At 40.7% G+C, this 72,089-nt stretch overlaps 1 protein-coding gene, 2 long non-coding RNA genes and 1 pseudogene across 3 annotated transcripts; 1 reads left to right on the top strand and 3 right to left on the bottom strand.

Annotated features, from left to right (window-relative positions):
• Positions 1 to 23,606: 23,606 nt before the first annotated feature.
• On the bottom strand, positions 23,607 to 28,272 carry LOC146382460 (uncharacterized). The gene is made up of 4 exons (XR_014800646.1): positions 28,157 to 28,272; positions 27,019 to 27,145; positions 26,210 to 26,366; positions 23,607 to 24,108 (listed from the first exon to the last, which is right to left on the bottom strand). It is a non-coding gene; the product is annotated as an uncharacterized LOC146382460 (long non-coding RNA).
• A 2,914-nt stretch (positions 28,273 to 31,186) lies between these two features.
• Positions 31,187 to 36,419, top strand: LOC146382459 (uncharacterized). Its single transcript, XR_014800644.1, has 3 exons — positions 31,187 to 31,380; positions 32,287 to 32,395; positions 33,922 to 36,419. It is a non-coding gene; the product is annotated as an uncharacterized LOC146382459 (long non-coding RNA).
• Positions 36,420 to 38,339: 1,920 nt separating this feature from the next.
• LOC146382458 (granzyme B(G,H)-like) lies at positions 38,340 to 41,898 on the bottom strand (annotated as a pseudogene).
• A 3,056-nt stretch (positions 41,899 to 44,954) lies between these two features.
• LOC146382457 (uncharacterized) lies at positions 44,955 to 51,392 on the bottom strand. Its single transcript, XM_084936746.1, has 2 exons — positions 49,861 to 51,392; positions 44,955 to 46,241 (listed from the first exon to the last, which is right to left on the bottom strand). The coding sequence occupies exons 1-2, from the start codon at positions 51,079 to 51,081 to the stop codon at positions 45,090 to 45,092; spliced, it is 2,373 nt and encodes a 790-aa protein (XP_084792872.1). The 5' UTR covers positions 51,082 to 51,392; the 3' UTR covers positions 44,955 to 45,089.
• Between the last annotated feature and the right edge of the window lie 20,697 nt (positions 51,393 to 72,089).

Raw genomic sequence — 72,089 nt, 5'->3', positions numbered from 1 at the left:
TTTCAATCCTAACATCTTCCCTCCTTTCACCAAAGCATATGTTTTATTCAAGCTGCTGTCACACAGTTTCCCCTTAAGTTTGGTATTCAGCTTCTTATGAACACCGGCATTTTATCTTCTAAACAGGATTCAGTTCATTTTAATCCTTTGGCTTAAACATGAAAATAATAATTTCTGCCTAAGTTTTACCGTATCTAAATTATCAAACACCCAGAAAGTCATAAAATGATCATAAAGCCCCTTATTTCAAATTAATTAAAAAGGTTAGTCATATTATTTCTCTAAAAACCTCAGCAATTCTCCTCTCGGGTATACTTCCTCCGGACCTCCAAACCTGGAATAAAATCAGTTTAATCATCATGTTAAATCTTCTGAACTCCTGTCTCCATTCAGAGCTACCTAGAAACAAAACCTATGTGTTAACCTTAACTTCATTTTTAATTTATCAGGGCTAACCAAAATCTGTTTTACTTTCCTCACTTTGCTCCTGTCTCTCTCCACTATCAGCTCTTTTAATAATTTACTGTTTTAAAGGGAAAAACCTTAGTCACTTGGACAAGTGTTTGTTATTCTATAACTGCATTTTTATATGAAAAGTCTAGCAATCCCCTATGTGACTCATAAATATTACTTTGGTTGTAACTATTTTTCTCTATAAAATTTAATTGACTTCTATAGTGGCCTGCTTTTGTTAATAGTAACATGAGTAACGTCCAACATTTTCTCCCCTTTAGCATTTGGCATTTTCCCAACTATATAATGTACTACCATAATCTAAACCCAGTCAATAAAACATAATTTTTCTTAAAGCAAACATCAGCAACCCTGATGCAAGGTTAAGTCTGCAGCTCCATACTCTCATGTGAACCTTCAGTCTCCCTCTCTCTCTTGTGCTCCTGGCAAAGCAAAACAAAACAAAACAAAGCAAAGCATCCCCTTTCTCTTGCTGGCATGGTGAATTGTTTGTCAACATTTATTCATCCTAACCTTGGTCCAGTCTTTGTCTCAATGTCAAGTCAGTCAAACCTTTAGTCCACATCGTCAGTCCAGTCACACGCATTCACTCAAAAGAAAAAACAATTGTTTATCATTTTTGATCTGGATTGACACGCGGCAATCCTCTTAGACAGGAACTCCCAGGTTCCCACAGATGGCTTTTCCTCGGCCCATTGTAATCAGGAAAAGCTCACCTTATATTTGCTGTCCCGAAATTTTTTTTACAGCGCTGTTAATTCAATCTTGCAGGCCTGCTTAGAACAAAAGTGAGAAAAAGAGAGCTGATTATTAGCTCATCAAAACACAAAACATAATCACCTGACAGGATTTCTCTAAGTGCACTGTTACAATTTTAAAGGCCCTATTATAAACATGTCCATGATTAGTAAAACTCCCTCAACAGGGCTCTAGACTAACTTTTTGCCATGGGCGCACAGGCACGAAAGTTAGGCGTACTCAAATTTTTCGACCGCATCGCTTAACACCGCAGTTTTACATGTGCACTTTTGGGGGGGGGAATTGCAGTCCATACAGACAATATTCATTTCTAAATTATTAACTGACAATCTTGTGCTTAAAGTTAAACTTAATGTTAAACTTAATCATCATCTCGGCCTCCTCTGACCACCTGTTTGCTGCTGCTTGCTGCTGAAAGGCAGCGGGGAGAGGGGACACTTGGGCAGTGCATTTACTGAAGCATATAATGTGTTTTCTGGATACACTGCTGCTTTTTCAGCATTCAAAGATTGATGACACCGTGTCAGAGCACTGGCTATGAATTTCAGAAGGATCAGGCCTTAACTTAACAGAAAAGTTATCAATAGTTCTTTTCTTATTACAGCTACATCCACTTCTGTCGTGCCTAGGCTGCTCACTAGGGCTGGGTATCATCACTGATTTCTATAATCCATTCGATTCTGGTTCTCAAAGTCCTGATTCATCTGACCAGTTCATCTGATAAGGACCAGGACAAAGATGATGTTGCCACAGCAACACTGACGCATCAGAAGAGCATCAGCCCAGACAAGAGACTGCCCAGCACACCCTCTCAAGCTGTTCCTCAGCCCCAACCTCGTACGCGGAAGACGGTCCCTCAGAAACTAGAGAGTGAAGAAGAATCTGATTGGGAAACTGAAAACATAACATCTTGCAAAACAGCTGAAAATGACAATCCACTACAAAATATGGCTGAGCCTCAAGTAACGGTTAAACCAAGGTCCGCTGACCCCTCACTGATGGAGAAAGACAGTGAAATCATCACAGAATTTGAAGAGCAGCAACAAAAGATTGGAGAAGGGAGAACAGAAATCGAGGTTGAGGTACAACAATCAAGTACTTCCCAGGTTACTAGTGGAATAGCATTGGAGGAAACTGGTATGGGGAAACCTGAGACCAGCTTAGGATGCATGTCAAATCAAGCTGAAGCACTTGACCAGGAGCAGCAGCCCGAGGCCACCATGAGTTTGGCAGCCAGTGGACCAAAGAACGATAAGGACCGTGAAGAGGTGGGAATGGCAGAAGATTTTGATGAACTCACTCAGTCCTCAGACACAGCCACAGATGATGCTGATTCACCCGCTACAGGCTACAGTCACGCCTCTCTCCTCATTAAGAAACTGGACTAGCACCTCCTGTGCCTTTTCTGTGAATTAATTAGCATAACGGAAACGTGGTTATATCAAGTGAATGTTTATTTTGTTTTATGTCATGATTACAGCTCTTACGATGTGTGTATGGTAACTTGTGAATAAATGGGTTGGAATACCCCACCATGGTCCATCCGTAATGATCATTGAGTGAATCGTCTGAATAAAGTCCGGCTGGAATGCTACAAAGACAACAGAAGTGCTCCAGGATGCTAGGGGCAGTGTTGAACTTTTGTTACCTAGTGGCTACACAAGCCAGCAAGTACCAACGACCGGATTTGGTGTGTGGTAATAACAGGTAAATGAACTTTTTATTTTATTTTATTTGACTATATATATGAATGCTTATGTATAAATACACAAACAATACACATATGCTTTCATGCTTTCAATTGTGTAATTTAAGTGATCTAGGTAGCTCTGTTTTGGAAGTTCAGAGCTACCTAGATCACTTATGCTAGAAATGTGTTTTGGAGTTTGTACGTGCTTTTTGGACTTTGTACGTTTTTGTCTCTAGGGGCCACCGCATATATTTATATATAAACATATATAAATAAAACCATTTTTTTAATATTAGTAATTCCTTTTGTGCATAATTTTATATTATTGTTAATAATAAATTAATTAAAGCAACAAAACAACCTGAAGAGCCGGTTCGGAGCCGGCTCTTTTTAGTGAGCCGAGCCGAAAGAGCCTGTTCTCTAAAAAGAGCTGGAAATCCCATCACTAGTCTGTGAATGAGAATAATTGCTTGGTAAAATATACAATGGTAAAATACAGGATAATTAAATAAAGTGGTCAGGTCTGTGACTAAGTCCAGTAGTCCAGATTTGGAAAAGAAATTTAGAATTTAGTGATGATAGATTGTTATAAACTGTTTAGAAAGGGCTTAATGGGAATATTAATGTTGTGCAAACTGTGTGGCTTTTAACAAGATTTTTTTTTCTGAGCAGGTGAAATTATGTCAGTTGACCTCAGAGTGTCAGGACGCTGAAGAACCTGAGGCCACTGAAATATGATGTGGGGAAAATGAACACAGAGAGTGATTTTAAGTCTGATTTCAGACTATGTAAGTATTCATTAAACCAAGAGTAGGGCAAAACTTTTGTGTCCCTGAAGTTCTAATCGCCACAACATATTGATAGATTAATAAGCAAAACGTTTCTCTGATTAAGATTTTTGGGGTTGTTTTAGTGATGGGTTGATTCTGTCAGTTAGGTTTGGGTTGTTTTCTTATTTCAATAGAGCAGGGCTCTAGAGTGCGACCAATTGTTCGGGTAACAAAAAAACCCACAAAAAACTGCAACCTTCCATGTGGTCAACAACAGACACACATTATGCCCCTGTAGTGGACTAAACCAATTAGAGATAGTAAGGGGCGGGACCTCTCTGATTGGCCGTGGTCCAGTTGAAAGTGCAGGTGGAAGAGGGAAGCGAGTAGCTTGAATAAAGCGTTATCGATTCATTAAATCCTGAATTGACTTTTAAATAGAACTGTGTTTTGCCAGAAACGCCAGATTCTCAGATTAAAGCTCACAAAACTATTTCAACAACCAACAAACAGCAAATGAGAGCAGGTACACGGACTCCACACAAAGACGTAAACACAGAGCGGACCCGACGCATCAGAATCAGCTTTCTCTTTCTCGGCTTTCTCACCCGACGGCCCGTACACGGACACGCCTTGTCGGGTCCGCTCTGTGTTTACATCATTTTGCGCTGATTCTGAGCTGCAGGTTTTGTCTCTCTCCAACCAAAATTCACTGAGCCAGCAGCAAAAGAAGCAGCAAACTGCCTTCACATTTGCTCAATGTCTTCATGAGTTTTGCCTCTGAATTTTGCTGTTTTGCTTCCACGACTATTAAAAATCACACTTCATGCACAGCTCTCTCTCTCTGTGCTTCAAGAACAGTTTCCCGTCTCAAATCTCTGTTTTCTGCATTATTCATTCGCTTATTACCCACCAGTCTACCGTTTTTTACAGCGCTGTTGGCCGCTGTCTTTTTCTTTTCTTTTTCTTTTTTTTCACTTAAATGACCTCGGACAAGAAAGCCTATTTTTTTCTGCTGTTCAATACTGAAGAAATTTAAACTTTTTAAAATTATGCAGAACATTGCAGAATATTTTTAAGGTTATCTGCTATAAAAATCCAGGCAGAAAACTCTCCTTCATGTTTTTCTGTTTTATTCTCAGTTACTTTGACACAAAGGCATCTGCTGTGATGTTCCTAATTCTGATGAAGTCTCACATGTATCAGTACGGCAGGTCCATATGACAGAGAATATGCATGTTCTTTTTGTTTTCATATTATAATTTATATTTAATTGTGTTGTGGTTTGCAGTGTTTTGTGTTGTTTCACTTTAAATTTGTAAAAGGAAAAAGCTGAAAATTTAAATAGTTAAAAGTTGAAATGTGAATAGTTGATTTTTGTATTATATGATTTATTTATTACATTTCATGTGGAGTGAATAAACAAAAGTATATTTACGGTGGCCACTACAGACAAAGCACATACAAACTTCAAATCACGTAGGAACCCTGAAGCACGTACAAACCCCAAAGCACGTACAAACCCCAAAGCACGTACAAACCCCGAAACACGTACAAACTCCGAAACACGTAAAAACTCCAAAACACGTACAAAAGACTGTAAATGACCCAGATTATTTGTTTATTTGATATTTTTTAAACAGTTAAATCCCTGAACGAATTATACCTTATAATATAGATTAGACTCTTATTTTGAAATTCGGAACGGGCAACTTCCGGGAAGGAAGATCGTACTGCTACTGCTTGCCGCAGAAAAGGTTAATGAGAAAGTTATCGTTTTCCATCCATCTTTAAATTAGCATCTAGCTGGAAGGTGTTACGGATTCAAATATTGGGGATGGATACAAGAGGAAAAACCACAATAACAACACTGGTCCGGCCGGGTTGAGTCAAACGATGATTTTAATGATCACACGCGTGGGAGATGGACACCGTACGCAGACAGCATCAGATCTCAAAATGGTGGAGCATTGATCAAACTCTTATAGCCTCTAGTGGCCCCCACCTAATCATAAAAGCCTAAACATTCACATTCTTTCTCTCCCACAGTGCCTAAGCTACAACCTTGGCTCCCTGTTTATCTGCTCCCGCTGAGATGGGGCAGAAAACTCCAGTGTGTTCTGTTCTCTTCTAATCAGACAAATAAGGCGATGACTTTCTGCAAATAGTATTTCTCATAACTCAGCAGTATAATGCATCATAAAACAATATCATTCATTCACAATAAACCAGCAGTCTAATGTAATGCAACTCAGCTTAACAAATGCAATAGTTATCACCTTCTTCTAATTCAGGAGAATAATGCAAACTAAAACTACATAATAATTCACCATCTTTAATTAAGGGTCTAACATGGCATAAAATAATATTATAATCTGACACTCCCCCTTTTGTGCTCTTTAGAATAGAGAGCACACCTACACCCTGTAGTCCAATGCGGCCGGGTTCATTTCTTCTTACGCCTGAGGCCCTTTGTCCCCCTGTTGGGCGAACCATATGTGAGATGACCTCTGTGTTTGCGCAGTCCAGGTGCAAGAAGAACTATTATTCCAACAGTAGCAGGTACAGATGACACTCCCCAGTTCTCCCACAGCTTTATTTTGGTGCTACCTTATACCCTTCAGACCTACTCAGACTAGAACCTCTGTCCGAGGAGCTTTTAGCCTTTATTTTATTGCTGCAGCCACCAGTGTCTTCCAGTTGGGTGATCCACTGCTCTTCTTTCTTTAACCTCAGGGGTTAGACAACCCTTCAGTCGTTGCACAGATCAGGGGATTATTCTGCCCCGATGTCAAACAACAATCTGTGTATCCTCGGGTCCTGTGTATCCCGTGTATTCCCCAGAAAAAGGAACAGGAACGTGTCCCCCTTTTGCCCAAGAGCCTCTCGAACCTCGTTGGTCTGGTGTTCCTGGATCTCCGCCAACCCATTCATGGTTATTGCTGCGTTTATGGGATCCATCCTTTTGAGGTGACTTATCAGAGCCCAAAATGCCATGACACTTGGACCCAGTTGGTGTCTCGGCAGTCACTGTGTCTGCCTCTGCTGCGAAGGATCCTCGTATATCTGTGACCTCGTCTGGTGTCTGTTCCTTTCTCTGTAAGAGACAGAAAACCAAAACACCTCTCTTCCTAGCCCTAATAATCTACTGTTGTTATCTACTGACCTTCTGGTGATTCAGAATTGGTTTAGAATATTCAGAATGTCCCAGGGACTTATTCTAATCATATCCTATGTGTGTGTAAGCGTGTTTGCATTTAGCCCTCTGCACTCAAAGTCAATACCTGCAATATATCAGTCCGGACCATCACGCCGGACGAAGCTTATGACCTTCAAAAGACCAAGTGCCAACTCCTTATAAGCACATTTGCAAGGTGTGTAAGAAATTATTAAAACCACTCATGTGTTTCCTTCCGCCTACTGTCCCACGGTTTCCTCTCCAGTGTGGTACTCAGCTTCTCGTGAACACAGGCATTTTATCTTCTAAACGCTATTCAATTCATTTCAATGATTAATGCTTAAACATGGAAAAATGATTTATGCTTTTCACTGGTTCTCTAAAAAAGTCCGGAGACCTCTTGGGTCACTATTAGCTTAAGCTGTACCATACCTAAGTTATTAAAACACAAATGAAGTCCTAAAAATGTTCATATAACCCTTGTTTGATGTTAAAACCCAACTTCCCCCCCTTTTTTGACACATTCCAATGTGTCAAATCAACGGAGCTAGAAAATTAAAAGAAAAGGTTAGTGACCTCATATCTCAGAAAGTATCAGACTTTCTCCTATCCAGTGTCGTAGCTCCAGTAGGCTCCGCCCGGAGCCAAGAAAAGCATGATATTTGTGTCGTGTAAGCGCGTGCGGCCTTCTATGCTTAAAGTCACTCCAGTCCATAGATCAGCCAGACATCGCGCTGACTGTAGCTTTTAACCCTTATTAACTTGAGCACAACTCTATAATGAGCAACAAACTGCAATATGTATAAAAATGATCATGGTTACACCTGCAATGAAAGATCATACGATTATCCTGACACCTGTAAATAGAAGATTAACCTGAGGTTATGACAATCACCGGAACACAAATGTTAATATAATGTCAAAAGCTTCAATAAATCATTAATGCAATGCTTGTTATATGATTCTGATGCAATAATAATGCTGATGCTAAAATAACAGTAAAACACCCCCTTTTATCCCGTTTACAAACTTCACAAATAAACGTTTATCCATGCCTCTTTTGAATTTTATTTCCCCCTTTTTTCCCCTCACTGACCACAGCAGGGGAAACTTTGTTTTGATTCAGCCATGAAAGCAGCCCACCTGATTCATCACTGAGCCCCATCGCCACTGGCGTCTGACAGGGTGGTGCTGCATATTCTTCCTTTAATGTCTCTATTTTCAATCTGTTAATTAGAGTGCTTAAACATGAAGTAGACTACGTCCACAACAAGTCAATACAGCTGTAAATGTGGCCAATTATCAATCTATAACCAAGCAATAACGAAAAATAGCTTTTATTTTATGCATGTTTTTAGTCAACCACTCACCCAGAGGATCTTCAATCCCAGAAAATTCCTTCTCCTCATTTAATAAGTCAGTCCTCCTTCCATGCCCTGGTAACTGGTCCATCCAGAGCCATATCATCTCGAAATATACATACAAGCCAAACCACACCTTGGTCACACCAACCCTTTTCCGCCCTGAAGATGTCCAATGCCATCTTAGTCTGGATCAGGGTTCTAATAGATTTGCAATTTTCGTTAGTTTTTATTTTTATTTAGCTTCGACTTCAGATTTTCAATTTTATGTCAGTTGTAATTAGTTTTTGCCAATTGTTTGCTAGTTCAGTCTAGTTTTTATTTTTATTTTTCGAAAATCCTTAGTTTCAGTTTAGTTTTGATCAGTTTCAGTTATAGTTTTAGTTGTGTTTGCAATAATTAAGTGTAACAAAATCCCAGTTTCATCATATCAGTCATGCTCTTCTGCTTATCCTTGGGTATTGAGACTATTAACTCTTGCAGCACCGGGTGTTCGCAATTTTGGTTCAAGTGAATTGATAATCTTTTTGTAGGCAATTGACTCACACAGTTATGTAGATGTCCCAGTCCTGTTGTCTTGGGATGCATCACGCTGCCTTGCATGGGGTTAGCTTCTGTTTTCTGGGGATGAGGGTTGAGTGGGGGAGCTCTCTGAGGAGGGGGAGTGTGCTCCCCCTTACCTTTTCAAGGTAAGCTAGGTTAGCCTTCTTGTGTGAGCTTTTCAAGTGCACTTTAAGGTTTGTGGGATTTTTTCCCTTTAGAAGTGTCCCTCATAATTTGTCTCTTTCCACTACAAGACACTTGCTTTATCCAAAACACAGTCATATTTAAAGTAATTCACACACACAGGCTCATGATTGCTTAAGGCCTATGTCTGAACTTGACTACAGAGGCAGAGCATCACTCCATCCTTTCAGGGTGAAGGACTCCACTTTCTTTGTGTCAAGGCAGCTCATAATTATCCTAATAGCTTTACCTAATCAAGTTATGGCTTACAATCACTTGTGTTATAAGTATGAAGTGTCCTAAATTCATTCAAATTTTGTTTCCAATTCACTTGCAGCAGTTTAGACCGAATTATTAACGATAATAACATTGCTCTGGACTGTCAAAGGTGACTTTAACGCTGACTGTTCCGACAATTCATTTTATAACATTTCCTTGTCAGATTAGCCAATCTCTGCACACTTGAATAAACATAATCAACATGGTCAATATTTTCCTGCGTGTTATTTCACCATGTTATCGATTCCAACTCTCCATCCGCATGTAGTTTGGCACATTATATTTATCTAAAAGTCCACTCTGTCTCTAAATGTTTTGAAGAATTTTTCAAGCCGGGGGTCAAATTTTGAGAATTTGACCATAAGTGAAAGTTATGGTGTTATCACCCCCTTTTTGGGGCTTACCTTTCCCAGTTTTGATGATATTCCTCCCTATTCTTTCCAAGTACCCCCTTTTGGTGGCGAGAAACTGTTGGTGTGGTCAAGTGGGTGCTGTAAAAACAAAAGCTCAGGACAGAACAGTCACCAGTCATGTACTTCATACAAAATTAGCATATATTTGATTTCATATTGAACCTCTGAGTGTAATGGTACATTTTAATTTGAATTTATCAAAGCTAAACACAATAATTTTTCCTTGTTTATTTTTCTCTTGTTCTTGTGCAGCACCACCTCTCAGCACATGCCCCTGTCGGTTATATCTCTACTTTTCTGAATTATTGACTATTTCAATGAAAGGACCTAAAAGATGGGGACCAGTGTTTATCCTTACATATCTCCATTTTGAATGTGACAAGTCTATCATTCCCCTGTTATTCACAGACCTCAATAGAGTGTTTTTTTTTTTTGGCTTTTTTCTTTTCTTTTTTTCCCTCTATAAAAGTTAATTGACTTTTTACAGTGGCCTGCTATGGTTAATAATAACATGTTCAGTCATGAGTGAAATCCAACCTTTTCTTCAATTTAGCATTTAACCTTCCCAACCATATAATGTGATACATTAATCGAAACACAGCTACTAAAACACAATTTTCTTAATGCAAACATCAGTAACTCAAAATTAGCCACCAAAGGGTTAAGTCTGCAGTTCACGCTCATGTGAAGATACAGCCTCCCCCTTTAGTCTCTGTCATCCTTCTGTTCTTGTAAAAACAAATCAAAGCAAGACAAAAAATCCACCTTTTTTTTTTTTTTTTATAAATAGGCTGGGTGAATTGTTTGTGGACATTTACTAATCCTAAAGTCGGTACCGTTTTTGTCTCAGTATCAAATCAGTTAAAACTTTTAGTCGTCAGTCCATCACAGTCCAGCCACATGCATACATCCACACACATTCATACCAGAAGTTGCTGATAATGGAGTCTCACGCGCAAGCTATTCGAGCCTCCATCACCAGCAAGATGACGTCATCATTTTAAAGGAAAACAGTTCCTTGTTTTTTGACTGGATTGACTCGCTGCAATCCTTTTAGGCTCAGGACTTCTCATGTGATCAGTGTCCCATATAAGCGAATTTCTCCCAAGCCCATTATAATCATGGAGAAAAACACTTTGCGACTGTTTTCAGTAAGAATATTTTATAGCGCTTTAAAGTTCAATCTCTCAGGCCTGGATTAAAGAGCTGATTTGTTAAATCAGGAACTCACAAAATACTTAAATATCACCACCGGTGGATCACACCTCTCAGATGTTCTTATTTCAGTGCACTGTAACAAAAGCAAAAACAAACGTAACCAATAAAATACTCATATAATAACAAATACTGGGGCCCGTTGCAAACATGTCCAAGCATAAAACCATCTTTCTCTCTCTTAGAGAAAGACAACAATCCAAACCTCACTAATAAAATAAACCTAGTGTTAAGCAAAACCCAAAAATCAACCAAAACTTCGCCAGAAAGTTTTTCTCCCTCCTGGGACAATATTGTGTAGGAATACAGGGACCGTAACTCCTTTTTGCCCTGACAAAAAAAAAAAAAAAAAAACTCGATTCAATAGTGGACACTGGTTGCACACAAATGTTTTGCTCCGACAGAAACTCAAACAACTGAGTTAAATCAACACAACCTTTTCATATTCAGTAAACCTGTGCATTTTGTGTTCATAAAACACGATTGAAACATGTTCAGATGGAGTAAGTTGAGCTCCTGGAATATTTTAATCCTTCACAATTCTGTCAGTTTATTTCAACACTATTCAATAGCTTTTATTCAAATTCTACTTGGTCACTTAAACAGTACATGTTGTCTTCATATTGCATACGGTTCAACAAAGTCTAGATCCTGGTTACCATAAAAATTGAATGGGTCTACAACAACTACCATCCTCCTATCTTTCTCCTGGTTGCAGCAGGGCCGGGAAATAACCCTGAAGTAATAGGTTACCAGGCAGGGTACACCCCGGACAGCTGACCAGTCTATCAGATAGAAACAAACAGCCATTCACACTCACATTCATGGATAATTTAGAATCATCAATTAACCTAGCTCTAATAGCTGCATGACTTTTCACTGTGGCAGGAAACCAGAACACCCAGAGAGAAACCACTGCAAACTAGCCAGACTGTGGACCTGCACCCAAGACCTTCTTAATGTGGAGCAACAGCACCAACCAGCATGCCAACAATGTAGGAAATACAGGAAAGCTATGATTTCCGGTATTTGATGCAGAATTATTTTGTTCTTGCCCCTGACAGGTTAATTCACAATAAATAGCAATAGCATGCATGGGGTGTGTGTGTCGCTGTCTGCCTCTTATAACTCCAGTGATTTTCCTGCAGTTTGAAATCTTATGCGGTGTTGTGAATTCCGTGAGTTCAGCAGCTAACCACTCTTATTAGATTGTATTGTGTCATCTCAATGAGAACAAATTGAGTTGTTGGATTTCGTACAGATCTTTAAAGCCTGAGGCAATTGTGTTAAATACACGCGAGATGCTTACGTAAATCCAAGGGCTGGCCCCTTTTTTTCTCTATTTTTTTTTAATTATTATTTTTTTTTTTTTCCAGTGTGTTCCTCCTTCAATTAAATCTCAATCAAAAATGTGGCGCTCCGAAATAAAACTCACACCGTTAATTCATCATTTTCACTCTGTACCACTGCTCCTTATCAGGCTGTGTGAAGCACAGTAAACAATTCAGTCGAGGCCTTGAGCCATAAACAGACATCACGCACAGACATTGTTTTCATAACCAAACTGCTTTAGACCCTGTCCCCTAAATCTACACAAATGCCCTCTGGGTGACATGAAATGCATTTAACCAATAAACAATCAATGGCTTCTTGTTGTTGTAACAGATTCTGTATTTGGACGTTTGTGTGCAGCATTTTGCGTGTCAGCATAAGCATTTGTTAGTAAAGCATTCTTCATTGCAGCAGCGTGTGTGTGTGTGTATCACTCTTCATTGCACAAGCGTGTGCATATGTGTGTGTGTGTGGATCACTTCTCAGTGAACTGAATCAGCATTTCGATTTGTGTGCATCATTTCTCACTCAATTGACTCAGCGCGTGTGTGTGTGTGTGTGTGTGTGTGTGTGTGTGTGTGTGTGTGTGTCAGTGAATCAACGAGTGCATATGTGTTCATATGTGTGTTTCTCTTCATTCTGAGTCAGTGTATGTAGATGTGTGTGTTTGTATGTGTTTGTGTTCATCACTTTCCTGTTCTGGTGTTCTGGGTAAACTACGGCCTGAGGCGTGCCCTGGGGTCCTGCCCTCCTCCATTTCAGTCTGTTTGCATCCATTGGTGCTGCTGCTCAAAGTTCTGTCCATACTGGTTCTGGCCTCAATTGAGGCAGTCCTTTTCTCCAGTGTCCTGCATCTTCTCCTTGTCCAGCTCCTCCTTAACTTGACCCTTTTGGTTCTGTAGCTCCTTCAGGGCTTGCTCCTGCTGTAGGAGCTTCTTGTCAGGTTTGGCGACCTTCTGCTCCAGCAAGCTCCAGCCTGATTTCAAGTCCTGTGTCTGGGACTCTAAGCCTGACTGATGGGTTCGATTAGCAGCCAGCTCCTCCTGAGCCATGCTCAGTTTCTGTTCTGATGCCTTGAGCTCTTACTGAGGGCAGAAACCTCAGAGTCTTTTCCGTACACGTCAGATTAAAGTTTATTGATGTTTTCCTTGCTTTGCTCCACGGCCTTCTGCAGCTCTGCTGTTCGGCTCTTCTCAGAGGTCAGCTCCTGGCCGAGCCCCGACACCTGTGCCTTCAGCTTATTTCTTCTTGTGCTTTTGTCCATTCTGAGGTGCCTCCTGACCTCAGTTACTCCTCCTGTCTCTGGCACGCCCTTTTTGCTGCCCGATCATCCGTGTTGGTCTGTCACTGTCCTGCACAGTTTTAATGCAGAGTTGTTAAGGTCAGCATTCTTTTGCTCACCCTCACTTTTCATCTGGGCTTAATGGGCGTCTCGTCACAGCTCTGTCAGCTGAAGCTGTCTGGAAATCTCCCCCGTGTAGTGAAACGGGCCTTGGATTTAACGCTCTCCGTCTCCGCTGCATGAGATCGTTTTCCTGCAGCAGTGTTGACATTTTCAAGTTGTTGTTGTGGGTCCAGCTGCTGTAGCATTTGGTCAGGGTCACATCAAAGATGGTAGAGGAGTGAGCAAAGATGGTAGAGGGGAGAGCAGGAGTCCAGGTCAGCCTCAGCAAAGCAGCCTGTAATCAAGCATAAAGAGAAAAAACAAAAACAAAACAAAAACAGACGAACAGGAAAATGATGTTGTGTTGGCTGTGTTATTCAGAGAGGGGAGAAACAACGGGGCCAGGCCCTGTGTCAGCCTTCTCTCCCCCTTTTTTGTTTTTTTTCTCACTATATAATCAACTCATAACCCACCAAGCTGACAGGACAACACAGGTACATGTTAAAATTCTTAAAATCATGTTTAAAAGCCCAAAAAGGAATTTTCCTTCATTCAGTAATCACTTGTATTAATCAATCAGCAGAAAACATGTCACAATTTGAATCTTTTAACCACTAAATTTGTCGTGTCGTCACTGGTTGGTCAGACCAGTGTCTCTTTTTTTTTTTGAAGTTAAGTTGTTGTCCTGCAACCCAGAGAGTTTATTTGTTAGTAGTGGATAAACTTTATCATTCAGCAACAGGTGTATGTTAAATTTTGCTGCTTTAACCTTGCTGGAAAATCTTCACGTGTTCATGAATGTAAGCTGTTTTTCATTGCGTGTGTGTGCGTTTGTAGGTGGGTTATTTTAACTTTTTTCTCAAACAAGGCATTTCTCTAACACGTGCCTTTCTCATACATTTCTCTGGTTGTGTGTGTGTTTTTATTTTGTTTCCCAAATTTTGATTTCCCACCTTAAATAACAGCATTCCATGTCTACAGCCAGGAGTTAGAGCTTGCTTGTGAGATTCAGGGACACATGGTGCCAACAACAATTCAGTCAAAAACTTGCCTGCAAATTTCCAGTGATGGTAACCGATAACTGGAGGAGAAGATGTCCTTTAAGCTTATTTTCCGGGTGGGGACAAAGTGAGGTCAAGCTGTAAACTTTTGAGCCAAAGCTTGGCCTGTCTGTCGTCCCAATTCTGTTTATGCTTTTGCCGCTGTACTCAGGTTTCCAGGTTGAGAGAAATCCACCTGTATTAACACACTAAAACATTCACTTAGTATTTCTTTTCTGAAAACATTCACTTACTATTTCTTTTCTGAAAACATCCACTCACTTCATCTGACTAGATTTTACTCTCTCTCTCTCGGTGCATACTTCTCACAGTCTGGCCGTTGCCTTTTATGGGCATGCAGAGTTCCTATCACACACACAGCTGAAATCCGTGCTTGATCACACCCTATATTATGATAAAACCAACAGTAAATCAAATGTAACCGCTTATATTATTGGGCTGAACCAAGAGTCACTTTAAAAATCTTATAAATCCTGCTTCACACCATAAAACTGAAACAAATCACAGCTGTATTTCTCACACAATCTTACTCTGCCGACTGAAGTGCCGGTCTAAATCATGCACGATTTGTCTCTTCTATTTCAAACCTCAGCCAGACATCAAACATTCACCCTAGTCATTCAAAACCTTATTTGTAATATTATAATCAGCAAAATCAGCGTCTTATTTACAAGTCTTTAACAGTATTTGCAAATTATCATTATAAAACTCAAAAAACACGCTAAACCGGAAGCAAAAGTCCTCTGTGCGCTTCACAGCAGCCACCTCATTTGCATGTTCACACACCGTCTAAAAATAGCTCGCAGCGCTGCAGCGCGCTGTCGTCACACACAGTCTCACTTCACACACAGCTCTATTATTTTATATTACAAAGACGTCTTATATTTACAATCACTCTCAGGCCTGACAGCTTTAGCGCCTACACAATTTTGACAAATTTAAGTTAACGGGTCCAACCGAAGAAAGTCCAACTTTTTTGTAATCAATTAACCAGTATCAGACTCTAACTGTATCTGGCCTCATCTCTAAAGTCCCTAACTCAATTTAACAGTGTCCAAAAAAGCGCAGACACCGTTCCAAACGGTGAGTGGTGCAACCACTAGTTATTCTGGAGTGCCCCAAGCTCCACAGTGACCAACTGACTATCCCTCAAAGAGGACAAGGCCTAGGCGTCCCCGACCTTGGCAAGCATTACCTCTGAGCACTGCGCTTCCTAGCAGACTCCAACTGCCGTCCTATAACAATTTATAACACTTTGAAACAACAGTCAACCCCCCAAAACAAGAGTATGACTGAGGCAGGTGCAACCTAGTGGTCAATGGGGACTCCAACCCACAAAATGACCACTCAGGTCCACTCCCATGACCAATTGGGACTCCAACCCACAAAACGACCAATTCCCTACCAAACTACTTGGGACTCCAACCCAATTTCTTAGCAGACTCTAACTGCATTTATTTCTCAGCAGACTCTAACTGCATTTATTTCTTAGCAGACTCTAACTGCATTTATTTCTTAGCAGACTCTAACTGCATTTATTTCTTAGCAGACTCTAACTGCATTTATTTCTCAGCAGACTCTAACTGCATTTATTTCTTAGCAGACTCTAACTGCTTCAACTCATGAGATTTTTTCATCAACATCAAAACAGACATTTACCAGTAATTTCAGTGAGTAGACTTCAATTTTGTCATGTCCAATTTGGCACACTTTGGAAATAATTCAACAGGTAATGCCTTACCTTTGTATAAGCCGGCTTATGCCCGCTCACGTCAGACCACTGGCTTGTGCCTGTCCGTTCGACAACCTCGGACCGTCCAAACCTCCAAAATTCCACCCCAATACCACAGGACGAGCCCCCAAACTGTTACGGATTCAAATATTGGGGATGGATACAAGAGGAAAAACCACAATAACAACACTGGTCCGGCCGGGTTGAGTCAAACGATGATTTTAATGATCACACGCGTGGGAGATGGACACCGTACGCAGACAGCATCAGATCTCAAAATGGTGGAGCATTGATCAAACTCTTATAGCCTCTAGTGGCCCCCACCTAATCATAAAAGCCTAAACATTCACATTCTTTCTCTCCCACAGTGCCTAAGCTACAACCTTGGCTCCCTGTTTATCTGCTCCCGCTGAGATGGGGCAGAAAACTCCAGTATGTTCTGTTCTCTTCTAATCAGACAAATAAGGCGATGACTTTCTGCAAACAGTATTTCTCATAACTCAGCAGTATAATGCATCATAAAACAATATCATTCATTCACAATAAACCAGCAGGCTAATGTAATGCAACTCAGCTTAACAAATGCAATAGTTATCACCTTCTTCTAATTCAGGAGAATAATGCAAACTAAAACTACATAATAATTCACCATCTTTAATTAAGGGTCTAACATGGCATAAAATAATATTATAATCTGACAAAGGCGAACAGGTATGTTTGTGTGTTGTACTTGTTGTTTGCACTTCGGACAATTTGTAAATGTATTACTTGATTGTTAATAAGTTTATGAGTGATCTAGCAGGCTGATGCTAGCACCTCCTGTGCCTTTTCTGTGAATTAATTAGCATAACGGAAACGTGGTTATATCAAGTGAATGTTTATTTTGTTTTATGTCATGATTACAGCTCTTACGATGTGTCTATGGTAACTTGTGAATAAATGGGTTGGAATACCCCACCATGGTCCATCCGTAATGATCATTGAGTGCATCGTCTGAATAAAGTCCGGCTGGAATGCTACAGAAAGAAGGAAGATTCCACTGAGGATGAAGATGAGGATGAGGGTGATAATGACAAAGAGGGGGAACAAGAGGAGGAGGAAGAAGGAGACGAATCAGCTGAGAATGATCAGCTTGAAGAAAGTGGAGAGTCTTGTGACGCCAATTCGCCTGCTCCTGAGGCCGAAGTTTCTAAAGAGAAGAAGAGGGATTTCCTGTCTGAGCTGGGTCTAAAGGGGGGTGAGGATGACCAGAGTTCATGGAGCTCTGAGTCCCACTCAGAAAACCTGAATATTGACGAGCAGAAACGAGGATTAAATAGTCAGAATGAAGGAGAGAAAGAAGAGATTAAAAAGATTGCCAGCAGCAGTAATGACAATCTTGAAGGTGAACCTGCCGATCAGTACAATAAAGTACAGAAAGAGACCGAGAGGGCAAAATGGGTACCACCTAATGTTTTGAGGAAGCCTGAAGGCGATGTCAGCCGAAAGACAGATGTAATGGAAGAGCTTGGTCTGGGTGATGTTGATGATCTGGAAGATGCATCGGACTGGGATTCAGCCAGTACTGCCAGTATGGGAGCCCTGTCTGGTCACAGGGTTGCGTGCCCTGTAGTTGAGAAAATTCCAGAGTGCTCCAGTTCATCTGATAAGGACCAGGACAAAGATGATGTTGCCACAGCAACACTGACGCATCAGAAGAGCATCAGCCCAGACAAGAGACTGCCCAGCACACCCTCTCAAGCTGTTCCTCAGCCCCAACCTCGTACGCGGAAGACGGTCCCTCAGAAACTAGAGAGTGAAGAAGAATCTGATTGGGAAACTGAAAACATAACATCTTGCAAAACAGCTGAAAATGACAATCCACTACAAAATATGGCTGAGCCTCAAGTAACGGTTAAACCAAGGTCCGCTGACCCCTCACTGATGGAGAAAGACAGTGAAATCATCACAGAATTTGAAGAGCAGCAACAAAAGATTGGAGAAGGGAGAACAGAAATCGAGGTTGAGGTACAACAATCAAGTACTTCCCAGGTTACTAGTGGAATAGCATTGGAGGAAACTGGTATGGGGAAACCTGAGACCAGCTTAGGATGCATGTCAAATCAAGCTGAAGCACTTGACCAGGAGCAGCAGCCCGAGGCCACCATGAGTTTGGCAGCCAGTGGACCAAAGAACGATAAGGACCGTGAAGAGGTGGGAATGGCAGAAGATTTTGATGAACTCACTCAGTCCTCAGACACAGCCACAGATGATGCTGATTCACCCGCTACAGGCTACAGTCACGCCTCTCTCCTCATTAAGAAACTGGACTAGCACCTCCTGTGCCTTTTCTGTGAATTAATTAGCATAACGGAAACGTGGTTATATCAAGTGAATGTTTATTTTGTTTTATGTCATGATTACAGCTCTTACGATGTGTGTATGGTAACTTGTGAATAAATGGGTTGGAATACCCCACCATGGTCCATCCGTAATGATCATTGAGTGCATCGTCTGAATAAAGTCCGGCTGGAATGCTACAAAGACAACAGAAGTGCTCCAGGATGCTAGGGGCAGTGTTGAACTTTTGTTACCTAGTGGCTACACAAGCCAGCAAGTACCAACGACCGGATTTGGTGTGTGGTAATAACAGGTAAATGAACTTTTTATTTTATTTTATTTGACTATATATATGAATGCTTATGTATAAATACACAAACAATACACATATGCTTTCATGCTTTCAATTGTGTAATTTAAGTGATCTAGGTAGCTCTGTTTTGGAAGTTCAGAGCTACCTAGATCACTTATGCTAGAAATGTGTTTTGGAGTTTGTACGTGTTTTGTTTCTAGGGGCCACCGCATATATTTATATACAAACATATATAAATAAAACCATTTTTTTTACATTAGTAATTCCTTTTGTGCATAATTTTATATTATTGTTAATAATAAATTAATTAAAGCAACAAAACAACCTGAAGAGCCGGTTTGGAGCCGAAAGAGCCGGAAATCCCATCACTAAAATATATAAAATATAACTATTTATAGAGAGATAGGAATAAAAAGGACACCGTTTAAAGTGGAAGCGCCTCAGGGAGAAGGAGGAGAAAAATAAGAACATTGTTTCTGCCCTGGAGAGCCTGCTGCCTCATCAGAAAACTACTGATTGCTAGTGTGCAATGTTTCCAAATTTAACACAGCTGTGCTGTTTTCAAAAAATAATTTGGACGCGCGACTGAAGCGTTTTTGCGACGCAAATCTGCTTCTGGATTTTCGTGGGACCTCCAGTCACGCGTCATTGAAAATGTGACGTCATTCCGGGGTAAAACCGCAAAGGATTCTGGGTACGAGTGGCAAACGCTACTAGCGCACGTAGATGAAAACAGTCACACAGCGATAAAAAGAAACACAAAGAATGGCAAGAAGCTGTTGTATTATTAACTGCAATAGCCGGTCGCATGACAGCCACGGGAAGCCGACGGGTAAAGAGATCGGTTTTTATCGAATTACGTCGTAGAAGAGAAATTTTTCAAGCCATGTTTTCGAAGTAACAAAGAGCTGACGGATGGCCTGGACTGCAGACCAAATATAACGTTTCAGAACACTCCGGCTCACATGTTAATCTTACATCAGTGCTGCAACTTGCAGTATTTTATTTTATTAACTGATTCCCACTACAAACTGGGTTTGCCTCTTATTTGTATCTAATTTCATTTTATTTAATAACAGTACAGTACTATTTTTGGTAACCATTGTCCTTGATGTAAATATGTAAAAACTGTGTATGTTTCAGTTCTGTCTTGTGTACCGTTTGTTCGTACATGTCTCTTTCTTGCTGCCGTTACATCCAAATTTCCCCTTGTGGGACAATTCAAGGATTATTCTATTCTATGTCATTTGTTCAAAGGCTCTCCCAGTCAGAGGTTTTCTCCATGCCTGTCTTACTGCACATGATGTTATTAGCACAACCACTTTAAAGGTGATAATTTAGGACTTCATCAATAATACAGACAGCAATGTAGTTAAACATCTTACACTTCATTTTATTGGAAATTAACTTAACCTACATACACATTGTATTTATCACTGCTACTCATTACTATATTGATTTTTTAAAATATAAATAATTAAGTTTGTTCAAATGTAATTAATACTTTCATTTTTCTAAAAAATATCTAAAAACACAATTGTATGGAAGTAATAAAACATTAAAATGTTCAGAAAAATATGTATTTTACAAAATTGTGCTAGATAACATTCTGCAGTATTGCACAAACTTTTACCAATGACAAATATAAACTATTTTGACCACTTTTTCCCATTTGACTGCATAAAAATGAACATTTACAACACATCTGCTATATCCTGAACATTTAACACATCTACACAGGCATTTGAAGAAGGAGCTTGAACTTGCATGGAAGTCACATGAACTGTTAATTTAGACTTCATCATTATGCAATGCATACCCTGCATCTAAGCCCAAACCAGTAACCAGGCAGAATTACAGAACAGTGTCCCTGGTAAATGAAGAGGAATCAAATGGGGCTTGTGTTTGTGTGTGTGTATTTGTGTTTTAATACATGGTGGTGAAGCATCTTTTTTAAGACCCAAAGGGTTACTTTGGATATTTAGAAGTCTGCTTTAACTCCAAATGATCAAAATTTAGATATCTATAAATTTCTAAGAGATCATTGTCATGTTTTTGCGTGACACATGGCCCAAAAAAAAGAAAGTGGACACAAATGGCCAACATTAGAGCCCAGAGGGTTAAAGAACATGTTGTCTTGTTCTCTTCCAAGATCTTCCAGACATTTTTGAAAAGGTGTCATTTGTATGCTGTGATGGATTTGACAAAACGCTAAAAAACAGACATTCCTTAACCGTTGATTTATATTTCAGTAGAACAGTAATGTCTCTTCAATTCTTTACCTACTGTCACTGCAGCGAAATTAGACAATTTGGTTTGAAAGGGTACAAGTGGTTATTGGCATCCATCTTGGAAGAGAACAGTGCAATCTTCAGAGGCAAAACAAAATTTAACATAAAGGAGAGCACAGTATAGTTATCACATATATGCATGGTTGTTGGACCATGGTTGGAAAACAATTTCTTAAAAGATAACTGGTTCATGTCCAAAACTATAGTAGGCCTCAAGTAGATCATTTGCACAGTTCCACAGAAAACAGCTGGAAAATTCACTCCAGGAGGCCCAGTAAGCTGCAGAAATAACAAGGCCTGCTGTGGCAAGACCTATGTACTTTAAGTAGGTATTTGGCACCACGTGGCTACGAACCACTAGTCAGAACCACCTCGGGAGGTGGTTCCGAGACAGGAGAATCAAGCTCTTCGGGTTGAGGACCAAGATTCTCCTGTGTTGGGACCACATCAGGAGATGGTTCTGAGACAGGAGAAACAAGCTCCTCAGGTTCAGGAGCAAGATTCTCCAGCTGCAGAGGTTCACCAGTGATATTGTGAACAGCAGCTAATATTTCTTCTTCCTCCTCCCTTCTCAGCTCATCCTTAAGATTATTAATGATCTCTCTTTTCATTTTTAGATGTTCATAAAGTTCATCTATGAGATCTTCGTTATGAACAATTTTGAAATTGTTTTTTGACTTTTTCTTCCAGCCTAAATATTTTCAGTGTCAGACTTTCTGCCGTCTTTTCTTGATACTCAAGATTTTGTAAACTTTTCTTGAGATTTGTGTTCGCTGTTTTTAATTTGTTTATCTCAGCAGCAATGCTGCTGTTCTCCTTAAGGAGATATTCTTCTTTTTCTTGAAAGTCACGGTGCATCCTCTGAATTGTGCTAACCTGCGCCTGCATTTTAGCCTCCAGAGATTCGATCTGTGACTGCTTTTCATCCAGTGCATATCTCACCCAACGCTGAAGAGTACAAATTTCTGTCACAGTCTGGCGAGGGCAGACTGTAAGTATTATGAAGAGGACCCAAAATGCAGACACCATGAAACAAAATTTAAATGTTAACAGAAAGCGAGCTGTTTATTAAGGCTGGCGAAAGCATTACAAACAAAAGGCAGAGGAGAAGCTAAACAATAACCTAAACTGGGAGAGCTAAGATAACATACAAACCCAAAACATGAACCCTAACATGGAAACAAAAATAACTAGCGCACAGAACCTGGAAACATGACACAAAGAACAACAGACAACCTGACAATGACACACTGAAAACAGAGGACTTAAATACACAGGAGGTGATTAGGGGAAGTGGGAACACATGGAGGAACAGCTGACTGACATGAGCCTAATAACAGGACCAGGGAAGTGAAACTAAATACAATGAACAAAGAACACACGACTCCTTCAAAATAAAACAGGAAACATGAGACAGACATGATAATACAAACTTGATAACATAAGACACGCAGCATGAAACACAAAGGGTGAGGGAAACTTAAATACAGGGGAAGAAAACACAAGGAGTCTAATAACCAAATGAACTTCACTAATCTAATGAACTTAAACATAAACAACATCCAAATAAGCTAAAACTTAAAACGCTGGGTCAACAGACCCAGGAACATGACAATTTCTCTTTTCAGCTCAAATGAGTTCTGTCTTGCGAAATATTTCCCTATATTGTTTTGCTATAATCTCTTTTTTCAGTTTTCAATTTTCTTTCTTTCTTTCTTTTAAGGGCATAATTCTCAGTCAACAGATGTTCTATTTTGTTTTTCTAATATCTCATCCTTTTTTGATGTTTTATAATTAGCTCCTGCGTCGGAACCATATCAGGGGTTGGTTCTGACATAGGAGAATCCAGTTCCTCAGTTTGAGGAACTGGATTCTCCAGCTGTAGAAGTTCACCAGAGATCTGAAAATTGTCTACATCTATTTTTTTTTTTTTAATATCGCATCCTCTTTTTGTTTTATGATTAGCTCCTGCTTCGGAACCACATTAGTGGGTGGTTCCGACACAGGAGAATCAAGTTCCTGAGGTTGAGGAGCAAGATTCTCCAGCTGCAGAGGTTCACCAGTGATCTTGTGAACAGCAGCTAATATTTTTCTTCCTCCTCCCTTCTCATCTGATCCTTGAGATTTTCAATGATCTCTCTTTTCATTTTTAGATGTTCCGTAAGTTCATCTATGAGATCTTGTTTATGAACAATTTTGAAATTTCGTTTTTTGACTTTTTCTTCCAGCCTAAATATTTTTTTTGATAATTTCATTTCAAATTTTCAAAATATAACACAGAAACACCCCCCCCCCCCCCCCCCAAAAAAAAAAAGCAAACAGGCTCAGATGCGTTACAGAAAAAACAGTTAATTCAAACAAACTTGCACTTTATAAGAAAAGTGAAATTGTGCACAAGTGCCTCTCATGCTGCTGCGACAGCAGGAAGCACGTCCACATTGCCCCAGAAGCAGTCAAGGACGTCCATGTTGTCCACGTCACCACCACAGCAGCCGGGCATGTCCACGTCGTCCACATCTCTGTCAGGGCGGGCGAGCACCTCTACATCGCCTCGTTCTTACCACTCTTTGACTGCCTCCTTCCTACCTGGATTATGGTCAGAGAATGACGAGGCCACCGCTTCATGATTTCAGGCTGGCCAGAGCTTCATATGAACATTTTGACTATGATGATGTGAATAATGTGTCTTCTGAAGGTTTTCATAGTTCTGTTTTCAGTCTAGGGAAAAGTCTAAATAAGTCTGGGGTGGCTGAGACAGCCAGCCCAGTTTGTTTCCTGCTGTTCCTGTTCTTATGGAGTTCACTGTGTGCTCTAGGGACAAAAAAGACAAAAAAAAGAAAAAAGAAAAAAAAAAGAATGTTACATTTAGTTAATTCAACAGTGGACAGTGGTTGCACACAGATGTTTTGATTTGGCAGCAACTTGAAGTTAAATTAGGTTAAATTAACACAAGGTATTCACATTTAATAAACCACTGCATTTTGTGAATTAAACTATTTTCTCACTTACCTCTAACACTATTCAATAACTTTTACCCCAAATAATACTTTGTTACTTAAATAATACATATCATCTTCACATTACATGATGACATTGAATTCTAGTATCATATACACAATTTTACAACAGAGGCCTTATAACAGATATCGTACTGTTCTCTTCCAAGATGGATGCCAATAACCACTTGTAACCTTTCAAAACAAACTGTCTAATTTCACTGCAGTGACAGTAGGTAAAAAATTGGATGGACATTACTGTTCTACTGAAATAAAAAGAAACAGTAATGTCAGTTTTTCTGTGTTTTGTCAAATCCATCATGGCATACAAATTAGACCTTTTGAAAAATGTTACAAGTAAGCATCCTGGAAGGGAACAATACAAAGCATTTTGTTTAACCCTCTGGGCTCTAATGCTGGCCATTAGGGGTGGGGGAAAAAATCGATACTGTGTAGTATCGTGATATTTTGTTTGCTAATAATGTATCGATACAGGGATAGCAGAAATCGATATTTTGTTACAAAAAAAGTTTTTGTGGACTGGAACTGACTTCAGAGCATGTTGATCAGCTCCTTTTTCTGAGCAAGAATCCTGACATTCCTTCACTGTCCAAATGTGTTTAACTTGTTTTTTGGCAGCAATAAACATTACAGTTTACTTATTTTAATTTAAGACATGTTTTATTTTAATTAAGTTTAAAACTTTTTTATTTAATGTAAAATTATATTTTGTTTTAATTTACTTTCAAGTTCTTCAGTTGCTGAATGGGCTGCATAGTTTTCATAAATTGCATAGTTCAGAATAGCTATAATTGTACCAGATGGTTGCATTCAGTTAAGTTGGACTAGACTGTAATACAAACCGTTCAAGTTTGTCAACAATAAAACTGACTGAAATGAGAGAAAGACTGAGAGTGAGACTTTGATATTAGATAAAATGAATATTGATAAAGTTTACCTTTATGTACAGAATCTGAATATCGCAAAATATTTTAAAAAATTGCAATAATATCGTATCGTGCGTTAAGTATTGTGATAATATCGTATCGTGGGATGTATGGTGATTCCCACCTCTACTGGCCATTTGTGTCCACTTTCTTGTTTTGGGCCATTTTCAATGCGTTAATGCGTATGGAATGAAACGTCCCAAGGGTCTAGATTTTTTTTCTGATTTTTTTAAATTTATTTTCAGCTTCAAATTAAATACATGAATAATATATACTTTACTGACAGGTGGAGGCCAAGCAGCTGATGGCAAAGAACGTAAAAGAATATTTAGAGAAGGGAAAAGTATGTGGATCCCAGTACTGAGGAGAGACTGCTCTATAATCTCGTGTGCCCACTGGTATCAAACCAGGGCTCGACCTGTATGCACTTCCCTGCACTAGCAGCCAGAGATTAACAAAACAACCTAGAACTACCTCCCCAGCTCCCCAGTTGCAGCAGACAAAGATTTTGTTGTCTGTCTTTGGCTTCACCAAAACTACCATTGCGATATCCTACATGCCAAAGCAAAGGAGGAATGTGCTTCTTTTAAGCACAACACACAGGGTTACAAAGTTAACATTTTTTTTTTTATTCCTTTGATTAAAGGATTGTCCACCTCATTGAGGAACCAAACAAAAAATGGTGCAGCACATCCTTGAACAAGCCCCAGCAATTAAGAGTTTTTGCTTCAGACAGGAGCTGCCGTTTGCTTCCCAACTTGACCTGGCAGGACATCAGTGTTTTGGAGGCCGTGAACGCAGCCCTGAGGCCCATTGCTGATTTCCCCCTTCTTCATGTTTCAGGTGAAAAATGAAGGAGGAGAAGAAACTGTAAAACCGTCACCAAAGAAGAAACCTCATTCTTTGGGCAGCCTTTTGGGGAGAGTGAGGCCTCCAACCTGCCGCACACTGACAGAAATGGAATGTTACCTCAGTGAGGAGATCGTAGATCCACTGGCTTGGTGGGAAAATGAACGAAAAACGTTTCCCGTTGATGTCCCACATGGCACAGAAATATCTGTGTATCCCAGTCACAAGCACACCATCAGAATGGATCTTCAGCACCACTGGTAATATTTTCAATCATCTGGGCACACAGATAAAACTGGCAAGGTAAACAATATATAGGAATATAGGAAATATTTATTTTCCTTTGTTCATTTGAATATTACAATAAAAAGTCCATAGGAGAGATGGTATCTGATTAAACAAGGGTTACAAGATAATAATAAAATGCAAAGATTGGTGACAATGCTTGGAACCATAAGGCAACAGATTTAAAAAAAAAAAAACTGTGGGAAATAAACTAGGTTCTGCCTACGGAAGAGGATTAGGGCCACTGGAAAAAAAATCTGAGAAAAAAGTCAGAATTCTGAGATTAAAGTCAGAATTCTGACTTTTTTCTCAGAATTCTGACTTTTTCATCAAAATAATTTTTTTTCAGAATTGTGAAAAAAGTCAGAATTCTGATTTTAATCTGACGTGCCCACTTTTTTTTCCCAGTGGCCCTAATCCTTTTCCGTATCTGCCTGTGACTCAATCTCCTCATCTCATCTATCACTCTCCTGTTCCTGTCCATCTGAGAAAAAGGCACAATTTGCTATTACATTAATCTATTATTTAATTATCCACACTTAACAGCTCTTGCACCTAATCCATAAAAAAGTAATAATAAAAAAATGTTACAGAACCAAAACATTGCAATTGTGTTTACCATTATTATTTTTACACTTGAATACCTCTGCAGTTCAACAACTGGTACATGTGTTATTGTTGCCTGGGGCCTGGTGAGGGATCCACTGCCTTTAGCAGCCTCACATAGCTCCTTTTGCCACCGTTTCCTCCTCATGTCCCTACAGGATATATCTGGACATTGTTGTATCATGAGTAATAATTTTAAAACATATATACACATGAAACATGCACACACACACTGACATTTTATATCTTCTCCAGAGTACTGTACATGCTATTGCCACAAGTTTTCATCATGGTGGTGATACATAATACTTCTCTTATTATTTATTCATAGTTCAATAATAAAGTGATGACAATAAAAAATAAAGTAAAAATATAAAATTATATATTTATGATTATTCAATTTGTTTGACTAGCCACTCTGTGCAAGGCAGAAAGCTTATTATAAGTTTAAATGATAGAGATAGAATAATTTTGCTGCTGTAAAATCAGCAGTCATATGTTAAATATAACTCTTATATAATCTGGTTGTTAATGTAATTTCTTGAAATGTGTTTTTAATATCATAATTATAATAATCCATACTTATCCATACTAATATATCCTAACATAATCCATACTAATATGCATATCAGGTCGTTTTTAGTGTTCTCCAGAAATGCAAGGAATAGCCCTGTAACTTACTTTAAAGCCAAATATGTTCCCTAAAACGGTGGACAAAGCTACAGACCCATGACACCCTTACCCATTTAGCAAGCAGCTAATGAGCACCACTCCTTATGCAGCTAATACAAGTACAGGTAATGTTTGTGGCGCGGCGGTTAAGCTAACCTAATGCAGCCGCCGACATTAGCTGAAGCTGTTCATGGCCAAAATCTCACTAACACCACGGTGCAGTTAACACATAATGCAACTGAACAGTCAGTTGACAAACCACTCACACAGAAGACCAAAATATGTTAGGAGCGCCTCAGAATTAAGTAAAATGCGACATTACTGCTCCCACTAGAAAAAAAAATTCAAATGAAAAAGCGCCAATTCTTTCACAGCAGATAAAACAGCACGAGCAATAAACCAACGGCACTTATTTAACATTAACGTTAGATGGTGACACTCTAGACATTAAACTACATTTGGCTGAGATTTGGACAATATTCATACAGAAAAATCAAGGCTTACCAAAAAAAGTCCCCCGCCCAAATAAAAAGTAGTGGCAGATGACTCAACTTGACTTATGGCTGCCTTCCTCAAGCTCAGATCCAAAGCGCGCGAGACAAAATCACGTGTGGTGGCGCGAGATTTAAAATTTCTAGTCGCGATGTCCCGTTTAATGACTGTAGAAAACAGTTTGGATTTGTCACTACCCGATACCGTACCTGTAAGGATTCTAAGGCTGCTGCATTTTAAATGAATAAGGGAAATCCAACTGATGATTTGGGGAGTCCTGAAACTAGAACGTTGCAATAAACTAACCTCCTGGATGTGAATGCATAGTCCAATTTCTCACAGTCAGTTTGAGATAGGGATTTTCTAACCTTATATTTTCTAAGTTACAGAAATCAGTTTTGGTAAACTTATTGATGTGGTTATCTGGTCATTTTTCTTCTGATTCCTTAGCAAGTTATTTTTGCCCAAAGAAATACGGCTCACTATATATTTTCTCTTTTTTTCCAGACCTTTCTCTGTAAATTGATACAGATACATTGTTGTTAGGAAAATCTTAATATATCAGCAGTTTGTGACATACTCAGACTAGCCTGTCTGGCACCAACAACCATGCAGCGCTCAAAGTCACCCTTCTTCCTCATGTCTATATGTCTAAATGCACTCAGTTGCTGCCATGCTGCAATATAATTAACTGGATATTTGCATTAATCAGGAGTCGATCCATTGATGTTTTATAGCGGGACGACATTTTCGTAGAAGTTGCCCAATAAATCAAGAAACTCCACTAAAAGCACACCAGTTTAGTAAAAAGTGAAACATTTGAGTCCAGTATGGCCATGAAATAATGAAATATTGCCATAATGACCAAATATACCCTGTACAATGTGTCTTGTTCTTTTACCCTGTTAAAGCTTTACGTCATGGACCTACTTTTTTTTGGTCATCAAATATCAAAGTATCCTCCTGTGTGATGATGACAGAACAGTTGGTGGGTCTACATCTGTGTGAGTAATATTATTTGGGAGAGTAAACATGTATATCATGTTGTGTGTTTTGCAGGTGAAAGGTTTGGTAAAGCAGCACATTGACTCATTCAACTATTTCATTAATGTAGAGGTAAAACACGAGCATGTCTTTGTCTGTTGCTGCTTTTTCGTGTACACTTGGATTTTGAGCATCGATGTTTCATTTGTTCTGCTTCTAGATCAAAAAAGTTATAATGGTAAATGAGAAAATCACAAGTGATGCTGATCCAGTGTGGTAGCTCAAGTCACTGTGTGCATCCACCATCACTGACTTTAACACTGCAGACATGCACAACAAGTCGTTTTGTTTGTCTTAAAAGAGGAAATTTAAAAAACAAAATTGGAAATACATCAATATCTATGTTGGCATGCCGGACGTGGAAGAAAGCTTCAATGTGACCAGAACGGTCTCTCCCCACGAGGTGAGAGTAGTCTGTGTTTCTGCTGTTAAATATGAACCATTGTTTACTGTGGTTTAATTAAAGTTGAATAAAGCTTTTGAGTAATCAAATACACAGCTTTAAATTAGTTTTTTATGTATACGTATCATTGCACATTAATTCTCTGCACTTCGGACAGACAGTCGCACATTAAATACAGAGGGAAGATGTCTCACTCAGGCATCTATAGACTCTCTTAGCACTTAATTGTCAATTATTATTTGTTAATTATATTTGAGTGCCTACACCTCCAATACCTTACTTTAAAGATGATGAGATATAGCTCATAATCATCTGTCTCTTCCCAAAGTGTTGTATCAGAGATATGAGCTACTCTGCGCCCATCACAGTGGACATGGAGTACACCTGCGGCAGTCAGAGGATGATTCGCAATGCTCTGGCCATCGGAAGGTATCTTTTTTTCCCCCTCCCCTGCTCCTGTTTTGTGATGCAGACATATTTATCCATCCATCCATTCGCTTCCGCTTATCCTTTTCAGCGTTCTGGGGGCGCTGGAGCCTATCCCATCTGTCATAGGGCGAGAGGCGGGGTACACCCTGGACAGGTCGCCAGTCTGTCGCAGGGCCAACACACAGGGACAGACAACCATTCGCACTCACATTCACTCGCACATTCACACCTAGTGGCAATTTGGATTATCCAATTAACCTATCCCCACAAGTTGCATGTCTTTGGACGGTGGGAGGAAGCCGGAGTACCCAGAGGGAACCCACGCAAACATGGGGAGAACATGCAAACTCCACACAGAAAGACCCCGGCCTGAACTCAGGACCTTCTTGCTGTGCGGCAACAGTGCCACCGTGCTGCCGCAGACATATTTATATTAAATTTATATCACATATATAGCAAATCCACAAATTTAAAACCTCTCCAGCAAAGCGGGCGATCGTGGCTCAAGAGTTGGGCGTTCGCCTTGTAATCGGAAGGTTGCCGGTTCGAGCCCCGGCTTGGACAGTCTCGGTCGTTGTGTCCTTGGGCAAGACACTTCACCCGTTGCCTACTGGTGGTGGTCAGAGGGCCTGGTGGCGCCAGTGTCCGGCAGCCTCGCCTCTGTCAGTGCGCCCCAGGGTGGCTGTGGCTACAATGTAGCTTGCCATCACCAGTGTGTGAATGTGTGTGTGAATGGGTGGATGACTGGACATGTAAAGCGCTTTGGGGTCCTTAGGGACTAGTAAAGCGCTATATAAATACAGGCCATTTACCATTTACCAAAGCTCAGTAAGCCAATAAGTGCCAAAAAATAATTCAGCTTTTGTGATTTTTAAGCTTCATTTGCTGATAAACTGACCTTCTTCATTCATTTGCGCTGATGCATTCTTCGCCCATCGAGTTTTCAAATCTCAACGAATGTCCCCTGCATCCAGGCACGTAACCATAGCACTCTCATTTGAACGCTTTCAAACTCCGTACAGGCAGTGATCACCCTCACTAATTTTTGGTGCACACTCAGAAAATTTGTACTATAAGCAGGTCTGAAATATAACAGAAACGGCTCATTACTGAAAAGAGTTTCAAGGGGTAAAGAGTTAAACCTGCCTTTACACATTCTAAAAGTAATTAAGTAAAAGAAAATGACTTGCCATCAGGTCATCCAGGTGAATTGATCCGTGCCCCTTGTCTTTTTCTCCACAGTGGTTTATTTCATTGTAAAAGGTCAGGATAAAGTCATTCTGGTCCAAGAACAGCTGTCCAAGTACTGAATCATTGTGGAGCAGGACAGGAAGGGTGCAGTTGGAGTCTCTGTTACCAGGTACTGTAACAACATTTCCATTAGCAGCTGTTCATCCATCACTTCATGCACTAATTACTAGGAATTGTGCAAAATTTCAGGGCCCTGTTTTCATTCGTTTTCTCCATTTTCAAGTGTTTTCTATCATTGTATTAATATTCGGTTATCTTGAAAACTACTTGAGCTAGGTTCTCAGAATGATTTAGAGGACTGACACTTTGTTTACAGATTCTCGTACACAATGTCCATGATATTGTTTAATTATGATTTCAAATTAACAGTTTAAATCATGTGAATTGTTTTATAGACATTCAAGCTTTAATATGAAAGGAACAACTCTTTTTATCTAGCTGTAGTGTCACTTTTCAAGAAAATCTCACATGGTCAGGTGGGAGACATTTGATGAGCTGACACTGAATGACCTTTGTACCCTTCCTCAGTTCTGCACTCAGTTCTCCAACTTTTGTTATGATTCAGTCTGGTTTGCACTTTTCTGTGAAGGGAGTAGCAAACTCTACTCTTCTAATATAGCAAATACTTTAGTCTTATACTTTAGAGTATTATTGTTTGGTTTTCTTTTAAGAATACACAAGAAGTAGACTGTATTGTTATATTTACATTTACCTTTGGGACGGGAAGCTTAAGCTTTTAGTCTTATATTAGTGGATCCATCTAATTTCTGACTCATTGTCCAGTTTGGGGTTGTGTTGGAGCCAGCTGTCATAGGGTGAGCTCTGCTCAGATTCCCAGATCAGCAGAGAAAACCATTCACACCTTTGACCAGTTTATTATCACTAAGTAAGTTTTTGGACTGTGGGAGGAAGTCTGAGTATGCAGAGAGACCTCACACAGTTTTAGGGTGAACATGCAAAAGAACAAGAACATGACACTAATCACGCTCGTGTTCGCTCTGCTCTTTGTGTCCAGCTCCACTCATGAAAAGAAAAGCAGAACTAATATTACTGTTATATAGGGCCAAGTCTACCTGAGGCACAACACGCTGTCAGAGGATGCCCCCATCACCATCATATTGAAGGTAGGGATGATTGTTTTTATTTATTTTTTACAGAGGACTGATCCTCACTGCAGGCATCACTGTCTGGTATGGGAACATCACACAGGCAGAGAGGAAGGCTCTGAAAAGAGTCATAAAGACTGCAGAGAGATCATAGGGACAAAACTTCCTTCCATGTAATCTGTATGTACAATGCTGCCGAAAAAGAGCAGGGGGAATTATCTGGGACTCACCATCCAGCTCACTCTCTGCTGAGACACAAGAACTGTACAAAGTGAGACACAACAGAGCGGACCGGATCATTACACACAGAACAAGGTTTTTCAACAGCTTCTTCCCCGCCACAGTCAGACTGATGGCAAAACAAAACACTGGACGCGTGAAATAATACAACACTACCTCACCTCACTTCGAATGAACAATGTGATAAATCACTGTCTGAAACTGATTTGAGAAACAGGTGCAATATTAGGTAAAATATTCTAAATGTCAAAATGTTCAATACTATGTGTGAAATACCCAGAATGCTATTTGGATACTCGCCAGCGAATACGTGCATTACCACCCTCTCTGTACAGAGTTTTCATGTAGGAAATACTATTAGTAGATTGCTCTATTTTTCACTTTATGTCTACTTTTTACTTGCTTTATTTCCACCTCTCAAAAATGTAACTTGTAACTTACCCACAGAACTTGTGAACTGTTCAGAACTGGGACAAAAGGGACCAGTAAGTGCAAAATGCAAACTTATTTCAGGCGTTTCAGGTTTGTTCCTGCAGCACTTTCTAGAAGCACATATGTAGCCTAGGGTTGCTTACTGTGCCCATTCTTAGATGGGTCTTTAAACCACCGTAAAACTACACTCATACATGAAGAATACAAAACTCAAACGTCATTAAAAACCTAGAAAGGATACGATGCAAGGGACAAAAAGTTAAAAGGAGGGACATAAAGCAATAAACAGCAATAAACTCCAAAATAGTTTTTTGAGTTTTGACCTTCACCTTCTTGCTGAGTGTTATAAGAGCACTGCTGCCTCTCATGTTTGTGCAGGACATCTGAAGCTACAGCCAGTGTTTGGCTGGCTTGTCGTAGCACAGAGGAGGCCTCTACGTGCTAGTAGTAATCCCCTCAAACCCTCTGCCTGTTGTTTGATACAAGCTGGTTTTTGTAAATAAGCTCCCTGCCTTCATATTTACAGATGTGACACATTTAAATCACCCCCCAAAAATAAACTGGTGTTCAAAATGACACCTTTTCATGCACATGTAGACTGGATGTTAACTTTCTGACTGTTTATTAAACAGAAATGTTCATCATGCTCAAGTAAATAAAAGTGTGATTCACAAAACTCTTAAAAAATAATACTTTTTGGGAAAGAGGACTTTTTAGTCTGTTGTCAGCCTGTTTCAGTCTAAGCGTTGTTTTCCATGAATTGCAAGCTCAAAAAAATGCTTTGTCTCACTCCTACTTCTTCTTGTTGCATGTTGAAGCTCTACTCTGTGCTGGGGCCCTTATTGTTTTTAATATATCTACTTCCTCTCCAGCATATTTTGAGCCCCTTTGAGGACATTCGCTACCACTGCTACGCAGACGACATCCAGCTATATATGTCTTTTAAACCTGAAGATGTTTCTAAGCTGCAGATTCTAAATGTGTGCTTAGAAACCATCAAAGGTTGGATGGCTGACAACTTCCTCCAACTTAATGAAGAAAAGACTGAAGTCCTTGTATGTGCTCCAGACAGACATGTACCTAACATAATGAATGCTCTTGGTCCTCTTTCAACATTTGTGAAATCGTCTATCAGGAACCTAGGGGTAACCTTTGATTCTGCTCTTACCCTGGATGTCCACGTCAAATCTCTGGTTCGGTCATGCTTTTAAGAAACATTTCTAAACTGAACTGGAGATTGTTATTCATGCATTCATTTCATCACGATTGGACTACTGTAATTCACTGTTTACATGTCTAAACAAAAACTCTCTGGAGCGTCTGCAGATTGCCCAAAATGCTGCAGTAAGGCTTCTGACAAAAACATCTAAATACTCTCATGTAACACCATTGCTTATACAGCTGCACTGGCTCCCCACTGAATTCAGAGTCCATTTTAAGATACTGGTTCTGACATTTAAAGCTCTTCAAGAACAAGCACCAGCGTACATCATTGAACTTTTACAGCCCTATGCCCCTAGTAGGTCCCTGAGGTCTTGTGATCAGGGCCTACTTGTTATTCAGCATACAAGACTGAAAACCAAGGGTGATAGAGCTTTTGCCACTGTGGCCACCAGACAGAACTTAAGATCTGCAGACTCAGTGATTACTTTAAAAAAAACAGCTAAAAACACATCTTTTAAAAATTACATTTTGTTAACTTTTGACTGCTTTTGTTTTATACCTTGTGAAGCACTTTGTGATCTTTTATCTAGAAATGTGCTATATAAATAAAATTTTAATGAGTGTTCTGTCATTTAGTGCCACAGCAGTTCACACGTCTAAACTCAGCAGCATTCAGATTTTGTGCCGCCTCACGCTGGACAGACTGATCACCTGTCCAGCGTGTACTCTTCCTCTCATCTTATGAAAGCATGAATAACCTTTGTGTGTGTGTGTGTGTGTGTGTGTGTGTGTGTGTGTGTGTGTGTGAAGGGCACACATAACTCTGTCTTGCACTATGCTGTGCTGAATTTATTGAAGGCTGTTATTTTGTGATTTTTTTCCCTTTCAACACTACACACTTATTTATAGGAACAAATACCTTTATGCCATACTATTTTGTTCATTTTATTTGTTCACATTATTAAATAACAACAAGGAACAAAAACCAAGATGGAGGCAATGTTTCTCACCAAACATGCAAACTTCATGGTTTACGGCACCCAAAGGAAGTCAGTGGTTTCATGACAGATTAATGGGATGCTTCCTAATCAGGGCTGCACATTTTTTTTGATCAATATTGAGATGGCAAACTGTTAACTAACAGATTTTGTAAAGCACTGACAACAAGGAGCTGGAGGTTGCAAGTACAAGTAAATAGACAGCTCAGGTTGAGCGGTTTGGAGACAAAGTGTCATGGTCCTGGGTCATTTTGACCCAGCGTTTTGTGTTTCCTTGAAGTCCATTTTTGTGCCTTGTGTTTATTCTGATTTTGTATTAGTTTAGGGTTGAACCTGAAGTTTGGTGTATATTCAGCCCTACCTGTGTCTGTCCTCGGTGCTCTTTTCATGTCCCCGTGTTGTGTTGTAAATCAGTCTGTGTGGTCCTGCTTTACTTTGAAGGCTCGTGTTCTGGATTTCCTGTTCTATTCTGAAGGTCTGGGTCTGTTGTCATTGTGTTCAGCTTGTGCCCTCCAGTCATCATGTGTATTCAGATCAGCTGTTCTTCCCTCCTGTGTGCGATTACCTGATTACCTTGTGTGTGTGTGTGTGTGTGTGTATATATAGTGGGTGTCGGTCTGTGTTCCATGGTGTTTCGTTCCTGTCTCTGCGTCTCTCTGCCCCGCACCCCTTTTGTATGCTCTCAGGTTTGTCATTTAGTTCTTCCAGTTTAGGTTTCTTCAGTTGTTTTCTCATGCTTCGCTGTCTGTTTCTGCCACTGTCACCTGTAAATAAACCCTCACTCATATCATCAGTCGGCTGCCTGCATTTTGGGTCCTCCTTTTCCTCCAACACCACACGGCTCACCCCGCCAGCCGTGACACAAAGTTAGAGAGGCAAAGTTGAGCTTGTTTGTACATGTGCAGAGGAAGGATTGTCAAAGGATGTTGAAGATGGAGCTGCCAGGCAGGAGTAAAAGAAGACAACCTCAGAGGAGGTTTGCGAATGAAGGAGGACAGAGGGTTGGTGTGATGTGGGAGGATGCTAGAGATAGGGTGAGATGGAGGCAGATGAAAAATAGTAATTTGTTGGACAAAAGTCAGATTTATTGAAAGTTTCCTCTGACAAGGGAATTTTTGTACCATAATCATAATTCAACTGACACTATTAGTTTCTATAGCAAACCTTCTACAGCCCGGCAGGAAGTGCAGCTAGGAAACGGTGCACTGAAAGACAAACCACTAACAGCATAATAAAACGAAATGTTGCATTATGATCATTTTATCTCAAGTTTTTTTGCCTTGTTAATCACTGGATATCAACTGAAAGTTAAATTTGATTGACCACACAGCCTGTTTTGTCTGCCCAAAGTTAACATGAGAGGGAGAAACAGCAACAAAATGTGTGTGTGTGTGTGTGTGTCTTTTCTGTTAGCTGCTACTTTAGCCAAGCAGCAGTGTGAGTACAAATTACAACCTAAAAAAGCCAAAAAAAAAAAAAAAGTGACTTTTATGCAGCCAGGGAGCCGGACTGTCGCTGTGGAGCTGCTTACAAATTGTTGTAAAACACTCCAAGTTACAGCTGCAAAATTAAAGCAGGTTCTCTTCCATTCCTGAAAAGGCGACTTGTGTTTCATCCAGCAGTGGCTCCAAGCCACAGAATGAGACGCTTCAGAAAACATAGCAGGACCGAGGATATCTGTGACTCGTCCTCCCCTTTCCTCTATTAATGCGTTTTCTCTTTTGTGATAAATGAGTTCAAATAAAAGCAGCTCCAGCTTTTCAGATATTTTAAGATAAAATAAAAATTTTAACTGGATCTATGAGGGCCGGCTGGCTTTTGTATACAGCACACCAGAAGGTGACCAGAAACTTGTCGCTCCTGACATGGGCGTCACTTATGGCTGCTGTAATGGCATTTGAGCTTCTGATGAGATCACGCATGAGGCGTTTTCATAGTGAGACACGAAACGAATGCTGAATGAAATCATTTGAAATGTTTCTGCTGAGCTATTTAACAAGTCAGCAGCGCCGCTGTGTGGCCAAATGGGCGTACTGCATCAGAAATCAAACAAGACGCTGAAAATGAGAGATGTGGATAGTTTTCCATTGTTTCTAATGCAGGACGCCTCGCAGAGCATCACGCACACAGACAGACAAACGTCTTTTTAAATAAATAATATTAAAAGGCTGAATGATGTTAATCAATGATGTAACAAAGTAAAAATACTCCATTACTGTACTCATAGAGTTACAGTATTCGAGTAGTCTCCTGAGAGCTTTGTTTTTACACCAAACATCTGAAGTCAAACGTCTCCACTTTCTCCCCCCTCACATTTCCAAAATGAGCTTCTTACTTTAGGTTTAACACATTTGATATGAATCATTTATTTTGTGGCCACACACCGTCCTGACTTCAACATGATTTCAGCGTAAAACGATCCTGCTGGTGAATCATCAACAGTGCTTATCACGCATGACTGATGTAGTAGAATAGAATTAGTAGAATTCATGCATCATTTAATGTATCAAATGAAGGATATGTTTGGAGAAAGAGTTTCTAACAGTGTCTTTTTGTTCCTTACAGTAGTTAACCGTGTAACTTTAACGTCTCAAACTTTAAACTTCCAAACCACCAGATTCTTTTAACATTAAACAAAATACTGTTTTTAAATATTAGCTTTTATTTCTCCATATAAAATGAAACAGAAGCTTTTCAGGTATCTTGGAGGCATTTGTGATGAGATGAAAAGATGTGGAAATCTGTTCAGCATGGCTTATTTCTGTGTGTCCTCAAGTGGCAGACCCAAAACACGATCCACATTTTAGGATTAGGATTTCACTTTATTGTCAACACACATGGGGTGGCTGTAGCTCAGGTGGTAGAGCAGATCATCTCCGACATTCACACAGTGTGTGTGTGTGTGTGAATGTTACTTAGAAAGCACCTAGAAAAATGTGCTTGTGCGAATGGGTGAATGCACAAGTTGTGTAAAGAAGAGTAGAAAGAGTAGCTCTATAAGAACCAGTCCATTTGCCGTATACCATTTACATGTATAAATACAGATAAGGGTAGAATAATTGGGCTGTTTATATCACCCGCTGCAGTGCCTTGCGGTCAGCAGCAGATCAGTTCCCATGACAGAGTGGTCAGGATTCTACAGAGCATCCTGGTATTACCTCACCCTGTGAGGATTTTAATATGTCAGATTATATTCTTTTTTTATATACATTTGTCAACAGAACACAAGTTTCCACTGAAATCACAGAAAACATACCTGACAGAATCCTTTGGTTGTTCCATATCCACCTGCACAGGAAACACCGGCAGGAAGACCAGGCCAGTGTTTCTTACAGACCTTTGGTTCAATGACAGACACGTCCACCACCGTTGGCTCATCAACAGGTTCGCCATCAGTTTCAATTTTCCCCATCCAGCCACCTGACACACTTGATTTTCTTTTAGGTTTATTTCAGCACGTGGAGGCTGAATTGTTTGTACTCTGTGAACTAATCGAATGTTCACACACAGCTGGAGACACAACATGAAGTAAAAAATAGAAACACATTTTCATGTAAATATGAAAAAATATAATTATTCTACAAATACATCACATGAAACTGATGCTGCTTTCAATGATGTCATTAGCATGTTCAGTGTTTTTGTATCCTTCATGGATTTCATTTTCTCTCAATCTTTACTTTGGGATGATCAGTGTGTGCGGTCACTGTGTGAGTAATCATTGAGAGGGAATTAAAAATGTCAACAATTTTAAACTGATATCTTTATTTCTCATTAGGCAATCGTCACAAGCAGGTTAATGTCAGCATTGCTGTAACCAACGGCTGTCAGAAGTCAAAGGTCATTTTTATTTGATGCTATTGCACTTAATTGTGTTTTATTTTCCCTCAAAATAACATCTGCCTTATCAATAACTTAGAGTGATCTGATCAATAAACACAAGTTTGAAAAAGTTTGTTTTTGGATGAACTTCATGAACAGGAAATCTAACTCACAACCGGTCACAGTATGCAGCAGTGAGCACAAAGTCTTCAGTGATGAGGAATTCTCCACAGACATGTTGACCCTTGTTATTCTGAACTGATTCCATGTAGGGTATCGAGTTGTCCGGAGCTTTTGTTTCATGAATAATTCCTGTTGAAAACTCTGGTAAATTAAAAAAAAAGAAGATGATAAAGTTAGTGTGCCGTTTACAGCCGTAAGATAAATCAGGTATATTTGATGTTCACACTGATGCCTTGTAGACATGGTAGAAAACAAAGAAGAAACTTGTGAAGACAGTGCATGGTGCCAGCAGGAAACTCAAACTGTCCTTTACTCAGTAGAAAGACTTTTATACATCACGCGTCTTAGTTTGAAGGCTGGTCTATCGTTATCATCTCGACTTCCTGTCATGCCAACCTCTCTGCAGTGCAGGTTTGATTTACCATTATCTAATGTCAAAAGGGGGATGGTGCGTTACAAGGCAGCGAGAGAGACAGAAAGGCAGGAGAGTTCAGGTAAGAGTTGGATTTTAAATACAGGGCTCTGTGTGCGGGCAGGCGGAGATGAGGATCCAAATGCAGGACTCGAACACAGAATTGTAACTCAAAACCTCAGCTTTATTGCTGGAGAAATTAAAACATGAACAGAACACAGTATAAAACACACAGGCATAATCCGATGGTACGATGCGGCACTGAGCAAGGGCAAACACAGGGCTAATATACACAGGGAATGGAAAACAGGAGGGAGACACAGCTGGGAGAGATTGGGGCTAACGAGTCAGGGGATCGAAGCTGGACACACTGACATAAGACACAATCCTTCAAAATAAAACAGGAAACAATACACACTAAACTAAGACACGGACTGGACAGAGAGAGACAGACTAGACACTGAACTAAACCAGCAAAAAACATGAGAACACAAAACCTAAGAACTAATCCCTAAACAAGAATAACTAAAACATAGATTAATAATCACCATCATCATCATCATCATAACCAACAAAAGCACCACAAGAGAATAAGAAAACAATCCATAATGCAAAAACACACCAAAATACTGGGTCAAACTGACCCAGAACCGTGACAGGTGAGGAGATGTCATTTCAGGACTTAAACCAGACTCTAAGAAATTGCTGTGTCTAATTTTGCGATGCTGCGAGTAACAAACTGGGTTCAGTTTGGAGGTTGAAGAGGAACTTTCCCTCGCCAGGCCGACAGCCGTCTGTGCCACAGTTTATCTCATCTCAGTTTATCTCATGCAGCGCAGGGCTAAATTTAAAATTATTAAATACTTAGGCCAATGTATATTCTTCTATGACAAAAAATACAAGTGTTCATTTAAGCAAATAAACAGAGCCGTAAGAGATGTTTTTCAGAAACTGTTGTCTTTATTTTGATTTGCAACTAACAAATTTTTTTAACATAATAGAGAGCACAACAAAAACTACAATTTTTTTTTAAAATTTGTAGTTTTTGTTGTGCTCTCTATTATGTGAACCCCTCACCTAATTTGTTATGTTTTTTTTTTTTAACAAATTAAACCCCAACAATCAAATGATCCCCTGTGAGCAAGCACTAGGCACAGTGGAAAGGAAAAACTCCCTTTAAACAGGAAGAAACCTTTGACAGAACCAGGCTCAGGAAGGGGCAGCCATCTGTCACGACTGGTTGGGGGGTGAGAGGCAAAAGAAAAGAAAAATGAGAGCACAAGTTAGACAACATGAGCAGCATTTAGCTAACATGAACAACGTATGGTTTTCTGGACTGTGGATGAAAAGCAGTTCATCATTACTAGTCTTTAAAAGGGAACTAATCCATCACCAAGGTAGCAATATGGCTCAAGGAGGCCATAGACAGAGTTAAATAGGCAATAACTGTCAAGCATTGAAAAGCCCCAGTAAGCTGCAGGTATAATAAGGCCTACTGCGGCAACACCTAAACCTATTTTAAGTAGGCGTTTAGCACCATGACGCCATGAACCACTAGTCCGAATCACGTCAAGAGATGGTTCTGAGACAGGAGAATCAAGCGCTTCAACCTGAAGCGCTTGATTCTCCTGTGTCGGGACCACATCAGGAGGTGGTTCCAAGGCAGGAAAAAAAAGCTCCTCAGGTTCAGGAGCAAGATTCTCCTGTGTCGGGACCACATCAGGAGATGGTTCCAAGGCAGGAAAAAAAAGCTCCTCAGGTTCAGGAGCAAGATTCTCCAGCTGCAGAGCCTCCAGAGATTCCACCTGTGCCTGTTTTTCGTCCTGAGCCTGTCTCACCCGACGCTGAAGAGTATATATTTCTTTTTTCAGCTCAACTATCTGTTCTGTCTTTTGATCTATTTCTCTATTCTGTTTTTCTATTATCTCTTCTTTTTTTGTTATTTTATGGTGAGCTTCTCCCACTTGGTGCTCAAGTCTCTCTAACGCTTCCTTGAGATCTGCGTTCTCTTTCTTTTGTTCATTTCGCTGACTTTCTATCTGAGACAACTCCGCAGCAATGCTGCTGTTCTGCTCAAGGAGAGATTCTTCCATTCCCAGAAAGTCACGGTGCATCGTCTGAATGGTGTTAACCTGTTCCTGCAATTTGGCCTCCAGAGATTCCACCTGTGACTGTTTTTCATCCAGAGCCTGTCTCACCCGACGCTGAAGTGTACATATTTCTTCTTTCAGCTCATCTGACTGTTGAGTCACTTCTTCAAGCTCAACCATGCCTTCCCTAAAATGGATATTCCTGTCATGCACATCTGTACTAATTTGTTCACGCTCATTTTTAAAGCGATAGTAATTTTTTTTGTAATAATTCTTTTTGCGCTTTAGGGTGCTTAACTCCAACTGGAGTTCTTGTATTTTCATTTGAAGGTCCCTAGGCTCCGATATTTCTCTCTCCACTAACCCATATAGTTCGTGTGATTCCGCTGGAATCTCTCCGTCAGACTGTGAATTATTAAATGTTTCGTTTGACATTTCTTTAAACTCTTAATGCAAAGTGTCGACAAGAAAAAATGTTTGCTTAATTGTTTAAGTTTAAAAATAGTCCCTTTCTGAAAGGTTTCTGGTTTGCTAAACACAACTCGCTGTTTCTGAAAACGTTCCAAGTAAAACTGTGTTTGCAAAGGTGAAGAGGGGGTATTTAAGGACTTTCGTGGCTTCGAATTTGACGTCAGCGCTCTTTGAGCCTTTGATCCTTTGTTCGATCAAAGGGTCACATGACAGCTGTGCGTAATTCTGCGCATGCTCAGAGAATACCCATTGTGATGCACGGTTTTGTTTTGTTTTGAATTTTTTTAAATACCCTGAAAACAGTGTTGCCAACTTAGCGATTTTGTCGCTGTATTTAGGGAGTTTTCAAACCCCCCTTACCGTCGTTTTTTTTTTCTAAAAAGCGACTAGCGACAAATCTGGCGACTTTTTCTGGTGTTATTGGAGGCTTATTTATGACGACTTTTGACGTGAAAGCGCTTGTTGCTCTTACTCTCAACAAGCAGCGGGTGCTGCCGTGGGCACCTCGCTCGTGCCAAAGCGCTCACAGGCGGAGGATAGTCCTCCTCCAGCCGCTATCAGGGCAGGAGATGTTCACGTGCGTCCAAACTGCAAATGAATCGCGCACGAGCAAAGCCGCCGCTCCCGCACTGACTGTAACGCAGTCAATTCTTCTTTTGCTGTTATGCTGTTTTGTGGATCACAAGGTTTAAAACTACTTGTAAACACACACACACACACACACACACACACACACACAGTAACTCCACCCTAACCTGCAGCTGCAGCGCAAATAACAACGAAAATTATTTGTAAACGTGTCCTGGAGTTTACAGGTGCAGACAGTGCAACAGCTTCCAGGTCATTTATTCTGCCAATATGGCAAGAAGGTAATAACTGCTTCAAGCACTGTCTATATCAGGGGTAGGCAACGCCAGGCCTCGAGGGCCGGTGTCCTGCAGGTTTTAGATCTCACCCTGGGTCAACACACCTGAATCAAATGATTAGGTCATTACCAGCCCCCTGGAGAACTTCAAGACATGTTGAGGAGGTAATTTAGCCATTTGAATCAGCTGTGTTGGTTCAAGGACACATCTAAAACCTGCAGTCACTTTCTCTGAAAAGGGTGAGATCGATGACGAAACTGCAGCTTGTACCCCCAGGACATTGTTATCAAAACCATCTTATAAGGCCTCTCATCTCTCACTGAGAATGGCAAAACACTGCAATTAATTAGACAAAGTGTGTCTCAGGTGCCCCACTAACTTGATATCTTGTTGCCAACTAAGCAAGTGTTTGCTTAGGCAATCCAGACAAGAATTCCAGCAAGCTGCAGGAGGTCACCTGAAACGTCCACCAACTTACTTATGTCAGTATACTTAAATGTGTTAAATTCTAATACCTGAGAATACCTTAAACCTAGCTGTGCACAGGGTTCTCAGGGAGAGCAATACTGAAAGATACTGAGAGACCTGTAGCTTGCTACTGTCAACAACCTTCTACTGCTTAGAAGTATTTCTTATTTGGCTTTCTGTTTTTCTTCTTTTTTTCATATATAGTGTACATACAGTGTAATGACTGTGAATGCTTCTATGCTGGAAACGTCAGGGCTTTGTGTGCGAGCAGGCGGAGATGAGGATCCAAATGCAGGACTCGAACACAGAATTGTAACTCAAAACCTCAGCTTTATTGCTGGAGAAATTAAAACATGAACAGAACAAGGATAGTGAAAACGAAAATACTGAACACAGTATAAAACACACAGGCATAATCCGATGGTACGATGCAGCACTGAACAAGGGCAAACACAGGGCTAATATACACAGGGAAGTAATCAGGGAATGGAAAACAGGAGGGAGACACAGCTGGGAGAGATTGGGGCTAACGAGTCAGGGGATCGAAGCTGGACACACTGACATAAGACACAATCCTTCAAAATAAAACAGGAAACAATACACACTAAACTAAGACACGGACTGGACAGAGAGAGACAGACTAGACACTGAACTAAACCAGCAAGAAACATGAGAACACAAAACCTAAGAACTAATCCCTAAACAAGAATAACTAAAACATAGATTAATAATCACCATCATCATCATAACCAACAAAAGCACCACAAGAGAATAAGAAAACAATCCATAATGCAAAAACACACCAAAACATAACAACTCAAAATACTGGGTCAAACTGACCCAGAACCGTGACAGGTGAGGAGATGTCATTTCAGGACTTAAACCAGACTCTAAGAAATTGCTGTGTCTAATTTTGCGATGCTGCGAGTAACAAACTGGGTTCAGTTTGGAGGTTGAAGAGGAACTTTCCCTCGCCAGGCCGACAGCCGTCTGTGCCACAGTTTATCTCATCTCAGTTTATCTCATGCAGCGCAGGGCTAAATTTAAAATTATTAAATACTTAGGCCAATGTATATTCTTCTATGACAAAAAATACAAGGTGTTCATTTAAGCAAATAAACAGAGCCGTAAGAGATGTTTTTCAGAAACTGTTGTCTTTATTTTGATTTGCAACTAACAAATTTTTTTAAAATAATAGAGAGCACAACAAAAACTACAAATTTTAAAAAAAATTTGTAGTTTTTGTTGTGCTCTCTATTATGTGAACCCCTCACCTAATTTGTTATGTTTTTTTTTTAAACAAATTAAACCCCAACAATCAAATGATCCCCTGTGAGCAAGCACTAGGCACAGTGGAAAGGAAAAACTCCCTTTAAACAGGAAGAAACCTTTGACAGAACCAGGCTCAGGAAGGGGCAGCCATCTGTCACGACTGGTTGGGGGGTGAGAGGCAAAAGAAAAGAAAAATGAGAGCACAAGTTAGACAACATGAGCAGCATTTAGCTAACATGAACAACGTATGGTTTTCTGGACTGTGGATGAAAAGCAGTCCATCATTACTAGTCTTTAAAAGGGAACTAATCCATCACCAAGGTAGCAATATGGCTCAAGGAGGCCATAGACAGAGTTAAATAGGCAATAACTGTCAAGCATTGAAAAGCCCCAGTAAGCTGCAGGTATAATAAGGCCTACTGCGGCAACACCTAAACCTATTTTAAGTAGGCGTTTAGCACCATGACGCCATGAACCACTAGTCGGAACCACGTCAGGAGATGGTTCTGAGACAGGAAAATCAAGCTCTTCGGGTTGAGGACCAAGATTGTCCTGTGTCGGGACCACATCAGAAGGTGGTTCCAAGGCAGGAAAAAAAAGCTCCTCAGGTTCAGGAGCAAGATTCTCCTGTGTCGGGACCACATCAGAAGGTGGTTTCAAGGCAGGAAAAAAAAGCTCCTCAGGTTCAGGAGCAAGATTCTCCTGTGTCGGGACCACATCAGGAGATGGTTCTGAGACAGGAGAAACAAGCTCCTCGGGTTCAGGAGCAAGATTCTCCAGCTGCAGAGGTTCACCAGTGATGTTGTGAACAGCAGCTAATATTTCTTCTTCCTCCTCCCTTCTCAGCTCATCCTTAAGATTATTAATTATTTCTGTTTTCATTTTAAGATGTTCATAAAGTTCATCTATGAGATCTTCGTTATGAACAATCTTGAAATTTTGCTTTTTGACTTTTTCTTCCAGCCAAAATATTTTCAGTGTCAGACTTTCTGTTGTCTTTTCTTGATACTCAAGATTTTGTAAACGTTTCTTGAGATTTGTGTTCGCTGTTTTTAATTTGTTTATCTCAGCAGCAATGCTGCTGTTCTCCTTAAGGAGATATTCTTCTTTTTCGTGAAAGTCACGGCACATCCTCTGAATGGTGCTAACCTGCTCCTGCATTTTAGCCTCCAGAGATTCCACCTGCCACTGCTTTTCATCCAGTGTCTGTCTCACCCGGCGCTGAAGAGTACAAATTTCTCTTTTCAGCTCAACTGTGAGTTCTGTCTTGTGAAATATTTCCCTATATTGTTTTTCTATTATCTCTTCTTTTTTCATTGTTTTATGGTGAGCTTCTCCCACTTGCTGCTCAAGTCTCTCTAAAGAGTCCTTGAGATCTGCGTTCTCTTTTTTTTGCTCGTTTCTCTCACTTTCTATCTGAGACAACTCCGCAGCAATGCTGCTGTTCTGCTCAATGAGAGATTCCGTCTTTTCCAAAAAGTCATGGTGCATTGTCTGAACGTTCTTTTCCTGTTCCTGGAGTTTAGCCTCCAGAGATGCCACCTGTGTCTGATTTTTTTCAGCCTGAGCCTTCATGTGTTTAAGCTTATCTCTTGACTGATGGAAATGATCTTTATAATAATTCTTTTTGCGCTTTAGGGTGCTCAACTCCAACTGGAGTTGTTGAATTTTCATTTGAAGCTCCATAGGGTCAGGTATTTCTCTCTCCATCAACCCATACAGTCTTTGTGATTCCTCTCGAATCTCTCCGTCAGACTGTGAATTATTAAATGCTTCGTTTGACATTTCTTTAAACTCTTAATGCAAAGTGTCGACAAGAAAAAAAGTTTGCTTAATTGTTTAAGTTTAAAAATAGTCCCTTTCTGAAAGGTTTCTGGTTTGCTAAACACAACTCGCTGTTTCTGAAAACGTTCCAAGTAAAACTGTGTTTGCAAAGGTGAAGAGGGGGTATTTAAGGACTTTCGTGGCTTCGAATTTGACGTCAGCGCTCTTTGAGCCTTTGATCCTTTGTTCGATCAAAGGGTCACATGACAGCTGTGCGTAATTCTGCGCATGCTCAGAGAATACCCATTGTGATGCACGGTTTTGTTTTGTTTTGAATTTTTTTAAATACCCTGAAAACAGTGTTGCCAACTTAGCGATTTTGTCGCTGTATTTAGGGAGTTTTCAAACCCCCCTTACCGTCGTTTTTTTTTTTTCTAAAAAGCGACTAGCGACAAATCTGGCGACTTTTTCTGGTGTTATTGGAGGCTTATTTATGACGACTTTTGACGTGAAAGCGCTTGTTGCTCTTACTCTCAACAAGCAGCGGGTGCTGCCGTGGGCACCTCGCTCGTGCCAAAGCGCTCACAGGCGGAGGATAGTCCTCCTCCAGCCGCTATCAGGGCAGGAGATGTTCACGTGCGTCCAAACTGCAAATGAATCGCGCACGAGCAAAGCCGCCGCTCCCGCACTGACTGTAACGCAGTCAATTCTTCTTTTGCTGTTATGCTGTTTTGTGGATCACAAGGTTTAAAACTACTTGTAAACACACACACACACACACACACACACACACACAGTAACTCCACCCTAACCTGCAGCTGCAGCGCAAATAACAACGAAAATTATTTGTAAACGTGTCCTGGAGTTTACAGGTGCAGACAGTGCAACAGCTTCCAGGTCATTTATTCTGCCAATATGGCAAGAAGGTAATAACTGCTTCAAGCACTGTCTATATCAGGGGTAGGCAACGCCAGGCCTCGAGGGCCGGTGTCCTGCAGGTTTTAGATCTCACCCTGGGTCAACACACCTGAATCAAATGATTAGGTCATTACCAGCCCCCTGGAGAACTTCAAGACATGTTGAGGAGGTAATTTAGCCATTTGAATCAGCTGTGTTGGTTCAAGGACACATCTAAAACCTGCAGTCACTTTCTCTGAAAAGGGTGAGATCGATGACGAAACTGCAGCTTGTACCCCCAGGACATTGTTATCAAAACCATCTTATAAGGCCTCTCATCTCTCACTGAGAATGGCAAAACACTGCAATTAATTAGACAAAGTGTGTCTCAGGTGCCCCACTAACTTGATATCTTGTTGCCAACTAAGCAAGTGTTTGCTTAGGCAATCCAGACAAGAATTCCAGCAAGCTGCAGGAGGTCACCTGAAACGTCCACCAACTTACTTATGTCAGTATACTTAAATGTGTTAAATTCTAATACCTGAGAATACCTTAAACCTAGCTGTGCACAGGGTTCTCAGGGAGAGCAATACTGAAAGATACTGAGAGACCTGTAGCTTGCTACTGTCAACAACCTTCTACTGCTTAGAAGTATTTCTTATTTGGCTTTCTGTTTTTCTTCTTTTTTTCATATATAGTGTACATACAGTGTAATGACTGTGAATGCTTCTATGCTGGAAACGTCAGGGCTTTGTGTGCGAGCAGGCGGAGATGAGGATCCAAATGCAGGACTCGAACACAGAATTGTAACTCAAAACCTCAGCTTTATTGCTGGAGAAATTAAAACATGAACAGAACAAGGATAGTGAAAACGAAACTACTGAACACAGTATAAAACACACAGGCATAATCCGATGGTACGATGCAGCACTGAACAAGGGCAAACACAGGGCTAATATACACAGGGAAGTAATCAGGGAATGGAAAACAGGAGGGAGACACAGCTGGGAGAGATTGGGGCTAACGAGTCAGGGGATCGAAGCTGGACACACTGACATAAGACACAATCCTTCAAAATAAAACAGGAAACAATACACACTAAACTAAGACACGGACTGGACAGAGAGAGACAGACTAGACACTGAACTAAACCAGCAAGAAACATGAGAACACAAAACCTAAGAACTAATCCCTAAACAAGAATAACTAAAACATAGATTAATAATCACCATCATCATCATAACCAACAAAAGCACCACAAGAGAATAAGAAAACAATCCATAATGCAAAAACACACCAAAACATAACAACTCAAAATACTGGGTCAAACTGACCCAGAACCGTGACAGGTGAGGAGATGTCATTTCAGGACTTAAACCAGACTCTAAGAAATTGCTGTGTCTAATTTTGCGATGCTGCGAGTAACAAACTGGGTTCAGTTTGGAGGTTGAAGAGGAACTTTCCCTCGCCAGGCCGACAGCCGTCTGTGCTACAGTTTATCTCATCTCAGTTTATCTCATGCAGCGCAGGGCTAAATTTAAAATTATTAAATACTTAGGCCAATGTATATTCTTCTATGACAAAAAATACAAGTGTTCATTTAAGCAAATAAACAGAGCCGTAAGAGATGTTTTTCAGAAACTGTTGTCTTTATTTTGATTTGCAACTAACAAATTTTTTTAAAATAATAGAGAGCACAACAAAAACTACAAATTTTAAAAAAAAATTTGTAGTTTTTGTTGTGCTCTCTATTATGTGAACCCCTCACCTAATTTGTTATGTTTTTTTTTTAACAAATTAAACCCCAACAATCAAATGATCCCCTGTGAGCAAGCACTAGGCACAGTGGAAAGGAAAAACTCCCTTTAAACAGGAAGAAACCTTTGACAGAACCAGGCTCAGGAAGGGGCAGCCATCTGTCACGACTGGTTGGGGGGTGAGAGGCAAAAGAAAAGAAAAATGAGAGCACAAGTTAGACAACATGAGCAGCATTTAGCTAACATGAACAACGTATGGTTTTCTGGACTGTGGATGAAAAGCAGTCCATCATTACTAGTCTTTAAAAGGGAACTAATCCATCACCAAGGTAGCAATATGGCTCAAGGAGGCCATAGACAGAGTTAAATAGGCAATAACTGTCAAGCATTGAAAAGCCCCAGTAAGCTGCAGGTATAATAAGGCCTACTGCGGCAACACCTAAACCTATTTTAAGTAGGCGTTTAGCACCATGACGCCATGAACCACTAGTCGGAACCACGTCAGGAGATGGTTCTGAGACAGGAAAATCAAGCTCTTCGGGTTGAGGACCAAGATTGTCCTGTGTCGGGACCACATCAGAAGGTGGTTCCAAGGCAGGAAAAAAAAGCTCCTCAGGTTCAGGAGCAAGATTCTCCTGTGTCGGGACCACATCAGAAGGTGGTTCCAAGGCAGGAAAAAAAAGCTCCTCAGGTTCAGGAGCAAGATTCTCCTGTGTCGGGACCACATCAGAAGGTGGTTTCAAGGCAGGAAAAAAAAGCTCCTCAGGTTCAGGAGCAAGATTCTCCTGTGTCGGGACCACATCAGGAGATGGTTCTGAGACAGGAGAAACAAGCTCCTCGGGTTCAGGAGCAAGATTCTCCAGCTGCAGAGGTTCACCAGTGATGTTGTGAACAGCAGCTAATATTTCTTCTTCCTCCTCCCTTCTCAGCTCATCCTTAAGATTATTAATTATTTCTGTTTTCATTTTAAGATGTTCATAAAGTTCATCTATGAGATCTTCGTTATGAACAATCTTGAAATTTTGCTTTTTGACTTTTTCTTCCAGCCAAAATATTTTCAGTGTCAGACTTTCTGTTGTCTTTTCTTGATACTCAAGATTTTGTAAACGTTTCTTGAGATTTGTGTTCGCTGTTTTTAATTTGTTTATCTCAGCAGCAATGCTGCTGTTCTCCTTAAGGAGATATTCTTCTTTTTCGTGAAAGTCACGGCACATCCTCTGAATGGTGCTAACCTGCTCCTGCATTTTAGCCTCCAGAGATTCCACCTGCCACTGCTTTTCATCCAGTGTCTGTCTCACCCGGCGCTGAAGAGTACAAATTTCTCTTTTCAGCTCAACTGTGAGTTCTGTCTTGTGAAATATTTCCCTATATTGTTTTTCTATTATCTCTTCTTTTTTCATTGTTTTATGGTGAGCTTCTCCCACTTGCTGCTCAAGTCTCTCTAAAGAGTCCTTGAGATCTGCGTTCTCTTTTTTTTGCTCGTTTCTCTCACTTTCTATCTGAGACAACTCCGCAGCAATGCTGCTGTTCTGCTCAATGAGAGATTCCGTCTTTTCCAAAAAGTCATGGTGCATTGTCTGAACGTTCTTTTCCTGTTCCTGGAGTTTAGCCTCCAGAGATGCCACCTGTGTCTGATTTTTTTCAGCCTGAGCCTTCATGTGTTTAAGCTTATCTCTTGACTGATGGAAATGATCTTTATAATAATTCTTTTTGCGCTTTAGGGTGCTCAACTCCAACTGGAGTTGTTGAATTTTCATTTGAAGCTCCATAGGGTCAGGTATTTCTCTCTCCATCAACCCATACAGTCTTTGTGATTCCTCTCGAATCTCTCCGTCAGACTGTGAATTATTAAATGCTTCGTTTGACATTTCTTTAAACTCTTAATGCAAAGTGTCGACAAGAAAAAAAGTTTGCTTAATTGTTTAAGTTTAAAAATAGTCCCTTTCTGAAAGGTTTCTGGTTTGCTAAACACAACTCGCTGTTTCTGAAAACGTTCCAAGTAAAACTGTGTTTGCAAAGGTGAAGAGGGGGTATTTAAGGACTTTCGTGGCTTCGAATTTGACGTCAGCGCTCTTTGAGCCTTTGATCCTTTGTTCGATCAAAGGGTCACATGACAGCTGTGCGTAATTCTGCGCATGCTCAGAGAATACCCATTGTGATGCACGGTTTTGTTTTGTTTTGAATTTTTTTTAAATACCCTGAAAACAGTGTTGCCAACTTAGCGATTTTGTCGCTGTATTTAGGGAGTTTTCAAACCCCCCTTACCGTCGTTTTTTTTTTCTAAAAAGCGACTAGCGACAAATCTGGCGACTTTTTCTGGTGTTATTGGAGGCTTATTTATGACGACTTTTGACGTGAAAGCGCTTGTTGCTCTTACTCTCAACAAGCAGCGGGTGCTGCCGTGGGCACCTCGCTCGTGCCAAAGCGCTCACAGGCGGAGGATAGTCCTCCTCCAGCCGCTATCAGGGCAGGAGATGTTCACGTGCGTCCAAACTGCAAATGAATCGCGCACGAGCAAAGCCGCCGCTCCCGCACTGACTGTAACGCAGTCAATTCTTCTTTTGCTGTTATGCTGTTTTGTGGATCACAAGGTTTAAAACTACTTGTAAACACACACACACACACACACACACAGTAACTCCACCCTAACCTGCAGCTGCAGCGCAAATAACAACGAAAATTATTTGTAAACGTGTCCTGGAGTTTACAGGTGCAGACAGTGCAACAGCTTCCAGGTCATTTATTCTGCCAATATGGCAAGAAGGTAATAACTGCTTCAAGCACTGTCTATATCAGGGGTAGGCAACGCCAGGCCTCGAGGGCCGGTGTCCTGCAGGTTTTAGATCTCACCCTGGGTCAACACACCTGAATCAAATGATTAGGTCATTACCAGCCCCCTGGAGAACTTCAAGACATGTTGAGGAGGTAATTTAGCCATTTGAATCAGCTGTGTTGGTTCAAGGACACATCTAAAACCTGCAGTCACTTTCTCTGAAAAGGGTGAGATCGATGACGAAACTGCAGCTTGTACCCCCAGGACATTGTTATCAAAACCATCTTATAAGGCCTCTCATCTCTCACTGAGAATGGCAAAACACTGCAATTAATTAGACAAAGTGTGTCTCAGGTGCCCCACTAACTTGATATCTTGTTGCCAACTAAGCAAGTGTTTGCTTAGGCAATCCAGACAAGAATTCCAGCAAGCTGCAGGAGGTCACCTGAAACGTCCACCAACTTACTTATGTCAGTATACTTAAATGTGTTAAATTCTAATACCTGAGAATACCTTAAACCTAGCTGTGCACAGGGTTCTCAGGGAGAGCAATACTGAAAGATACTGAGAGACCTGTAGCTTGCTACTGTCAACAACCTTCTACTGCTTAGAAGTATTTCTTATTTGGCTTTCTGTTTTTCTTCTTTTTTTCATATATAGTGTACATACAGTGTAATGACTGTGAATGCTTCTATGCTGGAAACGTCAGGGCTTTGTGTGCGAGCAGGCGGAGATGAGGATCCAAATGCAGGACTCGAACACAGAATTGTAACTCAAAACCTCAGCTTTATTGCTGGAGAAATTAAAACATGAACAGAACAAGGATAGTGAAAACGAAAATACTGAACACAGTATAAAACACACAGGCATAATCCGATGGTACGATGCAGCACTGAACAAGGGCAAACACAGGGCTAATATACACAGGGAAGTAATCAGGGAATGGAAAACAGGAGGGAGACACAGCTGGGAGAGATTGGGGCTAACGAGTCAGGGGATCGAAGCTGGACACACTGACATAAGACACAATCCTTCAAAATAAAACAGGAAACAATACACACTAAACTAAGACACGGACTGGACAGAGAGAGACAGACTAGACACTGAACTAAACCAGCAAGAAACATGAGAACACAAAACCTAAGAACTAATCCCTAAACAAGAATAACTAAAACATAGATTAATAATCACCATCATCATCATAACCAACAAAAGCACCACAAGAGAATAAGAAAACAATCCATAATGCAAAAACACACCAAAACATAACAACTCAAAATACTGGGTCAAACTGACCCAGAACCGTGACAGGTGAGGAGATGTCATTTCAGGACTTAAACCAGACTCTAAGAAATTGCTGTGTCTAATTTTGCGATGCTGCGAGTAACAAACTGGGTTCAGTTTGGAGGTTGAAGAGGAACTTTCCCTCGCCAGGCCGACAGCCGTCTGTGCTACAGTTTATCTCATCTCAGTTTATCTCATGCAGCGCAGGGCTAAATTTAAAATTATTAAATACTTAGGCCAATGTATATTCTTCTATGACAAAAAATACAAGTGTTCATTTAAGCAAATAAACAGAGCCGTAAGAGATGTTTTTCAGAAACTGTTGTCTTTATTTTGATTTGCAACTAACAAATTTTTTTAAAATAATAGAGAGCACAACAAAAACTACAAATTTTAAAAAAAAATTTGTAGTTTTTGTTGTGCTCTCTATTATGTGAACCCCTCACCTAATTTGTTATGTTTTTTTTTAACAAATTAAACCCCAACAATCAAATGATCCCCTGTGAGCAAGCACTAGGCACAGTGGAAAGGAAAAACTCCCTTTAAACAGGAAGAAACCTTTGACAGAACCAGGCTCAGGAAGGGGCAGCCATCTGTCACGACTGGTTGGGGGGTGAGAGGCAAAAGAAAAGAAAAATGAGAGCACAAGTTAGACAACATGAGCAGCATTTAGCTAACATGAACAACGTATGGTTTTCTGGACTGTGGATGAAAAGCAGTCCATCATTACTAGTCTTTAAAAGGGAACTAATCCATCACCAAGGTAGCAATATGGCTCAAGGAGGCCATAGACAGAGTTAAATAGGCAATAACTGTCAAGCATTGAAAAGCCCCAGTAAGCTGCAGGTATAATAAGGCCTACTGCGGCAACACCTAAACCTATTTTAAGTAGGCGTTTAGCACCATGACGCCATGAACCACTAGTCGGAACCACGTCAGGAGATGGTTCTGAGACAGGAAAATCAAGCTCTTCGGGTTGAGGACCAAGATTGTCCTGTGTCGGGACCACATCAGAAGGTGGTTCCAAGGCAGGAAAAAAAAGCTCCTCAGGTTCAGGAGCAAGATTCTCCTGTGTCGGGACCACATCAGGAGATGGTTCTGAGACAGGAGAAACAAGCTCCTCGGGTTCAGGAGCAAGATTCTCCAGCTGCAGAGGTTCACCAGTGATGTTGTGAACAGCAGCTAATATTTCTTCTTCCTCCTCCCTTCTCAGCTCATCCTTAAGATTATTAATTATTTCTGTTTTCATTTTAAGATGTTCATAAAGTTCATCTATGAGATCTTCGTTATGAACAATCTTGAAATTTTGCTTTTTGACTTTTTCTTCCAGCCAAAATATTTTCAGTGTCAGACTTTCTGTTGTCTTTTCTTGATACTCAAGATTTTGTAAACGTTTCTTGAGATTTGTGTTCGCTGTTTTTAATTTGTTTATCTCAGCAGCAATGCTGCTGTTCTCCTTAAGGAGATATTCTTCTTTTTCGTGAAAGTCACAGCACATCCTCTGAATGGTGCTAACCTGCTCCTGCATTTTAGCCTCCAGAGATTCCACCTGCGACTGCTTTTCATCCAGTGTCTGTCTCACCCGGCGCTGAAGAGTACAAATTTCTCTTTTCAGCTCAACTGTGAGTTCTGTCTTGTGAAATATTTCCCTATATTGTTTTTCTATTATCTCTTCTTTTTTCATTGTTTTATGGTGAGCTTCTCCCACTTGCTGCTCAAGTCTCTCTAAAGAGTCCTTGAGATCTGCGTTCTCTTTTTTTTGCTCGTTTCTCTCACTTTCTATCTGAGACAACTCCGCAGCAATGCTGCTGTTCTGCTCAATGAGAGATTCCGTCTTTTCCAAAAAGTCATGGTGCATTGTCTGAACGTTCTTTTCCTGTTCCTGGAGTTTAGCCTCCAGAGATGCCACCTGTGTCTGATTTTTTTCAGCCTGAGCCTTCATGTGTTTAAGCTTATCTCTTGACTGATGGAAATGATCTTTATAATAATTCTTTTTGCGCTTTAGGGTGCTCAACTCCAACTGGAGTTGTTGAATTTTCATTTGAAGCTCCATAGGGTCAGGTATTTCTCTCTCCATCAACCCATACAGTCTTTGTGATTCCTCTCGAATCTCTCCGTCAGACTGTGAATTATTAAATGCTTCGTTTGACATTTCTTTAAACTCTTAATGCAAAGTGTCGACAAGAAAAAATGTTTGCTTAATTGTTTAAGTTTAAAAATAGTCCCTTTCTGAAAGGTTTCTGGTTTGCTAAACACAACTCGCTGTTTCTGAAAACGTTCCAAGTAAAACTGTGTTTGCAAAGGTGAAGAGGGGGTATTTAAGGACTTTCGTGGCTTCGAATTTGACGTCAGCGCTCTTTGAGCCTTTGATCGATCAAAGGGTCACATGACAGCTGTGCGTAATTCTGCGCATGCTCAGAGAATACCCATTGTGATGCACGGTTTTGTTTTGTTTTGAATTTTTTTAAATACCCTGAAAACAGTGTTGCCAACTTAGCGATTTTGTCGCTGTATTTAGGGAGTTTTCAAACCCCCCTTACCGTCGTTTTTTTTTCTAAAAAGCGACTAGCGACAAATCTGGCGACTTTTTCTGGTGTTATTGGAGGCTTATTTATGACGACTTTTGACGTGAAAGCGCTTGTTGCTCTTACTCTCAACAAGCAGCGGGTGCTGCCGTGGGCACCTCGCTCGTGCCAAAGCGCTCACAGGCGGAGGATAGTCCTCCTCCAGCCGCTATCAGGGCAGGAGATGTTCACGTGCGTCCAAACTGCAAATGAATCGCGCACGAGCAAAGCCGCCGCTCCCGCACTGACTGTAACGCAGTCAATTCTTCTTTTGCTGTTATGCTGTTTTGTGGATCACAAGGTTTAAAACTACTTGTAAACACACACACACACACACACACACACACACAGTAACTCCACCCTAACCTGCAGCTGCAGCGCAAATAACAACGAAAATTATTTGTAAACGTGTCCTGGAGTTTACAGGTGCAGACAGTGCAACAGCTTCCAGGTCATTTATTCTGCCAATATGGCAAGAAGGTAATAACTGCTTCAAGCACTGTCTATATCAGGGGTAGGCAACGCCAGGCCTCGAGGGCCGGTGTCCTGCAGGTTTTAGATCTCACCCTGGGTCAACACACCTGAATCAAATGATTAGTTCATTACCAGCCCCCTGGAGAACTTCAAGACATGTTGAGGAGGTAATTTAGCCATTTGAATCAGCTGTGTTGGTTCAAGGACACATCTAAAACCTGCAGTCACTTTCTCTGAAAAGGGTGAGATCGATGACGAAACTGCAGCTTGTACCCCCAGGACATTGTTATCAAAACCATCTTATAAGGCCTCTCATCTCTCACTGAGAATGGCAAAACACTGCAATTAATTAGACAAAGTGTGTCTCAGGTGCCCCACTAACTTGATATCTTGTTGCCAACTAAGCAAGTGTTTGCTTAGGCAATCCAGACAAGAATTCCAGCAAGCTGCAGGAGGTCACCTGAAACGTCCACCAACTTACTTATGTCAGTATACTTAAATGTGTTAAATTCTAATACCTGAGAATACCTTAAACCTAGCTGTGCACAGGGTTCTCAGGGAGAGCAATACTGAAAGATACTGAGAGACCTGTAGCTTGCTACTGTCAACAACCTTCTACTGCTTAGAAGTATTTCTTATTTGGCTTTCTGTTTTTCTTCTTTTTTTCATATATAGTGTACATACAGTGTAATGACTGTGAATGCTTCTATGCTGGAAACGTCAGGGCTTTGTGTGCGAGCAGGCGGAGATGAGGATCCAAATGCAGGACTCGAACACAGAATTGTAACTCAAAACCTCAGCTTTATTGCTGGAGAAATTAAAACATGAACAGAACAAGGATAGTGAAAACGAAAATACTGAACACAGTATAAAACACACAGGCATAATCCGATGGTACGATGCAGCACTGAACAAGGGCAAACACAGGGCTAATATACACAGGGAAGTAATCAGGGAATGGAAAACAGGAGGGAGACACAGGGGCTAACGAGTCAGGGGATCGAAGCTGGACACACTGACATAAGACACAATCCTTCAAAATAAAACAGGAAACAATACACACTAAACTAAGACACGGACTGGACAGAGAGAGACAGACTAGACACTGAACTAAACCAGCAAAAAACATGAGAACACAAAACCTAAGAACTAATCCCTAAACAAGAATAACTAAAACATAGATTAATAATTACCATCATCATCATCATCATCATCATCATCATCATCACCATCACCATCATCATCATCACCATCATAACCAACAAAAGCACCACAAGAGAATAAGAAAACAATCCATAATGCAAAAACACACCAAAACATAACAACTCAAAATACTGGGTCAAACTGACCCAGAACCGTGACAGGTGAGGAGATGTCATTTCAGGACTTAAACCAGACTCTAAGAAATTGCTGTGTCTAATTTTGCGATGCTGCGAGTAACAAACTGGGTTCAGTTTGGAGGTTGAAGAGGAACTTTCCCTCGCCAGGCCGACAGCCGTCTGTGCTACAGTTTTATCTCATCTCAGTTTATCTCATGCAGCGCAGGGCTAAATTTAAAATTATTAAATACTTAGGCCAATGTATATTCTTCTATGACAAAAAATACAAGTGTTCATTTAAGCAAATAAACAGAGCCGTAAGAGATGTTTTTCAGAAACTGTTGTCTTTATTTTGATTTGCAACTAACAAATTTTTTTAAAATAATAGAGAGCACAACAAAAACTACAAATTTTAAAAAAAATTTGTAGTTTTTGTTGTGCTCTCTATTATGTGAACCCCTCACCTAATTTGTTATGTTTTTTTTTAACAAATTAAACCCCAACAATCAAATGATCCCCTGTGAGCAAGCACTAGGCACAGTGGAAAGGAAAAACTCCCTTTAAACAGGAAGAAACCTTTGACAGAACCAGGCTCAGGAAGGGGCAGCCATCTGTCACGACTGGTTGGGGGGTGAGAGGCAAAAGAAAAGAAAAATGAGAGCACAAGTTAGACAACATGAGCAGCATTTAGCTAACATGAACAACGTATGGTTTTCTGGACTGTGGATGAAAAGCAGTCCATCATTACTAGTCTTTAAAAGGGAACTAATCCATCACCAAGGTAGCAATATGGCTCAAGGAGGCCATAGACAGAGTTAAATAGGCAATAACTGTCAAGCATTGAAAAGCCCCAGTAAGCTGCAGGTATAATAAGGCCTACTGCGGCAACACCTAAACCTATTTTAAGTAGGCGTTTAGCACCATGACGCCATGAACCACTAGTCGGAACCACGTCAGGAGATGGTTCTGAGACAGGAAAATCAAGCTCTTCGGGTTGAGGACCAAGATTGTCCTGTGTCGGGACCACATCAGAAGGTGGTTCCAAGGCAGGAAAAAAAAGCTCCTCAGGTTCAGGAGCAAGATTCTCCTGTGTCGGGACCACATCAGAAGGTGGTTCCAAGGCAGGAAAAAAAAGCTCCTCAGGTTCAGGAGCAAGATTCTCCTGTGTCGGGACCACATCAGGAGATGGTTCTGAGACAGGAGAAACAAGCTCCTCGGGTTCAGGAGCAAGATTCTCCAGCTGCAGAGGTTCACCAGTGATGTTGTGAACAGCAGCTAATATTTCTTCTTCCTCCTCCCTTCTCAGCTCATCCTTAAGATTATTAATTATTTCTGTTTTCATTTTAAGATGTTCATAAAGTTCATCTATGAGATCTTCGTTATGAACAATCTTGAAATTTTGCTTTTTGACTTTTTCTTCCAGCCAAAATATTTTCAGTGTCAGACTTTCTGTTGTCTTTTCTTGATACTCAAGATTTTGTAAACGTTTCTTGAGATTTGTGTTCGCTGTTTTTAATTTGTTTATCTCAGCAGCAATGCTGCTGTTCTCCTTAAGGAGATATTCTTCTTTTTCGTGAAAGTCACGGCACATCCTCTGAATGGTGCTAACCTGCTCCTGCATTTTAGCCTCCAGAGATTCCACCTGCCACTGCTTTTCATCCAGTGTCTGTCTCACCCGGCGCTGAAGAGTACAAATTTCTCTTTTCAGCTCAACTGTGAGTTCTGTCTTGTGAAATATTTCCCTATATTGTTTTTCTATTATCTCTTCTTTTTTCATTGTTTTATGGTGAGCTTCTCCCACTTGCTGCTCAAGTCTCTCTAAAGAGTCCTTGAGATCTGCGTTCTCTTTTTTTTGCTCGTTTCTCTCACTTTCTATCTGAGACAACTCCGCAGCAATGCTGCTGTTCTGCTCAATGAGAGATTCCGTCTTTTCCAAAAAGTCATGGTGCATTGTCTGAACGTTCTTTTCCTGTTCCTGGAGTTTAGCCTCCAGAGATGCCACCTGTGTCTGATTTTTTTCAGCCTGAGCCTTCATGTGTTTAAGCTTATCTCTTGACTGATGGAAATGATCTTTATAATAATTCTTTTTGCGCTTTAGGGTGCTCAACTCCAACTGGAGTTGTTGAATTTTCATTTGAAGCTCCATAGGGTCAGGTATTTCTCTCTCCATCAACCCATACAGTCTTTGTGATTCCTCTCGAATCTCTCCGTCAGACTGTGAATTATTAAATGCTTCGTTTGACATTTCTTTAAACTCTTAATGCAAAGTGTCGACAAGAAAAAATGTTTGCTTAATTGTTTAAGTTTAAAAATAGTCCCTTTCTGAAAGGTTTCTGGTTTGCTAAACACAACTCGCTGTTTCTGAAAACGTTCCAAGTAAAACTGTGTTTGCAAAGGTGAAGAGGGGGTATTTAAGGACTTTCGTGGCTTCGAATTTGACGTCAGCGCTCTTTGAGCCTTTGATCCTTTGTTCGATCAAAGGGTCACATGACAGCTGTGCGTAATTCTGCGCATGCTCAGAGAATACCCATTGTGATGCACGGTTTTGTTTTGTTTTGAATTTTTTTAAATACCCTGAAAACAGTGTTGCCAACTTAGCGATTTTGTCGCTGTATTTAGGGAGTTTTCAAACCCCCCTTACCGTCGTTTTTTTTTTTCTAAAAAGCGACTAGCGACAAATCTGGCGACTTTTTCTGGTGTTATTGGAGGCTTATTTATGACGACTTTTGACGTGAAAGCGCTTGTTGCTCTTACTCTCAACAAGCAGCGGGTGCTGCCGTGGGCACCTCTCTCGTGCCAAAGCGCTCACAGGCGGAGGATAGTCCTCCTCCAGCCGCTATCAGGGCAGGAGATGTTCACGTGCGTCCAAACTGCAAATGAATCGCGCACGAGCAAAGCCGCCGCTCCCGCACTGACTGTAACGCAGTCAATTCTTCTTTTGCTGTTATGCTGTTTTGTGGATCACAAGGTTTAAAACTACTTGTAAACACACACACACACACACACACACAGTAACTCCACCCTAACCTGCAGCTGCAGCGCAAATAACAACGAAAATTATTTGTAAACGTGTCCTGGAGTTTACAGGTGCAGACAGTGCAACAGCTTCCAGGTCATTTATTCTGCCAATATGGCAAGAAGGTAATAACTGCTTCAAGCACTGTCTATATCAGGGGTAGGCAACGCCAGGCCTCGAGGGCCGGTGTCCTGCAGGTTTTAGATCTCACCCTGGGTCAACACACCTGAATCAAATGATTAGTTCATTACCAGCCCCCTGGAGAACTTCAAGACATGTTGAGGAGGTAATTTAGCCATTTGAATCAGCTGTGTTGGTTCAAGGACACATCTAAAACCTGCAGTCACTTTCTCTGAAAAGGGTGAGATCGATGACGAAACTGCAGCTTGTACCCCCAGGACATTGTTATCAAAACCATCTTATAAGGCCTCTCATCTCTCACTGAGAATGGCAAAACACTGCAATTAATTAGACAAAGTGTGTCTCAGGTGCCCCACTAACTTGATATCTTGTTGCCAACTAAGCAAGTGTTTGCTTAGGCAATCCAGACAAGAATTCCAGCAAGCTGCAGGAGGTCACCTGAAACGTCCACCAACTTACTTATGTCAGTATACTTAAATGTGTTAAATTCTAATACCTGAGAATACCTTAAACCTAGCTGTGCACAGGGTTCTCAGGGAGAGCAATACTGAAAGATACTGAGAGACCTGTAGCTTGCTACTGTCAACAACCTTCTACTGCTTAGAAGTATTTCTTATTTGGCTTTCTGTTTTTCTTCTTTTTTTCATATATAGTGTACATACAGTGTAATGACTGTGAATGCTTCTATGCTGGAAACGTCAGGGCTTTGTGTGCGAGCAGGCGGAGATGAGGATCCAAATGCAGGACTCGAACACAGAATTGTAACTCAAAACCTCAGCTTTATTGCTGGAGAAATTAAAACATGAACAGAACAAGGATAGTGAAAACGAAAATACTGAACACAGTATAAAACACACAGGCATAATCCGATGGTACGATGCAGCACTGAACAAGGGCAAACACAGGGCTAATATACACAGGGAAGTAATCAGGGAATGGAAAACAGGAGGGAGACACAGCTGGGAGAGATTGGGGCTAACGAGTCAGGGGATCGAAGCTGGACACACTGACATAAGACACAATCCTTCAAAATAAAACAGGAAACAATACACACTAAACTAAGACACGGACTGGACAGAGAGAGACAGACTAGACACTGAACTAAACCAGCAAAAAACATGAGAACACAAAACCTAAGAACTAATCCCTAAACAAGAATAACTAAAACATAGATTAATAATCACCATCACCATCATAACCAACAAAAGCACCACAAGAGAATAAGAAAACAATCCATAATGCAAAAACACACCAAAACATAACAACTCAAAATACTGGGTCAAACTGACCCAGAACCGTGACAGGTGAGGAGATGTCATTTCAGGACTTAAACCAGACTCTAAGAAATTGCTGTGTCTAATTTTGCGATGCTGCGAGTAACAAACTGGGTTCAGTTTGGAGGTTGAAGAGGAACTTTCCCTCGCCAGGCCGACAGCCGTCTGTGCTACAGTTTTATCTCATCTCAGTTTATCTCATGCAGCGCAGGGCTAAATTTAAAATTATTAAATACTTAGGCCAATGTATATTCTTCTATGACAAAAAATACAAGTGTTCATTTAAGCAAATAAACAGAGCCGTAAGAGATGTTTTTCAGAAACTGTTGTCTTTATTTTGATTTGCAACTAACAAATTTTTTTAAAATAATAGAGAGCACAACAAAAACTACAAATTTTAAAAAAAATTTGTAGTTTTTGTTGTGCTCTCTATTATGTGAACCCCTCACCTAATTTGTTATGTTTTTTTTTAACAAATTAAACCCCAACAATCAAATGATCCCCTGTGAGCAAGCACTAGGCACAGTGGAAAGGAAAAACTCCCTTTAAACAGGAAGAAACCTTTGACAGAACCAGGCTCAGGAAGGGGCAGCCATCTGTCACGACTGGTTGGGGGGTGAGAGGCAAAAGAAAAGAAAAATGAGAGCACAAGTTAGACAACATGAGCAGCATTTAGCTAACATGAACAACGTATGGTTTTCTGGACTGTGGATGAAAAGCAGTCCATCATTACTAGTCTTTAAAAGGGAACTAATCCATCACCAAGGTAGCAATATGGCTCAAGGAGGCCATAGACAGAGTTAAATAGGCAATAACTGTCAAGCATTGAAAAGCCCCAGTAAGCTGCAGGTATAATAAGGCCTACTGCGGCAACACCTAAACCTATTTTAAGTAGGCGTTTAGCACCATGACGCCATGAACCACTAGTCGGAACCACGTCAGGAGATGGTTCTGAGACAGGAAAATCAAGCTCTTCGGGTTGAGGACCAAGATTGTCCTGTGTCGGGACCACATCAGAAGGTGGTTCCAAGGCAGGAAAAAAAAGCTCCTCAGGTTCAGGAGCAAGATTCTCCTGTGTCGGGACCACATCAGAAGGTGGTTCCAAGGCAGGAAAAAAAAGCTCCTCAGGTTCAGGAGCAAGATTCTCCTGTGTCGGGACCACATCAGGAGATGGTTCTGAGACAGGAGAAACAAGCTCCTCGGGTTCAGGAGCAAGATTCTCCAGCTGCAGAGGTTCACCAGTGATGTTGTGAACAGCAGCTAATATTTCTTCTTCCTCCTCCCTTCTCAGCTCATCCTTAAGATTATTAATTATTTCTGTTTTCATTTTAAGATGTTCATAAAGTTCATCTATGAGATCTTCGTTATGAACAATCTTGAAATTTTGCTTTTTGACTTTTTCTTCCAGCCAAAATATTTTCAGTGTCAGACTTTCTGTTGTCTTTTCTTGATACTCAAGATTTTGTAAACGTTTCTTGAGATTTGTGTTCGCTGTTTTTAATTTGTTTATCTCAGCAGCAATGCTGCTGTTCTCCTTAAGGAGATATTCTTCTTTTTCGTGAAAGTCACGGCACATCCTCTGAATGGTGCTAACCTGCTCCTGCATTTTAGCCTCCAGAGATTCCACCTGCGACTGCTTTTCATCCAGTGTCTGTCTCACCCGGCGCTGAAGAGTACAAATTTCTCTTTTCAGCTCAACTGTGAGTTCTGTCTTGTGAAATATTTCCCTATATTGTTTTTCTATTATCTCTTCTTTTTTCATTGTTTTATGGTGAGCTTCTCCCACTTGCTGCTCAAGTCTCTCTAAAGAGTCCTTGAGATCTGCGTTCTCTTTTTTTTGCTCGTTTCTCTCACTTTCTATCTGAGACAACTCCGCAGCAATGCTGCTGTTCTGCTCAATGAGAGATTCCGTCTTTTCCAAAAAGTCATGGTGCATTGTCTGAACGTTCTTTTCCTGTTCCTGGAGTTTAGCCTCCAGAGATGCCACCTGTGTCTGATTTTTTTCAGCCTGAGCCTTCATGTGTTTAAGCTTATCTCTTGACTGATGGAAATGATCTTTATAATAATTCTTTTTGCGCTTTAGGGTGCTCAACTCCAACTGGAGTTGTTGAATTTTCATTTGAAGCTCCATAGGGTCAGGTATTTCTCTCTCCATCAACCCATACAGTCTTTGTGATTCCTCTCGAATCTCTCCGTCAGACTGTGAATTATTAAATGCTTCGTTTGACATTTCTTTAAACTCTTAATGCAAAGTGTCGACAAGAAAAAATGTTTGCTTAATTGTTTAAGTTTAAAAATAGTCCCTTTCTGAAAGGTTTCTGGTTTGCTAAACACAACTCGCTGTTTCTGAAAACGTTCCAAGTAAAACTGTGTTTGCAAAGGTGAAGAGGGGGTATTTAAGGACTTTCGTGGCTTCGAATTTGACGTCAGCGCTCTTTGAGCCTTTGATCCTTTGTTCGATCAAAGGGTCACATGACAGCTGTGCGTAATTCTGCGCATGCTCAGAGAATACCCATTGTGATGCACGGTTTTGTTTTGTTTTGAATTTTTTTAAATACCCTGAAAACAGTGTTGCCAACTTAGCGATTTTGTCGCTGTATTTAGGGAGTTTTCAAACCCCCCTTACCGTCGTTTTTTTTTTTCTAAAAAGCGACTAGCGACAAATCTGGCGACTTTTTCTGGTGTTATTGGAGGCTTATTTATGACGACTTTTGACGTGAAAGCGCTTGTTGCTCTTACTCTCAACAAGCAGCGGGTGCTGCCGTGGGCACCTCTCTCGTGCCAAAGCGCTCACAGGCGGAGGATAGTCCTCCTCCAGCCGCTATCAGGGCAGGAGATGTTCACGTGCGTCCAAACTGCAAATGAATCGCGCACGAGCAAAGCCGCCGCTCCCGCACTGACTGTAACGCAGTCAATTCTTCTTTTGCTGTTATGCTGTTTTGTGGATCACAAGGTTTAAAACTACTTGTAAACACACACACACACACACACACACAGTAACTCCACCCTAACCTGCAGCTGCAGCGCAAATAACAACGAAAATTATTTGTAAACGTGTCCTGGAGTTTACAGGTGCAGACAGTGCAACAGCTTCCAGGTCATTTATTCTGCCAATATGGCAAGAAGGTAATAACTGCTTCAAGCACTGTCTATATCAGGGGTAGGCAACGCCAGGCCTCGAGGGCCGGTGTCCTGCAGGTTTTAGATCTCACCCTGGGTCAACACACCTGAATCAAATGATTAGTTCATTACCAGCCCCCTGGAGAACTTCAAGACATGTTGAGGAGGTAATTTAGCCATTTGAATCAGCTGTGTTGGTTCAAGGACACATCTAAAACCTGCAGTCACTTTCTCTGAAAAGGGTGAGATCGATGACGAAACTGCAGCTTGTACCCCCAGGACATTGTTATCAAAACCATCTTATAAGGCCTCTCATCTCTCACTGAGAATGGCAAAACACTGCAATTAATTAGACAAAGTGTGTCTCAGGTGCCCCACTAACTTGATATCTTGTTGCCAACTAAGCAAGTGTTTGCTTAGGCAATCCAGACAAGAATTCCAGCAAGCTGCAGGAGGTCACCTGAAACGTCCACCAACTTACTTATGTCAGTATACTTAAATGTGTTAAATTCTAATACCTGAGAATACCTTAAACCTAGCTGTGCACAGGGTTCTCAGGGAGAGCAATACTGAAAGATACTGAGAGACCTGTAGCTTGCTACTGTCAACAACCTTCTACTGCTTAGAAGTATTTCTTATTTGGCTTTCTGTTTTTCTTCTTTTTTTCATATATAGTGTACATACAGTGTAATGACTGTGAATGCTTCTATGCTGGAAACGTCAGGGCTTTGTGTGCGAGCAGGCGGAGATGAGGATCCAAATGCAGGACTCGAACACAGAATTGTAACTCAAAACCTCAGCTTTATTGCTGGAGAAATTAAAACATGAACAGAACAAGGATAGTGAAAACGAAAATACTGAACACAGTATAAAACACACAGGCATAATCCGATGGTACGATGCAGCACTGAACAAGGGCAAACACAGGGCTAATATACACAGGGAAGTAATCAGGGAATGGAAAACAGGAGGGAGACACAGCTGGGAGAGATTGGGGCTAACGAGTCAGGGGATCGAAGCTGGACACACTGACATAAGACACAATCCTTCAAAATAAAACAGGAAACAATACACACTAAACTAAGACACGGACTGGACAGAGAGAGACAGACTAGACACTGAACTAAACCAGCAAAAAACATGAGAACACAAAACCTAAGAACTAATCCCTAAACAAGAATAACTAAAACATAGATTAATAATCACCATCATCATCATAACCAACAAAAGCACCACAAGAGAATAAGAAAACAATCCATAATGCAAAAACACACCAAAACATAACAACTCAAAATACTGGGTCAAACTGACCCAGAACCGTGACAGGTGAGGAGATGTCATTTCAGGACTTAAACCAGACTCTAAGAAATTGCTGTGTCTAATTTTGCGATGCTGCGAGTAACAAACTGGGTTCAGTTTGGAGGTTGAAGAGGAACTTTCCCTCGCCAGGCCGACAGCCGTCTGTGCTACAGTTTATCTCATCTCAGTTTATCTCATGCAGCGCAGGGCTAAATTTAAAATTATTAAATACTTAGGCCAATGTATATTCTTCTATGACAAAAAATACAAGTGTTCATTTAAGCAAATAAACAGAGCCGTAAGAGATGTTTTTCAGAAACTGTTGTCTTTATTTTGATTTGCAACTAACAAATTTTTTTAAAATAATAGAGAGCACAACAAAAACTACAAATTTTTAAAAAAAATTGTAGTTTTTGTTGTGCTCTCTATTATGTGAACCCCTCACCTAATTTGTTATGTTTTTTTTTAACAAATTAAACCCCAACAATCAAATGATCCCCTGTGAGCAAGCACTAGGCACAGTGGAAAGGAAAAACTCCCTTTAAACAGGAAGAAACCTTTGACAGAACCAGGCTCAGGAAGGGGCAGCCATCTGTCACGACTGGTTGGGGGGTGAGAGGCAAAAGAAAAGAAAAATGAGAGCACAAGTTAGACAACATGAGCAGCATTTAGCTAACATGAACAACGTATGGTTTTCTGGACTGTGGATGAAAAGCAGTCCATCATTACTAGTCTTTAAAAGGGAACTAATCCATCACCAAGGTAGCAATATGGCTCAAGGAGGCCATAGACAGAGTTAAATAGGCAATAACTGTCAAGCATTGAAAAGCCCCAGTAAGCTGCAGGTATAATAAGGCCTACTGCGGCAACACCTAAACCTATTTTAAGTAGGCGTTTAGCACCATGACGCCATGAACCACTAGTCGGAACCACGTCAGGAGATGGTTCTGAGACAGGAAAATCAAGCTCTTCGGGTTGAGGACCAAGATTGTCCTGTGTCGGGACCACATCAGAAGGTGGTTCCAAGGCAGGAAAAAAAAGCTCCTCAGGTTCAGGAGCAAGATTCTCCTGTGTCGGGACCACATCAGAAGGTGGTTCCAAGGCAGGAAAAAAAAGCTCCTCAGGTTCAGGAGCAAGATTCTCCTGTGTCGGGACCACATCAGGAGATGGTTCTGAGACAGGAGAAACAAGCTCCTCGGGTTCAGGAGCAAGATTCTCCAGCTGCAGAGGTTCACCAGTGATGTTGTGAACAGCAGCTAATATTTCTTCTTCCTCCTCCCTTCTCAGCTCATCCTTAAGATTATTAATTATTTCTGTTTTCATTTTAAGATGTTCATAAAGTTCATCTATGAGATCTTCGTTATGAACAATCTTGAAATTTTGCTTTTTGACTTTTTCTTCCAGCCAAAATATTTTCAGTGTCAGACTTTCTGTTGTCTTTTCTTGATACTCAAGATTTTGTAAACGTTTCTTGAGATTTGTGTTCGCTGTTTTTAATTTGTTTATCTCAGCAGCAATGCTGCTGTTCTCCTTAAGGAGATATTCTTCTTTTTCGTGAAAGTCACGGCACATCCTCTGAATGGTGCTAACCTGCTCCTGCATTTTAGCCTCCAGAGATTCCACCTGCGACTGCTTTTCATCCAGTGTCTGTCTCACCCGGCGCTGAAGAGTACAAATTTCTCTTTTCAGCTCAACTGTGAGTTCTGTCTTGTGAAATATTTCCCTATATTGTTTTTCTATTATCTCTTCTTTTTTCATTGTTTTATGGTGAGCTTCTCCCACTTGCTGCTCAAGTCTCTCTAAAGAGTCCTTGAGATCTGCGTTCTCTTTTTTTTGCTCGTTTCTCTCACTTTCTATCTGAGACAACTCCGCAGCAATGCTGCTGTTCTGCTCAATGAGAGATTCCGTCTTTTCCAAAAAGTCATGGTGCATTGTCTGAACGTTCTTTTCCTGTTCCTGGAGTTTAGCCTCCAGAGATGCCACCTGTGTCTGATTTTTTTCAGCCTGAGCCTTCATGTGTTTAAGCTTATCTCTTGACTGATGGAAATGATCTTTATAATAATTCTTTTTGCGCTTTAGGGTGCTCAACTCCAACTGGAGTTGTTGAATTTTCATTTGAAGCTCCATAGGGTCAGGTATTTCTCTCTCCATCAACCCATACAGTCTTTGTGATTCCTCTCGAATCTCTCCGTCAGACTGTGAATTATTAAATGCTTCGTTTGACATTTCTTTAAACTCTTAATGCAAAGTGTCGACAAGAAAAAAAGTTTGCTTAATTGTTTAAGTTTAAAAATAGTCCCTTTCTGAAAGGTTTCTGGTTTGCTAAACACAACTCGCTGTTTCTGAAAACGTTCCAAGTAAAACTGTGTTTGCAAAGGTGAAGAGGGGGTATTTAAGGACTTTCGTGGCTTCGAATTTGACGTCAGCGCTCTTTGAGCCTTTGATCCTTTGTTCGATCAAAGGGTCACATGACAGCTGTGCGTAATTCTGCGCATGCTCAGAGAATACCCATTGTGATGCACGGTTTTGTTTTGAATTTTTTTAAATACCCTGAAAACAGTGTTGCCAACTTAGCGATTTTGTCGCTGTATTTAGGGAGTTTTCAAACCCCCCTTACCGTCGTTTTTTTTTCTAAAAAGCGACTAGCGACAAATCTGGCGACTTTTTCTGGTGTTATTGGAGGCTTATTTATGACGACTTTTGACGTGAAAGCGCTTGTTGCTCTTACTCTCAACAAGCAGCGGGTGCTGCCGTGGGCACCTCGCTCGTGCCAAAGCGCTCACAGGCGGAGGATAGTCCTCCTCCAGCCGCTATCAGGGCAGGAGATGTTCACGTGCGTCCAAACTGCAAATGAATCGCGCACGAGCAAAGCCGCCGCTCCCGCACTGACTGTAACGCAGTCAATTCTTCTTTTGCTGTTATGCTGTTTTGTGGATCACAAGGTTTAAAACTACTTGTAAACACACACACACACACACACACACACACACACACACACACACAGTAACTCCACCCTAACCTGCAGCTGCAGCGCAAATAACAACGAAAATTATTTGTAAACGTGTCCTGGAGTTTACAGGTGCAGACAGTGCAACAGCTTCCAGGTCATTTATTCTGCCAATATGGCAAGAAGGTAATAACTGCTTCAAGCACTGTCTATATCAGGGGTAGGCAACGCCAGGCCTCGAGGGCCGGTGTCCTGCAGGTTTTAGATCTCACCCTGGGTCAACACACCTGAATCAAATGATTAGGTCATTACCAGCCCCCTGGAGAACTTCAAGACATGTTGAGGAGGTAATTTAGCCATTTGAATCAGCTGTGTTGGTTCAAGGACACATCTAAAACCTGCAGTCACTTTCTCTGAAAAGGGTGAGATCGATGACGAAACTGCAGCTTGTACCCCCAGGACATTGTTATCAAAACCATCTTATAAGGCCTCTCATCTCTCACTGAGAATGGCAAAACACTGCAATTAATTAGACAAAGTGTGTCTCAGGTGCCCCACTAACTTGATATCTTGTTGCCAACTAAGCAAGTGTTTGCTTAGGCAATCCAGACAAGAATTCCAGCAAGCTGCAGGAGGTCACCTGAAACGTCCACCAACTTACTTATGTCAGTATACTTAAATGTGTTAAATTCTAATACCTGAGAATACCTTAAACCTAGCTGTGCACAGGGTTCTCAGGGAGAGCAATACTGAAAGATACTGAGAGACCTGTAGCTTGCTACTGTCAACAACCTTCTACTGCTTAGAAGTATTTCTTATTTGGCTTTCTGTTTTTCTTCTTTTTTTCATATATAGTGTACATACAGTGTAATGACTGTGAATGCTTCTATGCTGGAAACGTCAGGGCTTTGTGTGCGAGCAGGCGGAGATGAGGATCCAAATGCAGGACTCGAACACAGAATTGTAACTCAAAACCTCAGCTTTATTGCTGGAGAAATTAAAACATGAACAGAACAAGGATAGTGAAAACGAAAATACTGAACACAGTATAAAACACACAGGCATAATCCGATGGTACGATGCAGCACTGAACAAGGGCAAACACAGGGCTAATATACACAGGGAAGTAATCAGGGAATGGAAAACAGGAGGGAGACACAGCTGGGAGAGATTGGGGCTAACGAGTCAGGGGGATCGAAGCTGGACACACTGACATAAGACACAATCCTTCAAAATAAAACAGGAAACAATACACACTAAACTAAGACACGGACTGGACAGAGAGAGACAGACTAGACACTGAACTAAACCAGCAAAAAACATGAGAACACAAAACCTAAGAACTAATCCCTAAACAAGAATAACTAAAACATAGATTAATAATCACCATCATCATCATAACCAACAAAAGCACCACAAGAGAATAAGAAAACAATCCATAATGCAAAAACACACCAAAACATAACAACTCAAAATACTGGGTCAAACTGACCCAGAACCGTGACAGGTGAGGAGATGTCATTTCAGGACTTAAACCAGACTCTAAGAAATTGCTGTGTCTAATTTTGCGATGCTGCGAGTAACAAACTGGGTTCAGTTTGGAGGTTGAAGAGGAACTTTCCCTCGCCAGGCCGACAGCCGTCTGTGCTACAGTTTATCTCATCTCAGTTTATCTCATGCAGCGCAGGGCTAAATTTAAAATTATTAAATACTTAGGCCAATGTATATTCTTCTATGACAAAAAATACAAGTGTTCATTTAAGCAAATAAACAGAGCCGTAAGAGATGTTTTTCAGAAACTGTTGTCTTTATTTTGATTTGCAACTAACAAATTTTTTTAAAATAATAGAGAGCACAACAAAAACTACAAATTTTTAAAAAAAATTGTAGTTTTTGTTGTGCTCTCTATTATGTGAACCCCTCACCTAATTTGTTATGTTTTTTTTTAACAAATTAAACCCCAACAATCAAATGATCCCCTGTGAGCAAGCACTAGGCACAGTGGAAAGGAAAAACTCCCTTTAAACAGGAAGAAACCTTTGACAGAACCAGGCTCAGGAAGGGGCAGCCATCTGTCACGACTGGTTGGGGGGTGAGAGGCAAAAGAAAAGAAAAATGAGAGCACAAGTTAGACAACATGAGCAGCATTTAGCTAACATGAACAACGTATGGTTTTCTGGACTGTGGATGAAAAGCAGTCCATCATTACTAGTCTTTAAAAGGGAACTAATCCATCACCAAGGTAGCAATATGGCTCAAGGAGGCCATAGACAGAGTTAAATAGGCAATAACTGTCAAGCATTGAAAAGCCCCAGTAAGCTGCAGGTATAATAAGGCCTACTGCGGCAACACCTAAACCTATTTTAAGTAGGCGTTTAGCACCATGACGCCATGAACCACTAGTCGGAACCACGTCAGGAGATGGTTCTGAGACAGGAAAATCAAGCTCTTCGGGTTGAGGACCAAGATTGTCCTGTGTCGGGACCACATCAGAAGGTGGTTCCAAGGCAGGAAAAAAAAGCTCCTCAGGTTCAGGAGCAAGATTCTCCTGTGTCGGGACCACATCAGAAGGTGGTTCCAAGGCAGGAAAAAAAAGCTCCTCAGGTTCAGGAGCAAGATTCTCCTGTGTCGGGACCACATCAGGAGATGGTTCTGAGACAGGAGA

The sequence above is a fragment of the Perissodus microlepis genome, chromosome 7, assembly GCF_051167445.1.
Source record: "Perissodus microlepis isolate ML-2025 ecotype Zambia chromosome 7, ASM5116744v1, whole genome shotgun sequence".
NCBI lineage: Eukaryota > Metazoa > Chordata > Actinopteri > Cichliformes > Cichlidae > Perissodus > Perissodus microlepis.
This window is presented reverse-complemented; position numbering and strand designations above follow the sequence as displayed.

Bases quoted from the DNA above. Each gene is read 5' to 3' on its own strand.
- LOC146382457 (XM_084936746.1), bottom strand. From the start codon at position 51,081: ATGTCAAACGAAGCATTTAATAATTCACAGTCTGACGGAGAGATTCGA. The intron at 46,242-49,860 runs GTCCCGACACAG...CTCATTGAGCAG, and splicing joins TGGAACCACCTTCTGATGTG to AACAGCAGCATTGCTGCGGA.